Source organism: Macrotis lagotis, chromosome 8 (assembly GCF_037893015.1).
Source record: "Macrotis lagotis isolate mMagLag1 chromosome 8, bilby.v1.9.chrom.fasta, whole genome shotgun sequence".
In the NCBI taxonomy this organism is placed as follows: domain Eukaryota; kingdom Metazoa; phylum Chordata; class Mammalia; order Peramelemorphia; family Peramelidae; genus Macrotis; species Macrotis lagotis.
In genome coordinates this window covers 166167850-166239938 of record NC_133665.1, presented here as the reverse complement: position 1 = coordinate 166239938, position 72089 = coordinate 166167850, and the positions used below count along the sequence as shown (strand labels likewise).

At 36.8% G+C, this 72089-nt stretch overlaps 1 long non-coding RNA gene across 1 annotated transcript; it reads left to right on the top strand.

The window, feature by feature from the left end:
- The first annotated feature begins 11580 nt into the window (after positions 1-11580).
- LOC141496326 (uncharacterized) lies at positions 11581-26446 on the top strand. The gene is made up of 2 exons (XR_012471009.1): positions 11581-18774; positions 20874-26446. It is a non-coding gene; the product is annotated as an uncharacterized LOC141496326 (long non-coding RNA).
- Positions 26447-72089: the final 45643 nt, after the last annotated feature.

Sequence of the window (72089 nt, the reverse complement as noted above, 5' to 3'; positions counted from 1 at the left end):
GGGTAGCCAGGTGGATACAGTGGATAGAGCACTGGCATTGGAGTCAGGAGGAAAGGAGTTCGAATCCTGCCTCAGACAGTTGACATCCAGGACCATCTCCAGATGTCCTGATTCCTATTTGGCCCCTGGACCCAGATGGCTCTGGAGGAGAAAGTGAGGCTGGTGACTTACCACATCATCGCCCCTACTCAAATTCAATTCACATGTTTTTCATGGCATTGCCTCCCTGATGCCATGGTCTTCTTCGAGAACGAAGGACAAAGCAACAACAACCATGTGCTAGGTGGTGACACAAGGCAAAGAAATGATCTCTGCCCTCAAGAAGCTTATTTAATTAGAAATCTTCATTTAATCAACCCTGTTTTCCTAAAAGCATGTGTGTTAGTATCCCACTGGAATCTCCATGTGCCATCACATTGCTCAATCTACCCATCTGAAGTACTCACAGACTTGAGGCAGGTGAGTAGTTAAACCCTGGGTTTAGCATCCCCATTTCCTCATTTCCTATAGCCTGATTTCAGCCCAATGTCAGCAGCCTTCATATAGGGGAGTCAGCCATCTACACATTACCAGCTCTAAAACAACACATCAAACACAGACAGGGAATCCCAAGAAGCTTTGAGAATAGTAGCACTGGCCCACTCTCTGATTCTAGTCCTGCTTCTAGCCTAGTCCTTTTTTTTTTTTTTTTTTGCAAGGCAGTGGGTTTAAGTGGCTTCCCCAAGGCCACACAGCTAGTGTCTGAGACCGGATTTGAACCCAGGTCCTCCTGACTCCAGGCCCAGTGCTTTATCCACTGTGCCACCTAGCTACCCCGTAGCCTAGTCCTTTTTAACCTTCATGTAGAAAACCAGTCCTAAGGAAGAGTGAGCAGAAAACTTCCTCTTCAGGTGCTTCCCTCTTAGTAGCCACAACCACTGCAGACATGAAAAAAAGAAAGTTCTTACCCCACAGTCCTTGATGTTATCTAATGGCTCCACATTAGAAAGAGATATGGTGTTATCAATGGAAATGATGGTAAAAAATAATGCATTACTTTCCCCTTTGCCACTGAAGCCTATGAATTACAAACTCTTTCCAACTATCTCGTAGCTGCATACCTCCTCTATGTGTTGTCTTCTGTTAGAATGTGAGCTGTTTGAGTGCAGGGATTGTCTTCCTTATCTATTTGTATCCCTAGCACTTAGCATAATCAATTAAAATCATTTATTAAGCACCCATTATATGCCAATCTCTGCTAAGCTCTAGGGATATAAAGATAAAATGAAATAGCTTACATTTTAGTGGGGAGACAAAATTTGCTTATGTAAGTATGTACTGAATGTCTCTAAAAAAGAATCACTACAAAGAAAAATAAAGTGGTTTTATACAAGGGAGGATGGTGCAAGCCCTTGGGGGAATCAAGACTGGCTTCATGCTGTAAGTATTCTTAGGAGGGAGGGGCAGCCTCATTCACACATGATTAGAGTTGATGGGGAGAGGTGGGAAAGAACAACCAGTTCCTACCTTCATAGGCCATTCTTGACTTTTATTCTCTTTAGTTTGGTTCATTTCCTAGCTAAGCAATTCTAGCTCCAGTAACAAATTTTGGAATAATAATAATAATAATAATAATAAGTTCAGGATTATTAGAAAATAAGAGACATCTGGCCATATTTTTCAAAGTATTTGTTCTAGTTATGGGTCATTTTGTTTTTTCCCCTCCCCTTTCTTCCCTCAAGATGATGACTCTTCCCTTTCCTATGATTTTTCATTGAAGGAATTTCTCAGAACCATGGTCTCTTCTGACCATAAATTAAAAACAGAAAAGACAATTTCATTAGTAATCACCTGGCTTTGTTCTCCTTTATACTCTTGTTATTCTAGAAAAGTTTTTGATTTTGCACATTCTTTTATTTTCTTCATTTTAATGTCAATATCAGACTTTTAAAAGGGGGTAAATGTATTCAAGTTGTCACCCCAACATTCTTGGTGAAGGCTAGAAGGGAGGGAGGAAACAAATATTTATTAGTCACTTATTATGTACCCACAGTGACTGTGTTAGAAGGTTTCCTTATTACTTAAGGTTTATTAACCGGACAATTACCATATTAACAAGTGAAGGGAAGGAGCTAGCAGTCCCAGGATGCATTCTAATTCCATGGTAAAGTAGTAAATTTCTTATTAATAACTGCTTCCAGTGTCTGGCTTTGGAGGCAACATAATGCAGTGGAATGAGTTCTGTATTTGAAATAACAGGACCTGGGTGTAAATCCTGTCTCACTCATTTCTACTTGGGCTACTTTGAGCAAATAACTTAATCTCTGTAAGTCTCAGTTTCCTTATCTGTAAAATGAAACATTTGGATTATATGGCCTCTGACATCACTTTTAGCCCTTTGATTCCCTTTAATCTCAGTTTCCTAATCTATAAAAATGAAGTGATTGGACTGAGTTTTTCCTAGGAAATTCAGCTGTGGTATTCAGGATAGTCATTACTATACTACCATTATCAAAGGCCTAGGGAAGCAGGGTCCTGGTACTAGGGTAGATATTCTCTACAAAAACAGTAGAAAAGTGCTTTGGGTGATAGAAAACTTGTGATTACCCATATTCTTTTTTTTTTCTTTAGGATTTTGCAAGGCAAATGGGGTTAAATGGCTTGCCTAAGGCCACACAGCTAGGTAATATTAAGTATCTGAGACCAGATTTGAACCCAGGTACTCCTGACTCCAGGGCCGGTGCTTTATCCGCTATGCTACCTAGCTGCCCCGATTACCCATATTCTTGATGGAAAACAGCAATACTGTAATCCAAAATGGTGGTAGTGGGGAGTTAAAATAATTTTTATCAGATTTGGGAATGGATTTTTCTGTTTATGTTTGGATTGTGAGACATTATGCAAAATTATGATCCTTCCAAAAAAATGATGTTTGTGTTGGGATAAAGGAGCAGAGAGCAGGAGCCAGAGATGTGAAGCTAGGGAACCTGGGAAGTTTAGTCGCTCTCCTTCCCTCTCCCCCTCTGGTTCAGCTTCATCTCTAGTCCCTGTGCATGTTGTGAATAAAAAGCAGCAGTTCTGTGATTGATGCTGAGTATCGGCATTAAAAGAACTGGCTTCTCTCTTGAAACTTACTAATTCATACCTTCCCTGTGGTGGGAAGATAATTAAGTGTTTGCTCTTAAAAGGTTTCATCTTCTGGCTTCTGGAGAGAGCCTGTTTATTAATTTATATTTAATTAAGCAGAGTAGGTAACAATGTCAGTAAAAATTTGGAAGCAAGATTTATCATGGGTAATAAAATAATCCACCCATGGTCCAAAGAGAGTTGACTATCTCGTTTACCTCCCCTCTGACATGCTGTATAACAGAAAAAAAAATCAAATCCCTGGATTTCTAAAGCTCCAATTCTTCAAATTCTCTTATTTAATTCAATTTATTAGCCCCCAACAGAGTGAACTGTGCTCTGTATATAACCTAACCTCTGTGGTTACCTGTTTTTTTATTACTACCCTTATTACCACCCTAGATGATGAAAGCTCTCATTTATAGAGAGCTAAGTTTCATGAAATACTTTCCATAAAGTGATCTCATTACATACATTATCTCATTTGATTAGCAACCCTGTCAAGTGGTGCTATTGCTAGCCTCTTTTATAAATGAAGAAACTGAGACTTGGAGTACTTATACAATTTACCCAGTATTCCATAGACCCAGAGGGTGAGATCTAGGAAGACTGGAAGGGAGTTTCAAAGAGACAATTTTAATCTTGGAGTCTGGAAAAAACTTATTAACAATGAGAACTGTCCCAAATTGGAATGTACAGAAGCTTCCCTCCTTGGGTATCTTTGAGGTGAGGCTCCCCTTTGCCTTCAAACTTTCTTAGATCTCTCCTACTCTGAAAAAAATTTCACTAGACTTTTTTTCTTCCTTTAGATGCAGTCTTCTTCCTCTTTTTTCTTATAACTAGCCTTCTCAAATGAGTAATTAATATTCATTTCCTTAATTTTCTTTTTATTTACTTCCTCAGACCTGACCAGTTGACTTCTGTCCCCACCGTACTCCTGGAGTTACATCCTCAAAGGTGAAACATGATTTCCCTGGTACTAAATCTATTTATTTTATTCCATCTTCAGACTTTTTTAGCTGCTTTTAACAATGTTGGTCAGCTCCTTCTTTTGGGAATTCTTCTGGTTAGTCCTCTACTCCCTCTGCATTTGTATGTTGGGCCTCCAGGACCTAGAAGGGATTTGTCTCATACCATTGTCTTATGAAAGTTTAACATTCTTCAAGGTCTACCTAAGCTGCCACCTTCTTTGAGACTTTTTCTGATTCACTAATCACTCTCTCCTTGAACTACTCATGCCACTGTTTGGTCTATCTGAAATTCTTCAGTATGCAAATGTTCCTTGATATCACTGATGTGGGAACTCTCTTTAATGTTACCGATTTTGGTCTTATTCTGTATGATTCTTGTTCATACCTTCTCTTTAGTCCTCCACAGGGGATTTCTGTCTTATGGCTGGAGACCTTCCTCTGGGAATCTTAATAGTTTTGGAGCTATCATCCTTCCAATTATTCAGACATACAACCTCAGTGTCATCCCAGACTCTTTGCTCTCATCCCAAAATAACCAACATATTGATAAATTTTGTCGTTTCTATGTTCACAAAATTTGTCATATATACATTCCCCCTTCTTTACTCACATAACCCTCCCTCTAGTTCAGATTCTTATCACCTCTTAAGTTATTGAAATAGCCTTTTAATTAGTCTCTCTTTCTTTGCCTTTCCTCTGACTTCCTGAATTGTGGGTCTGTCCATATCACTTCCCTACTTAGTAAACTCTTGTGAACTAGTTTTGTCCTTGACTATGGGCAAGGAGAATGTGTGTTGAATCAGATTTGGGGAATCCTTTGACATTTTTATTGGTTTCAGTGTTTTCCATTTTTTAAAACTTCTCTATTAAATGATGCTAATTAGAAATGATATCTATCTCCTTCTAATCTTTCAATATGAATTGCTTTTTGAATAGGTCAGGTTGAATCTGTTCAATTGCATGTAGTTCATGAATCTTGATTCTTTCTTATTTGTTGTTGATTATGACCTTTGTTCTGAGTCAAATATGCATTGATCCAAGCATTTTATGTACTGTATCATAGTCTAAACTCTATTAATTATTTCTGTTTATCCATTTTGATATTAGAGTTCTGGACATAAGTATTTTTATTAAACTAGAAACTCTTTAAAGATAGTGGATTTCGTTCCTTCAAATTCATATCTCTAATATGAAACATTTCATATATATATTTAAGGAATATTTGATAAATTTCATTTTATATTCTGTATTATGTATATTCCCCTTTTGCTTCTCCATCTCTTTCTTATATATTTCTCTCTGAAAATTCTTTCTTTCCTCATTCTGTTATGGATTTAACCCAAAGTTCAGAGCTTCATCTTCTTATTCAGTACTTTTGGGGGGGGCAGAGGAGTGTGGTACTCATCCAACTTGAATCCTTTAAACACATCCATATTTGTAATCTTAACTGTCCATCTGCTTTCTGGATGTACATACTTGGCTGTTCAATTCACTTCCACTCGTTCACACCAGTTCGAGCACTTGTAAACAATCTAAAACTGAACTCATTAATTTTTGTCTTAAAACTGAATCCCTGTTTCCTTACTTAAAATTCTGTCAGTGGTGTTCTTCCTGCCATGCTGGTTCAAATATTTTGGTCTCTTCCTCTTTCTCATTTCTTATTTACCATTAGCCACTATGTTTGGATGAAGTGCAGTCTGGTGTAGTGGTGAGAGAACTAGATTTTTTTCTAATATATTCAAATTGTGTGACTTTAGGCGACATTTAACCTTTTTGTTCCCCAGACAACTCTTTAAGACCTTAAGAGAAGATAGCAACCTATAATAGTAGAGTACATACAATCTATAGAATAATGAAATTACAAGTGCTATCCCATTCCCAAATTCTTTAACTATTTTTTCTTTGAAATGTTTTATATTCATCCTTTCTACTACATTCCTTAATCAAGGTCCTAATTATACAGCATCTCCAAAACTGACCTCCTTGCCTCCATTCTCTCCTTGGTTCTATTGGGAACTTATAAATTTGTTTGTGTGTTGACTAAGTAGTACCAATCTGCCCTGGTGATTAGATCTCTACCTCCTTAAGGAAAACAATAGAATACTCCTGACTTCAGATACCTGATCATAATCAGGATTAATATTATAAGGTCAGGTCAATAGATCAGACCTGGAGTCATCTTTGGATCCTTATATTCCTACAACTGATAGGCCAAACTATATCACCTATCTCAAGATCTCTACCTAAATTAGTTAGCTCTTAGCTCTTGAAGAATGTAGAGAGGATTATAATTATTATTGTCGTTTAATATTCTTTTTTAAAAAAAAATTTTGCAAGGCAAATGGGTTAAGTGACTTGCCCAAGGCAACACAGCTAGGTAATTATTAAGTTGGATTTGAACTCAGGTACTCCTAACTCCAGGGTTGGTGCTCTATCCACTGTGCCACCTAGCCACCCCTGTTTAATATTCTTAATGTAAGAAGTAAAATCAGTTTTAAGCATTAAGAGTAGGGAATTTTTTTCAAAGTGCTATATGCTTTAAGTTCTTATTTATGCAAGTCTTTTATTTATTAAAAAGTTTTGATAATTGTCCACATCAAAAATTGAATGAAAATATCAATAATATAATTATATGAAAGAGTGTGGCCTATATATACTCCAGTGGCTAAAGTGTTGGAGTTGTGAGACAAGATGAACTGCACTTGGATTTCATTTCACCCTTGCATCTGCCATTTACAAGCCATGTGATCCTGGGAATTTAGCTTTGCTAAGTTTAGGATAACTCTCTCTCTCTCTCTCTGCAAGGCAATGGGGTTAAATTACTTGCCCAAGGTCACACAACTGGGTAATTATTCAGTGTTTGAGGCTGGATTTGAATGCAGGTTGTCCTGACTCCAGAGTCGGTGCTCTATCCACTGTTCCACCTAACTGCCCCAGGATAACTCTCTAAGATTGTAACTTCTGGCCATGTTGCCCATGATCTGTATGGTGAAAGAAGATATTCATGTATAATTTAAGTTGTTATAATTTTAAAATGGAGGTTTTCATGTCTTAAAACTTAGATATTAGTAATTTTAATTTTTCAGAATAGTTTTATTTCTTGGTATCCTATTTGTGATTTTTGAGTTTTAGATGATTTCACAGCATGCCTTTTACATTGCAATCTATATGATTATAATACTTATCTATTGAAGATTTTTTTGGGGGGACTAGTGGGTAATGATTGTAATCCAAGTCCATGGATTCTGAAGCCAGTTTTCCTAGGTTCTTAAAAGCTGGTGGACCACAACTTCTTATTGAGGTGCTTGGAAAGTAGAGAGTAGAAGGTTGAGGAATGGGCTTGTATAGCAGAAGCATAGTGTTAGAATCAGTGGCATATGGAAATTAAAAGGGATGGTAAGTATGCTAACCACTGAGAAATAAATTTAAACAGCGTATAATGTAAGTGAATGGGGAGAGGGCTGTTAGATCAAGATTAATCAAGACTAATATAAGAGTCCTTATATTAATTAGACTGTTCAGAGTCCTTACTTGAGAATCCATCTTATGGCAAGTACTGGTGGTAAAGTCAGGAGTCAGGCCATAATGGGGGAAACAGATTTAGAGAGGTTTTTCCCACTCTATCTCACATATCCCTACCATTTAAATGTCAATTCATTGTTCAACCCAGTTAAGAGGCTGCCTCATTTTCAGGCACTTTAAACATACTATTTTATAGATAAGTCATCTATATGCAAATCATTCTGATTTATTCATTAAAGCTTCAAGTGCTACTGGCTAACATTGTTAGTTTAGTTTAAATTATTACCTCTTTTGGAAAGTAACAAAATTGCTTCTTTAAATGTATTTCACCATCAAGACTACTCCCTGAGACTGACCTTTCTTCCATTGCTCTTGAAATTCGAGCAGCCCATACTAATCATATGCACTAATGAATATAATCGTTATTCTATTGCCTGTAGTTGTAGAAAGCTTTTTCAATTTTTTCAAACTCATTTCCCAGATATTAGCTGATTTTGACCTCACAATTTTCCTATTAGAAGATAGTTAAATTAAGTGATGATACATATTGTGTGACTGAAGATAGCAAGGCTCCAAAAAGTAACTTCTCTGAAGCCCAACAAGATGTCCAGTGTACAGAGGACCAGATAAGTTATGAAGACCTACAGTTCATTCCTGCGCCTGACCCATCCTGTGTAGCTGAGCAAGACGTTTCACCTCGATTTTCTAAGGACTGGATCTGTAGTGATCCCTTGTAGTTATACTTTTATAATCCTGTAAAATTAAAATAATGATAGAATTATAAATATGACTTCTATCTTTGAAGGCAGAAAAGCCCAAGTTCAAGTCCAGTAACATTCACTCTGGGCAAGTCACTTACCCCCTTCTTGCCTCAGCTATCTCATGTGTAAAATGGGGCTTAAAAATAGCTCCGGCCTCCCAGGCTGTTGTGAAGATTATATAATATTTAAATTTATATAATATTTAAATTATATAATATTCAAAAATTTGTAATATATATAAAACAATTAGGCCACTGCTAAACATATGGTCCTTCTCCTTCCCTTTCCTGATCTGTTTCAATTGTGAAAGTTCCTTTCTGGGAGCACCCTGCATTGATCAAATCAAATCAAATACAAAATTTTGTAAAGTGCTATGATAGTTGCTAAGGATGCAAGGAAAATAAAATATAGCCCCTGCCCACATGTAGCTTATATTCTACTAAGGTGATGGAGTATACAAGTTTTATATCTCTCAAATACATACATATTTCCTCACACACAGGAACATACATGCATACATACATATATATATATATATATATATATATATATATATATATATATATATATATATGGAACTTTAAGTCTGGTCATTTTTTCATATAAGTACATAGACACATATATTATACATATATGGTCACATTATGTCTACACTCACATGCACATTCTACTAAGGGTCTGACTTTCTTCTGGTTGTTTTTGCATAAAGAGAAAAAGGTTCTCAGTTAAGAGGACAATGTGCAAAGTTGAGAAGTCCACTTCTCCCTACACACATTCTAGTGGATATGTGAAAGGACGCCAAAAGAATGAATGAGTCGTCTGGAAAATGAAAGAGAAACATTGGTGCATTCATCTCTACAGACCAGGGTCATACAAGAAGATGACTAGGAGAAGGATTATAGGAGAAGCTACTGAAGTCTACAAACTCAGAGTGTGGATATGCTAGATACCCTGAATTCAAGCTGATTTCACAGTGAGTGAAATGTTTAAATACTCTGAGGCCTTTGAGAACAGATCCATTCCCCTTAAAGTCCAGGGATACAGGCTGAAGATTCCATTCCCTAGAATGGTTGGAGCCACAGCAGGAAACAAGGTCATGGTGGAAAAATCTTACACAGGAATATACTCCCTAAAAAATAAAATGAATAAACAGATTTCAATGATTACATGAGATTAAAGTATTGAAACAAAGTCAAAACATGAAAGAATATGTAAGGCATCTATTATCATAAAACTATTAACCTGGAAAACAAGCAGAGAAGAAAAGTTATAAAGATCATTTGGCTAAAAAAAATCATGAGCAAACCCAAAATCTAGATATCATATTTCTTATTATTTTTAATTCAATATTTATTCTCATTTTGTACAAATAATGTTTTTATACATTAATAAAATATTCTTGTTTAAGAGTAAACAAAATACCCCTCCCCCCAAAACATATAGACTTGCTTGAGCGATAAAGTAAAGGGGAGAGAAAAAATTAAAATTAAAAAAAATAGTAATAATTGTAGGTATGGCTAGGTGGTACAGTGGATGGAGCACCAGCCCTGGAGCCAGGAGCACCTGAGCCCATATCTGGCCCTGTATGCCCAGCCATGTGACATGCAAGCCACTTCAATCCTACTGCCCCGCAATAACCAAAAAAAGAAAAAAAAAGACCCAAAATAAAATAAAATAAAATAGTAATAATAGTAGGGGTGGCTAGGTGGTGGACAGAGCATTGGCCCTTGAGCCAGGAGCACCCAGGTCCAAATCTGGCCAACAATCACCCTGCTATGAGGCCCCAGGCAGGTCACCCAGCCCCATTTGCCCTGCACCTACCCAAAAATATTAATAATAAAAAATGTGCTTCAGTCTGTGTTCCAACACCACTAATTCTGTTATGGGTGGATCACATTCTTTATGATAAGTCCATCACAAAAGTTATCTCCATATTTTTCCACCATTGCCATTGCTGATCGCAACTCCCTCCTTTCATAATTCTCCACTACCATGTGCTATATTTTCTCTCTCCTTTCACTCTGACTCTGCTGTAGGGTAGCTGAGTGGTGCAGTAGAAGGAGCCCTGGCCCTCTGGCCAAGAGACCCAGAGGCCCCATACTACCCCTTAGGCCCAGCATTCACCTGGCCCTATGGTCCCAGACAGGCCATCCAATCCCAGCCCCTTGCAAGAAGTAGAAAAGAACATGTGTTATATCTGACCACTCTCCCTCCATGGTCCATCCTCTGCTCCATCACTCACATCCCCCCCTTCCCCTTGGCCCCCCCTCCTTCTTACTCCAGATGCCTATACCCCATTGAGTATATATGCTGTTTCCTCTCCTAGCCACCTCTGATCAGAGTGAAGATTCCCCCATTCCCCCTTGCCTTCTCCCCTTCCATATCATTGCAGTAGCCCATTGTAATAAAGAAAAATCTTATTATATGAAATATCTTGGCCTATTCCCCCTCTCCTTTTTCTTTTTCCCATTACATTTCCCTTTTTTTCTATTGACTCCATTTTTACACCATATTTTATCTTCAAATTCAGCTTCCTCCTGTGCTTCATCTATAAAATTTCCTTCTACCTGCTCTGTTAATTGAGAAGGTTCATATGAGTATTATCAGTGTCATTTTTCTATGCAAGAATACATGCAGTTCATCATCATTAAGTCCCTCATATTTTCCCCTTCTCCTCCAATCTCTATGCTTCACCTGAGTCCTGTATTTGAAGATCAAACCTTCTGTTCAGCTCTGGCCATTCCAACAGAAATATTTGAAATTCCTCTGGTTCATTGAAAGTCCATCTTTTTCCCTGGAAGAGGACATTCAGTTTTGCTGGGTAGTTGATTCTTGGTTGCATTCTAAGCTCTTTTGCCCTCTGGAATATTATATCCCAAGCCCTATGAGCTTTTATGCTAAGTCCTGTGTGATCCTGACTGCAGCTCCAAGGTATTTTAATTGTGTCCTTCTGGCTGCTTGTAATATTTTCTCTTCGACTTGGGAGTTCTGGAACTTGGCTATAATATTCCTAGGGGTTGGTTTTTTGGGATCTCTTTCTCAGGGAGATCAGTAGATTCTCTCCATTTCTATTTTGCCCTCTGCTTTTAGGATATCAGGGCAATTTTCCTATAGTAATTCTTTGAAAATCATGTCAAGGCTCTTTTCCTGATCATGACTTTCGGGTATTCCAATAATTTTTAAATTATCTTTCCTAAATCTGTTTTCTATATCAGTTGTTTTTTCAATGAGATGTTTCACATTTTCTTCTAATTTTTCATTCTTTTGGTTTTGAAGTATTGAGTCCTTATTTCTCATAAATTCAGCAATCTCCCTGAGTTCTATTTTTTGTCTAAAGTATTTGTTTTCCTCAGAGAGCTTTCTTATTTCTTTTTCCATCTGGCCAATTCTGCTTTTTAAAGCATTCTTCTCAATAACTTTTTGAACTGTTTTATCCATTTGACCTAATCTGGTTTTTAACATGCTATTTTCTTCAGCATTTTTTTGGATTTCCTTGACTAAGCTGCTGACTTCATTTTCATGTTTTCCCTGCATCTCTCTCATTTCTTTTCCCAGTTTTTCTTCTATCTCCCTCATTTGATTTTCAAAGTCTTTTTTGAGCTCTGTCATAGCCTGAGCCCAATTTCTGTTTTCTTGGAGTCTTTAGATGCAGGAGCTTGTGCTTCCTCATCTTCCGACTGAGTGTTTTGATTCTTCTTGGGCTCACAGGCAAAATATTTCTCAATGGTATTACTCTTCTTTCTCTGCTTGTTCATTTTCCCAGCCTAAACCTGTTTTTGGGGGTTGCTTCCTGAGCTTTTGGGACACTCCCACAAGGGTCTCAGTGTGTGAGGCTCTGTCCTCCCTCCTGGTCTGTGAATGACCATAAGTACCTCCCTCTGCCACGGGGCTGAGGTGGGGTTGCTGCTGTTCTATGGGGGTGCCTAGACTGGGATCAGGATCTGAATGTGGTCAGAGCCCCAGAATCCTGTTCCAGGGGCAGAGGACCAAGCCCTGCAGTCTCTATCTCCACTCTCCTCCCTAGGTTCAATGGACTCACACCCTGGGGGCTCCTGCTTACTGGCTCCACCTGCTTCTGTTTCCTGAATCTGGACTGCCTTGGCCATGCTGCTCCCTGTGTGCCCTGAGGGCTGGACTTCACGTGCTCACTTTGTCAGAGGTCCCCTGCTGTTCCCCCAATTTGTGCCCGGTGCTCCCCTGGGGTGTAGCTCAGGAAACTCCCCCGCTGCTGTGAGCCATGACTCCCAGTGCCCTGGGGCTGCCTCTGGGAGGCTGAGTTTCTTTCGCTCTGGCGGGCCACCCCTCTGGCGGGCCGCCCCTCCGACCCTGGGGAGCAGAGCCTTTCTGCTCTTTTCCAGGTTACCTTGAGTAGGAGAACTGCCTCACTGGGTCCCTCTGTGGGTTCTGTCTCTTGAAAATTTAGTTAGAGTCCTTAGTTTAAGTTTTATGAGAGAGCACCTAAGACATGATCTGTTCTTGTCGCCATCTTGGTTCTGCCCCTAGATATCGTATTTCAAAGTATCATAAAATGCCCAGAAATATTAGAACTAGTGGGCAAAACAAAACTAGGAAGAATCTACTGGTGACTTCCTGAAAGAAATCCCAAGTTGCAAATACCCAGGAACCAAAATCCAGGACTTGTAGAAATAAGGAAAAAGTACTAATGCCTTTGAAAGAAATTCAAGCATTTTGGAACTATCTTCAGGATCATGCAACCATATGCCTCAAAATTATAGTGTCAAAGTAACTTTTAAGTACCTACCATTCCGAGTTAATGTTTTGTCCTTCATTCCAAAGAAGATCATGGCATCAGGGAGGTGATCCCGTGATAAGTACATGAATTAGATTTAAGTGTGTGTGTGTGTGGGGGGGGGGGGGTTGCTGTGCTAAGTAACCAACCTCACTTTCTCCTCCAGTACCATGTGGATCCAGTGAACAGATTTGAATCAGGATGACTAGAGATGGCCCTGGATATGAGGCTATCAGGATTAAGTGACTTGCCCAAGGTCACATAACTAGTGTCAAGTGTCTGAGGCTGGATTCAAACTCCTGCTTCCTAACTCTAAATCCAGTATTCTATCCAGTGTGCCTAAGCAATATAAAAAAAGGTGTAAAATAGTCTCTATCTTCAAGGACAGGAAATATGGAAACAACTCTATAAAAAAAGATATATACAGGATATATGGGAGATAATCTCTAATAGGAAGCATTAAAATGAAGGAGAACCAGAAAAGACTTTTTGAAGATGGGAGTTTAACTGAGACTGCAGAAATCAGGGAACCTAGGAGGCAGAGAGGAGGCTGGAAAGAATTCTGGGCATTGAGGTCAGCCAATGAAAATGTTGAGAATTGTCAGCATTGGGAAATAGAGAGCTCCATGGGAAGAATAGCAAGGAGGTTAGTGACACTGTGTGGCAGAGTACATGGAAGGGAGAAGATTTAAAAAGGCTGGAATGATAGTATGAAGTCATATTATGAAGGGTTTCACAAACCAAACGAAGGATTTTATATTTGATCCTGGAAGTTGTGGGGAGCCACCGAATTTTATTGACTAGGAGAGTGACATGATTGGATTAACACTTTAGGAAGATTATTCTGACACTTTGGTGAAGATGAACTGGAGTGGGGAAAGATTTGATCCAAGGAGACCTACCAGTAAGCTATTGCAATAGTCCAGATATGAGGTGATAAGGGTGGTGACATTTGGAGGTGGCAGAGGAAGAGAACAAACAATGAATTAACTACTCTGTTACAGGCACTGTACTGAGAACTTTATAAATATCAACTCATTTGTTATGTAGGAGGGAAGGGGCTGTGTGTCTATACATGAGAGATTTAGAAAGGTAAAATTGCCAGGACCTGGCAACTGATTTAACATGGCGATGAGTGAGAATGAAAGAGGTCAACGATGATAACCTAGATGGGGGCCTGGATACTGGAAGGATAGTACTCACTCACCTTGATAGTAATTAGGAAATTAGGAAGATAAGTTGGTTTTGGAAGAAATGCAATGAGTTTAACTTGGGACATGATGAATTTAAAGGAGTGAAAAGTTTGAGTTTTAATAATCCTAAAGATTTATAACCAAGAAAAAAACTTATAAATATCTCAATATGATAGTATAGGTAGAAAATGTATTTTTAATAGAGTGGAGGACTTTGAAGTTCCTGTTTTTTTTTTTTGCAAGGCAAAGGGGGTTAAGTGGCTTGCCCAAGGCCACACAGCTAGGTAATTATTAAGTGTCTGAAACCGGATTTGAACCCAGGTACTCCTGACTCCAGGGCTGGTGCTTTATCCACTGCACCACCTAGCCGCCCCACACTGTGCCACCTAGCCGCCCCCTTTGAAGTTCCTGTTTAAAAAAACATTGGAGCTAGGTAGAGTCTTTGAAATGCAAACACAATACCAGAGCAATTGAAAAAGTACTAAATGATAAAATTTTTACATTCTGATAATAGGAGAAAGTTTCATATCTTCAGAATCCCACCAACTCTAAATATCACAAATGGAATTAAAGACACACATGTAGCCTGGTTGATATGTTTTGTTAGTTTTAAGAAGGAAAAGAAAAGGTGGAACCTGCTCTCATAATTAAGGTGCCTTATGGAGAATATGCAACATAGAGGAGATAATAGTGGGAGCAGGCAACTCAGATCTTCACTTTTAATTGAATCAGACAAAGAACATTTGAACACAAACACAGTGTTTGGTGGGGAAAAAATATTAAACTATATAGGGAAATAAGCAGGAATGGGGAGAGAGGTGTTTAAGAGAGAGGATCCAGGTGAAGATGAATAGTCATGACCAAAACAAAGATCAGTGACATGATGTATGTCATAAAAGTCAGAGTACTTAAGACTGAATGACTGGTGAATGAGGCAGGTGGAGGGTACAGAGAGAGAAATGGAATCTTATGTTGGAATATGCTAATGCTGATCACATTCCTTTTTCATCATGCCCTGCTTCTTTACAAATGAGTAGATGAGGAGCAACTGGGTGGCACAGTAGATAGTGTGCCCGGCTGGAGTCAGGAAGACCTGGGTTCAAATCTGGTCTCAGACACTTAATGATTCCTTAGCAGTGTGACCTTGGGCAAGTCACTTAACCCCATTGCCTCATGAGAAAACAAACAAACAAAAACATTTGGGTAGATGAGGAACAAAGACAGAAAAACGTTAAAAGGGATACAAAAGAGAAGTATAAAGCTAACAACCATAAACATGAACAAGATTAGAATAAATTCACCCAAAAAACAGGAGTTTAGTAAAATAGAGTAGAAAACTGAATCCAGCAATGTGTATATATGTGTGCTTATAAAGAAACACTTGAATCATAGATTTAAAAAATTAAATGTGGACTGCATCAGAATTTGTTTTACCTTAAGTAAATTAAAAGAAGCAAGAGGTGGTAATCATTATCTTAGACCAGGCAATAGTCAAAATAAAAATAATAAAAAAGATAAATAGGGGAATAACATTATATATACATATATTATATAATATAAAATAATTTATAAATACTATACTAGGTGAGGACCTCAAAAATCTTTCAAAGTAAGAGTGAAATCAATAAAAATGAATTTAAAGATCTGAATAGAATTTTTTAATTTTTAATTTTATTTTTTCCAATTTTTTTGAATAAGTAGCTTTCAAAATTCATCCATTTGCAAATTTATGATTTCCACATTTTTCTACCCTCCTCCTTTCCTTCTTCCCTCCCCATGGCAACTAATATCTGCTAAGAATTGTACATGTACAGTTGTGTATAACTTATTTCCCTATCAGATCAGAACCTATTCTGCAAGTTATAGAGAGTGTACTAGAACCAAGAAGGTTACCACATGAGAGGCTTCCATAGACACATAGGGAAGACATGTCAGAGGTAGAACTGGAATCCAGTTGGGGGTCTGGATAACTGGAAGGATGGTGGTCACCTTGATAATAATTAGGAAACTAGGAATCCAGCTCTTCCTGTCTCTGAGACTGGTTATTTATGCCATACTGTCTTTCATGGTAAGTATATCTAGCTAAAGCCAAGAGCTTTCCATATCTGTAATGGAGAACCATACTAATGGTCTTTCCAGCAAGACCTATATAGAGAATGGATGTCCATTGTCAGCAACACTTTTTATAGTTTTAGAGATTAGATTTAGAGTATAGTAGTTATACATGAAAAAGAATTTGTGATAAGCAAAGAGAAAACAAAAACCATCACTGTTGCAGGTGATATAACTGTTAGGAAATTATAGTGATTTAACTAAAATTCACGGCAATAAATTCAGTAAAAGATCAGGATGTAATAACCCTTTCCTCCCATCAGTCTTTTATACAAGTCAGAAAATGGAATGATAAGTATTAAGAATTGCACAGTTTTTGATAATTTATGAAATAATTACTTGATATTCTTAACATAAGGGCTTTGTCTAGTAGCCAAGACCACATATAACGAGAAAAATTAAATTATATTAATACTGTCACTATAAATGAAATCAGAACACACAAAAAAATGCCATAGCTAAATGAAGTTTGTAGATTCTCCTTGGAGAGGCAAATAAATGACTTAGTGGAATTGACTTTTATCATATATCCAGAGGCCAATAGTCATAATTCCAGGGGGGCACTCAATTATTTGGGTGTCCTAAGATATTTCCAAAACATCACCATTGAAAATAAGGATAATGTTAGTGCCAAGTGTTGCAAAGAATAGAGGATTAGGGAACTTCTATAAGGAACACAATAAAACATTTCAAATTGACATTCATAATTGATGACTTCAGTACAAAAATGGGCATGGGCATGAAGATGAAAAATGTGTTGAAAGATATGATTCAGGAGGAAGAAATCAGATAATTAACTTATTAGATTATATTCTACAGAGAAACTTATTCATATCCATTTTCTTTGAGAAAATATTTAATAGGGGCTGGACATGGAGAACATCTAATAGTGTAATAAAAATCAAAATTCTTTTTTAATAGAAAGTGGTTCAGTCCCAAGTGAATTAACTGTTAATTGACATATCATTGATATTATTTTAAAGCTCAAAATTAATTTGAAACTAGAAGAAGGTAAGAAAATGGAAAAATACATGGAATGCAATTAAAGCAACTTTCATCTGATCTATATAAATGAGCTGTTGACACTGAAAAATGAGAAATCAATGAAGGAACACTCATTGACACAGATTAAGAAGTTTAACAGCTATAACACAATTGCTGTGGTAGAGAAACTAAAAGATCTTAGAAACCACTTTCACTCGCAGATATTTGATTTTTGTCAAGTCGAAACATATTCATTCTTTATTGTTTGCTCTTCTTTTTGATTTTTTTCCTGCTTACAGTTTGTAGACTAGAAGTCAGAATATTGAAATCAATGTTTTTTCTAAAAGTCATACATAAATTAGGTAATTTGTTTAATAATTTATGTAATGAAATTGAACAAAAATGGATGTTATTTTTTAAAATTTCCATTTCCAGAGGTATTAAATCATAGTTTCTTTGTTATTTTATAACCCATAGAGTTCCATTTTCATAAATTTAGTATATTTTCCTACTACATGTTATACATATTTTATTTTCCTATGAAGAAAAAAATGATGTGTTTTGACCACTGAATTTCAGAGAATCAGACAGTGTTATACAGGATGTGAACTCAGTACTTTATACTGCATTCCTGGCAAATGATCATCCAACCTTTGCTTGAATATTTCTAATAACAGGGAACTTAGTTTTTATGAGGCAGCTGATTTAGTTTTAAAAAAGTTCTTAACTGATAAATTTACTCTTTACATTTTCTTCAATTCTGTCTTCTCATACTTTTGAATCACTGGTCTAAATTCTTTTGTCCCTAGTCTTACAAAAGTCATCTGCTCTATGCTAGTCCTTAACACACACACACACACACACACACACACACACACACACACACACACACACACACACGTACTTAGTTTTTGCAATGTAATGGGATTAAGTGACTTGACAAAGGTCACACAGGTAGGTACTTATTAAAGTGTCTGAGGCTGGATTTGAACTCAGGTCCTCCTGACTCCAGGGCTGGGGCTCTACCCACTGTGCTACCTAGTTGCCCCGATAGTCCTTAAGATTTGAGAAGACAATTATGTCTCCCTTTCTTATAGCATAAAAGTTTCTTTAGGGAAGAGTCTTTTGATTTTATTATTATATTCATAGTATTAACTAAAATTCTTGATGAAGTGAATTGTGTTTTTTTTTATTTTTTTAGGTTTTTGCAAAGCAAATGGGGTTAAGTAGCTTGCCCAAGGCCACACAGCTAGGTCATTATTAAGTGTCTGAGACCGGATTTGAACCCAGATACTCCTGACTCCAGGGCCGGTGCTTTATCCACTGCACCACCTAGCCACCCGATCGTGTTTTAATAGAGTATAAAGAGTATATATGTATGTACCTATGGATTTATATACATGTACATATTAGTCAAACTCTTAAGTGAGAGTAATTCAGTAAAACTAGGAAAACAAATACCATTCCTAGCACTTGTAAATGGGAAAGAGTGACAACAAAAATCAGAACAGTGAAATGGTAATGTGTAAGCTTGGCTCTAAAGAGATGAGAATGTGTTCAGTAAGGGCATTTATATTACACTTTAAAGTTTAGAATACACTTTATATGTGATATTTCTTTTGATAGTCTCTGTATCAAATTCTCAGTAACCCCATTTTACAGATTAGGAAACAGCCTCAGAAAATTTTAAGTAACCTTCCCAAGGTCATACAGATAGTAAATGTGTTAGGCAGGATTGCACTTAGGTCTTCCTAACTCCAAGTCTAACACCATCAATTGTGCTGCCTTACTTCCCAGGGGATGGGGCCTCTAGATATGGAAACTCATATAAATATGCTAGCGTCAGGCAAGAGTAAATTGTTAAATTTTCCTTGGGAATATTTATACCTTGGAAATAGGTAAGCACTACAAATCAGGACTTGATTTCATATTTTTTTGATTGTCTAGATTTGCAAAGTAATAGTGAAATGCATTAATAATGCATATAAAGCCTAAAGGTACCTTGTCTGCATGTTCTTTTCTGGAAGACTGGTTGTCAAAGATCTACTATCATGTCACTGATGTTGGACTTGGTTAATATGTCAATTAGTATTGATTAAACTATTTTATATTTTTCCTTCATTATGATGAAGGAGAAGGTCAGAGGAAGATATTTGGAAATGTAAATGATGAGAAAAGACAAGATATCAAAATATTTTTATTTAATATAGAAGATTTATAAGACATCATGATTAGAAACAAGAAAAAATCCTAATGTTTAATGTTTAGTGAATAACTCAAGTGTTAAATTCAGGGGACAACATTTATATATGTATTTATCCATGATAAATATCCATAAAACTGACTTCATCAGCCAAATATGAAAATCCACCCTCATACTTTCTAGCTCACTTCCCTTAATAACACCCTCACATCATATGCATATCTGTCTGTACAAATATGAAATGAGCACATTCAGAAAGAGACTGATTGTTACATGGTGCCAGCATTGTTTGTAGGTTGGATAAAATAATCATTTCTGTTTATAATTTGAATGAAACTTCTAGTAGATTGATTGAAAAATATACTAGAAAGTGAATCCATAAGGTCAATACTTAATAAAATTTTGCTAGACAATCAATTATTGTATGTTTCATGGGGACAGAATAGGATCAGTTTCAAGAAAAAAATGATTATGATTTTAAATAGTGTATTATTTTTCCAGATGTGCTTATTGAAAAATGTATTCTCCATTGGGAGCATTGGAAACAACTTGCTTGTGTATGAATTTTTTAGAAATGAGCTATTGTTTGGGACTAAGACATGTTTTTCTGTATTTTTTCTGGGTAAATTTTTGCATATTTCAATATCTTTAATTTGTAATTGCCTTTACACATCTATTTGTATACATTTATACATATCTGTACAAGGCACATTATTTGTTATTTGTATATAACATGTGTATCTGTGAGCATATGTAAGCATTTTGGGAGGGAGGGTGGTTTGGTAAATAGGTTTAGTAAATTCCCACTTGGTAAAAACTCTCTACTGGCAAAGATTAGTAACTGGTACGTTACGAATGGGTTTAAAAAGCTCCTTCTGAGCAATGAGAGACTAAATGACTCTGATCACATAAACAGTGACATAAATCCAGGGGTTTCTGATTCCAAGACTGGCCTTCTTACCAGCTAGACCCAACTGACTTTCTTTACATGTATATATTTTATAGATATATGAATATAAAATCCATATAAAGCACAGAGTAATTACAGAAAGCTAAATTTGGAAGAAATTTTTTTAAATGGAAAATTTGGAAGAAATTGTTAAAATGGAAAAAAAACTAAGGTATAAAGATGTCTTCCTAAATGTTGTAGTCCTATCTCCTAAAATCAATTTTGTTTTTGTGTTTCCGAGGATATTTGCCTAGTTATTTTGAATTATTTACTTACCTGTATCTTTTCAGTGAGAATTTTCTTTTTTGTCATATTTTCTACAGTAACAATGCTTAAGAAAAAGGATCAGATGGCACTAGTTCAAGCATGCAATGAAGTCCAAAAAGACATGGAAAATTGAAGCTAGAATATGTATGAAAACTGCCTATGTATTAAATAGTTGCATGAATGAAAATATTATTTTATGTTATTTTTGAAAATTGTAGAATCAGACTAACCAATTGGGTAGTCTTTGTATATGAACATGGCGCGTTGGCTTTGTTACTGATCTACCATTACTAAGTATGTCCTTGCAATAGGGAATTGCTAGAGATTTCTTTCTTTATTGTATACACAATGCGATGGTATGTGAATGTCCATAGGATCCTAAATATAAAGGTGGAAGAGATGGTAGGTGTCATCTACAAATAGATGGAGACCACAGTTCCAGAATTTCTCTGCTTTATATTAAAAAGTTCACATCATCAACAAGGGAGCATAAGTCTTCCCAAAATTAGTTCACCTTCTTGATCATGGTAGCCAATTACTGGGAGTTCATTATAAACCATCAGAACTATGTTATATTAGGAAAATCTACATAGACCTAGTTTAACTATGAATGTTGATGATACTAATTTCATATAAGGAATATAACTTCACATAATGAAGTTAATACTTACATCACTGAGGTTCACTGAATCTGTCTGAAGATCAAGAGGGAGCCCCTGTTTTTTAAAAGTATATTGTAATTTTTTTTCTTTTTGGACCCTGAACCTTTTGATTAATATACTATTTCTCCCAGATCCATGTTAGCAAGTATTTCAGTTATTAGGTTACCAATAATTTTATAATTTATTAATAATTTTATTAAGAAGGGGTTGAGGGGTGGCTAGGTGGTGCAGTGGATAAAGCACTGGCCCTGGAGTTCAAATCCGGTCTCAGACACTTAATAATTACCTAGCTGGGTGGCCTTGGGCAAGCCACTTAACCCCGTTTGCCTTGCAAAAACCTAAAAAAAAATAGAAGGGGTTGACATCTCTAATATAACAACATGAGGCATTAAAAGTATCTTGTCCAAGGTCACACAGCTAGTAAGTGTCAACTATCTGAGGCCAAGTTTGAACTTGGGTCCTCCTTATTCCAGGGCTGGTGCTCTATCCACTATCTAAGTTTTAACATTTACTAGCTATGAGATTGATGAAGACCAACTTACTTAACTTCTCAGATTCTCAGTTTCTTCATCTTTAAAATGGGGTAATTCATACCTATAATATCTACTTCAATTGATTGTTGTGAAAATCCAATGAGATCAAGCATATAAAATACTTTACAAGCTTCAAAGGACTCTAGAAATATCAGCTCTTAGAATGACTACTTACATGCTTAGAGACTGGTTTATAAGCATGGTATGGTCAGTTTGAGTCAAGAAGACCTGGATTCCAATTTATCATATGAGCTGTGTGATCTTGGATAGGTTATATAACTTCTTTCTGTTTCTAGTTCATCTGTAAAATGAGGGAGATTAACACTGGCTTCTCAGATTCTTTTTGGCTCTAAAATATATGATTCTATAGGCATGAGGTTTCCTATAATGGGATGATAGGTATGATATCAATGATATGGATCATACATGGAAATATTTGTAGCTGTACAGAGCATAGAACAAAAGAGAATTCAGAAATGGGGTATCCAGGGGCAACTAGGTAGTGCAGTAGATAGGGCACTGGCCCTGGAGTCTGGAGGACCTGAGTTTAAATCTAGCCTCAGACACTTAATAATTACCTAGCTGTGTGGCCTTGGGCAAGTCACTTTACCCCATTGCCTTACAAAAACAAAACAAAATAAAACAAGAAATGGGGTATCCTAGAAGTATCAGGTCCAATGAAGTTATCATCTTCATATATAGAATGATAAACTGTTTAGCCTTATTGAGTTCTTTATGATTTTTCTTTCATGTTTACCTTTTTATTCTTCTCTTGAGTTTTGCATTTGAAAAATCAAATTTTCTATTCAGATTTCTTTTGATCAGGAATGCCTCAAAGTTCTCTATTTCCAAACATCTATCTTTCCTCCTGAAGGAGTATATCCAGTTTCACTGAAGGAATTATCTTCGGTTTTAAACCTACCTCTTTTGTCTTCTGGATTATCATATTCCAAACCCTATGCTCTTTTAATATGAAAATTGCTAAATCTTGTTTGATCCTGGCTGTGACTCCATGATATTTGAAGGTCTTCTTTCTGGCTTCTTGGAGTGTTTACTCTTTGATTAGGGTACTCCTAAATTTGACTTAAATATGTGAGAATTGCATTTTCGGATCTCCTTTCGGTGCTGATTGGTGGATTCTTTTAATTTTTATTTTATCCTCTAGTTCTAGGATGTTAGGTAAGATTTTCTTTATGATTTCTTAAAATATGATGTCTAGACTTTTTCTTTGATCATAGTTTTCATGTACTCCAATAATTTTAAATCACTTCTCCTCAATCAATTTTCATCAGTTGTTTCTCCAGTGAAATATTTCATATATTTTCTAATTTTTATTCTTTCTTGATGTTTCATCTGGTCCTTAGCTTCCATATGCCCAATTCTAATTTTTTTTTGCAAGATAATGAGGTTAAGTGACTTGCCCAAAAGTCACACAGCTAGGTAATTATTAAATGTCTGAGGCTGGATTTGAACTCAGGTACTCCTGACTCCAGGGCCACCTAGCTGTCTCCCAATTCTAATTTTTAAGTATTTTTTCAATGGTTTTTTTTGCACTTTTTTTGGTTTGGCCAGACATAGTTTTTTTGGGGTTTTTTTAGGTTTTTGCAAGGCAAATGGGGTTAAGTGGCTTGCCCAAGGCCACACAGCTAGGTAATTATTAAGTGTCTCAGACTGGATTTGAACCCAGGTACTCCTGACTCCAAGGCCGGTGCTATATCCACTATGCCACCTAGTTGCCCGAGGCATGGCTTTTAAGAAGTTATTTTCATCATTATAGTTTTGCATCTCTTTTTTCACTTGACCAATTCTGTTTTTTAAGATATTATATCCTTCAGTATTTTTGTGCTTCTTTATTTTAATTTTCTTTTTTGATTCCATTTCTTTGCCTATTTTTCCTATTTCCATTCTTATTTGAGTTTGAAAATAGTATTTTAGTTCTTCCAGTACTTCTTCATGGGCTTATATCAAATTTACATGTTTTATTTGAGGTGTTGCTTGTCGCTTTTTTGACATCATTGTCTTCTGAGTTTGATCTTCCCAGTCATCATAAGTAGCTTTTTATGGTCAGATTGTTTTGTTGTTATTATTATTTTCTCATTTTACCAGATCATTTCTTGCCTCTGAGTTTTAAGTTAAAGTTAGCTTAAAGTTAAAGTTAGTTAATAGTAAGTTAAAGTTAGTGTGGTGGTGGTGTTAGGTCATTGTCCCAAGTTTCAGGTATTTTTTACTGTTCAGTTTTCAGAACTAGTTCTGGGGGTTTGGAAGTTTTCAGTGCTTCCAGAGTGGTATGTTATAGGGAGAGGTGTATGCACTGCTTTCCTGGTTTGTTCTCTGGACCTTATCTAGGAAAAGTCCCTGACCCCCTGGCAATGGTTATAGGCAATGAATGGAGTTGCCAAACAGCATCTGATGCTTTGCCCACTGCTGGCCTAGAGGTCTCCTCTAATTTCTTTCTGACCAATTGCCTAAATTCATAAACTTCTCTACCTTGAGAATTTCCTAAGCTATTGCTGCAGCTGTTGTCACACCAAATCTCACCACTGGTGTTGCATCTCTATGAGCTTTTTACCAACCTTCACCTTTACATCATCGGTCTTTCCTTCCAACTTCCTAAATTGATTTGAGCTGAAATATTTTCTTACTCTGATCTTTTATTGTCTCTGCCACTCCAGAATTCTATTTGAGGTGTTATTTTAAAGTTGTTTAGATGAGAATATTGGGAGATCTTGATTGTAGTGCTTTTTCTACTCTACTGTCTTGGCTCTAGGCCTGCTAGTGGTTTTTGAGAAAGATTTCTTGAGTCTTAATTTTTGACCTAAGTTTACAATATCATCTTTTAGATACTTTCCTAAAAACTATTTTCAATTTCAAACACTCATTTTCTATGCATATTTTTTTTCTGGGAAGCACCCTGGCATAATACACAATGAACTGACTTCAGGATGAGGAAGATCTAAATCTAAGCCCTGCCTCTGCTATGTACTGACAATGAGAACTTGGGTAGGTCAATCAAGTTGTTAATGCTCAAGGCAACTCTGCAAGTATGTCAGAATGTAGAGTAGTTGTGGATCTGCAGTGGTAGAAGTTTCCTCATTGACAGTTCCTTATACTAAGGGAGCATCTGGCCTAGTGCAACCGCGATAACAACAGTAACAACAATGATAACAGCATCTAGGATTTATAAAGTATTTTACAATTTGCAAATCACAGGGTACCTAGATTTCAAAAAAGCTTTTTGATCTCATTTTTATATAGTGTGACAAAAATTAATAAAATGACCATGCCCTAAAGGTTTTTGAAAGTAACCATAGCCTATCTTTCTTTGACAGTTTTCTCTTTAGAAGGTTAGTTAAAAAGCTTATCATATGGATATAACATCATTGGTGAGATCTGGTGGTGACAACCAATAGCTATACTTCTAAATGTTTTCTTTGGAGCCAAAAGACAAAAAAAATTCTTTAAATCTTAAAGAAATGATGATTTCAGTTGTCATTTTTCTTTTTTTTTTTTAGGGAAATACCCTGACAGCTAGATGGGTGATTTGAATCAGAAATAGAACATGCAAATCCTATTTACATGCAGAGTTATGTGTGAACACCACCTGCTCAACTGAAGCTAGAGCTGTCCAGGTTGATTAATAAGCGCACCGAACGGCATATCCATTGCCAAGGTGATTGGAATTTTTCATATACTGTGCTCATCTTCCAAAGGAAATCTCCAGAAAACCAGAACTGCAGCTCAGATGCACATTTTACATCAAATCTATTCCTTCTCCTGTGTATGCAACACTATATTTTTATCCAGATTCCTTTGACTTTATATGACAATAAACAGTTGATCATCTAATGGTAATGATTTAAAGAGAAGTCTTAGCACATGAGCAGGCCTTCATGTAAGAGGATCTGGGTTCATGTATTAGCTCTGTCTCTACTGTGTGACCTTTAGACAAGTCACTTAATGTCCCAAGGCTTATTTTCTTGTCTGTGACATCATTGGATTGGACTAAATAGTTTCAGAAATTGCTTCTAGAACTAGATCAACGATGATATTTTGAAATATCTGTGGAGTAGGACATCTTCTAATACATGAAAGAAGGTTCATAGTTGGGGTTTTTTTTAGGTTTTTGCAAGGCAAATGGGGTTAAGCGGCTTGTCCAAGGCCACACATCTAGGTAATTATTAAGTGTCTGAGACCGGATTTGAACCCAGGTACTCCTGACTCCAAGGCTGGTGCTTTATCCACTATGCCGCCTAGCCACCCCAAAATAAGGCTGGATCATAGTTGTTTTACCTGATCACTCACTTGGGTATGTTTTATTGAGGATTCTCTTTTATGTATGGATTGGATTGGATTAAAAGCCCTTCACTAATATTCTGGAATTGTGTCATTATATAGTAGTGATTGTTTTAAATTGTAATCTTTTCAAAAACACAATTAACAAAATAACTGACAAATACAAAGTCAACCATTAGTATGGTGTGTAGGAGTTTGATATTGGGAAGGAACCCTCTTTATTACCTGTTTTAAAGTGGATAGTTTTCCAGAGGGGGAAATCCCTTGCAAAGAAAAAAAAATTGGCTTTCAGAATAAATAAGATAATTGGTTAGGATATTTATTTAATACCCCAGGGTATGGTATAGATGGCTTTTGAGGTTCTTTCTAGCTCTCAAATTTGGAAATAGAAATAGGGATTTTCCAAAGGCCATTTTTATACATGTCTATCTATGGAATCCACAGTCACACTTTCTATATTTCCTTTAAAGAATGGAGGGGATTATCCACATTGATATTATTATTTTAACTTTATAGGTGAAGATACCAAACCATAAAGTATTTAAATGATTTTCCAGAGTTAGGAATAAAGATTAGACTAGAACCTGGCTTTAGAGTAAGGCTATAGTAAAGAGTTCCTTTCCTGACCCCAGGCTTCCCCTACTATTACTGTTACTACCTCTCTGGGTCTTTATGGTACATCTCCTCCCCCAAGGTTCCAGGAGCCAATGAGATCTCTTCCTGGGGCAAGCGTGCAGAAGACTAAGCAGGGTTTGAGGTGAGAGTATGAGATCTGGTAGAGGGGAGAGTCTGAGTAGAAGAGGAGAGTGAACAGGAGACTGTGACTGGCTGGGAGTCTATAGAGCATGACAGAGACTACTTAATGGGGATAGAAAATAACCAGCTTTCTCCTGGGATGTTCTGTGACAGCCATTATCATCATCACCATCACCATCACCATCACCATCACCATCACCATCACCATCACCATCACCATCACCATCACCATCATCTATGGCAGGAAGTGGGCTGTAGTAGATCATCTACCACAAGAGTGATCAATTAATGGACTCTCCCTCCTTGTCCAGAAGCTCATTAGCTGAGAGGTGTTTTTTTTCTCATCCCCCTTTTCTTCCCTATGAGTTTAAATTTAAGCAGAGCTGAAAAAGCTCTGTGTCTTATTTCACTATTCATAATTGTTATTGGGTTTTTTGAAGCTTGATTCTCTTTTTTAAAAAAATTACTTTGTTCCTATTGTCTATATGCATGTAATTATTTACGATGTAGGGGAATTTTGTATTTTAGATATGATTTTCTTTCTGCAATCCTGGGATGGAAGGTTAAAAAGTCTTCCTCAGAGCTACCCAGTCATATTTTAATTTTAAGAATGATTAATGAATTAATTTAAGAAAGTTAAGAATAAATTTAAGAATTTTGAGAATGAAAGTTGTACACGTACAACCTATATCTGATTTTTTGTTGCCATTTGGGAGGGAAGGGAAGGTATTAGAAAAATGTGGAATTCAAAAGTTTAAATGTTGAACACTAATTTTTCCTGTAATTGAAAAAAATAAGGAATGATCCTTTAATTCTTTCAAGTAGAGTCCTAAAGCATGAATTCAAGATTCATTTAGATAGTCAGTAGAGCAAAGGTGTTGCTGAGGGTGTGAGCTCAAATCCTAGAGGCTAAACATTGTCCCTTTATCTGAAGGCAACTAGGTTATAAGCCAAAAGTCTGGAAGATCTGAATTCAAATCCAGTCTCACACACACTGGTGTATGGCTTGGTCTCTATTTCTTCATCTATAAAATAATCTAGAGAAGAAAATGGCAAACCATTCCAGTATTATTGTTAAGAAAATTCCAAATTAGATCACAAAGAGTTAGACTGAACAACAGATTGACCTGAAGAGATAGAGAAAGCTAGAAGGGTGAGAGGAAGAGAATCTTGCCTGGGAGTCTGCCCAATAGCTGGGCTTTGAGATCACAGACCCCTGTGTTAGTACTTGATGTACTATTTGAGAAGAAATTTCTTTAGTTCAAAGACCCTTTCCTTTTTCCTTCCCTCCCCCAGTATCCAATATGTAACAGTTATAGAAAATGTGAAATATTTTTTTTTTAATTGAATTACACTGCTGTTCTAGCCAGCAGGTGGTATTATCTGGCAATATTGACCCTATAGATATCAAATGAAAAGAAAAGGAAGACTCCCTCCTATACCCTACTTCTTTTTGTTACTCTTCCCTTAACAGGTCTTTGGGCCAGGGGTCTTTACTTGCCCCTAATCCCCTCCTTGGAGGAAACTTGTTTAGTGTTAAGGGGTAGTGAGATTTGCCTGTATCTGCCACTTCCTATAACTTCTCTCCCTATATTGGATTCAATAGTTAAGGATAAATGTTCCTGAGTCACATGTTATATTTCTTTTTCTTATTGAAAATCTTTAAAGTTATTAAAATATGTCAAGGATTTTTTTTTCTGTCTGCTAAAGGATTTTTAAAAATTCAGATCCCAATCATCATTGCCCTAACTCAGTCAACTCCACAGGCAGAATTATCTCCAGAATCAAATATAAAATCCTCCATTTGACATTTAAAGTCCTCTCAGCCTATCTAGTCTTCTTATACCTCATATCAACCTCTACCCATCCGATGACATGGGCCTTTCTGTTTTTCCTTGAAGAAAATATTACTTGTCCCAACTATCACCATGTTTTTTTCTATTTGACTGGAACGTTCTCCTTCATTCTTTCTGACTTCTCTGGCTTTCTTCAGGTGCCAGCTAAAATCCTATTTTCTACAGAAAACCCTCCCCACCCTTTCTTAATTTTAGCACCTTCCCTCTGGTGATTATTTCTATTTGTTCTTTATATAACCTGTTTGTATGTAGTGAGAAGTGGGTATCATCCATGAGTTTGACTCTAAAAATAATAATTAAACGTATCTTAACCCTTAAAGTTTGTCTTAATAAGGGACAAGTGTTAACCTCCAGCGTTTGACCTCAAGAAAGAACAAAACAGAATTAGGTGAACACAATTATTAATATTTCTCTAAATAGGCATGAATGGGGGGGGGGGGGTCTGACTAGAGAACCAGTCCCCAAAGATGCATCAAGGAACAGTGGTCCTTATACCATGCCCTATTAGAAAGTGGACTCTGAAAAACTACCTCTGGCTTGTTCATCTAAAGAAGGAAGTGGCCTTCCACCTAGGATGGGGGCTGAATATCAGCCACACTCACTAGGAGGTGTGTTCAGGAGGGATGGCTACTCCCAAACCAAGGTTCTTTGGGTCTTCTCAGTTATGTATGCACCTCTGCAGAGGAGAATTTTCCCTTCAGGATGTGGGCACACCCAGTGGCCTTTGTAGAGGCCAACAATAGTTATTTGCATGTTGTGTCCCCTTCAGGGCAGGGCTATCCATTGCCTTCCTTTGTATCCCCAACACTTAGCACTATGCTTGGGACATAGTAGGTGCTTCATAAATGTCTTTTGATTGACTGGATCTCCAGTTGAATACAGGGAGCATCTTTGCCCTGCAGCTCCATCAATCCCAGGCAGAGCATCTGATTTCTGCCTTCCTCTCCAGATCAGTATTCATCATTAACTCCTCCCAGTCAGCTCCTTTAGGTTCACCATCTAAGATTAGTACCTTATCACAATGTCGATGACATTACCAGAAGAAATCAAAAGTTGTAAGCAACTAAGATACCAAAGGGAGAAAGTTTCTAAGTAAATCTTCCCTCTGGCCCCCTCAGGCAAAGGGGTGGAGAAGCATTAAGCCTTTCTCTTCCAAAGAACTTCTCCAAGGTCTACCCTCTCCATTAGAGTCCAGTAACAGCTTTCTCTCCTTAAGGTCCTGGCAGGGAAGAAGCTGCCAAAGTGTGAATCTCGCTTGGTCTGTCTCCATCTCCCTCTCAATCCCTCTGCTGCCAGCAACAGTCCCATTCTGCTGGTCTTGCCTATCACAGATCTGTTCCTCCTCATTGCTTCTCAGAAAACAGCTTAACTGAAAACAGACTCCTTGGGCTGGGCTGGGCAGCTCCAGTTTTTGCCTTGGAATAAGAGGATGCCAGCAGCCTCTCTGACCTGCACCTCTTACAGGTCCACACAGTTATTCCATAATCAGGGAACCACTGAAGCTAAATGGATAGGGAATGGCATTGTTATAAATGGCTTCTGAATACCTAGTCCAGAGTGATTAAAATCCAAACACCCCCAAATTCCTCACAACATCATTAAAGACATCATGAAAGTTACATGATTAAAAATGGAGAAAGGGAGTATAAGAGTATAAGAGAGAAGTAATGGATAACCTCCATGTTGTTCCCTTCCTATCCAAATTAGGGACCTAGCAGAAGACTATGTCCCTACTTCATGTGAAATTTTCACATAGGATGCAAAGGTTGAATGGGTATTCAACCTGCACCGCTGGAAAGTGTGGCAACATGGATGAGAGCACGAAGCTATCAAAAAGTTAAAATACGGATGAGAGATAAGATTCAGCTGGTCCAAAATAGGTAGGGTGGAGAAGAGAGGAAGGATGCATATACACACACTAAGAGCTGTTGAACATGGTTCAACAAATAAGAAAGATCATCTCACTTTTATGTATCCTTTATTCTTTATAAAATGCTTTTGTGATTTAATGGAGATAACACTTGCATAGAAGTCAGAGGTCCTCAGTTCAAATCCTACTCCCGATGTTTTTTGCAAGAATCAAGACATTTGGGTTTCAGTTTTCTTATCTGAAGAAGTTAGGTGGGGTGGCCTCTAGGGTCTCTTCTGGCTCTAAGTCTTATTAGTTTTCCTTTTAACAATTTTTAGATCAGTCAGCAATATCTCATTTTAGTTTTAGTTTTTTTCTAAAGCAAATTAGTTTCATTGAATTAACAAAATGAATGGAAATACCCCATCAAGTGGAATATATTTGATATTTTCTTTATAACTTTTGTGTAATGCATCTAAGCAATAATACATACCTTCAAACATAGTCTTACCAGAGTATGAACCCACTCATTACAATGATTTGTAAAAGTCATTAGAACTTTCAAAAATGACAGCAGTTATTAGTTGGGGGTGGCTAGGTGGCGCAGTGGATAGAGCACCAGCCCTGGAGTCAGGAGCACCTGAGTTCGAATCTTGCCTCAGACACTTAACAATTACCTAGCAGTGTGGCCTTGGGCAAGCCACATAACCCCATTGCTTTGCCAAAACTTTAAAAAGAGAGAGCGAGAGAGAGAGAGAGAGAGAGAGAGAGAGACAAAGATGTCATCAGTCTCCGCCCTCACAGAATTTATTCTTTATTAGCAGTGGGGAGCAGTTAGAACTCAGAGAAGTAAATAGAAAATCCATACAAACTAAATATAAGGTAAAATTTAGGGACGGGTCTCTTAATATGGGACTCATAAAACAAAATGGCTCTGGAGAGGAGCTTTGAAGGAACATTGGAATTTGAAGCTTCCCATAGAAACAGCCATAGTCTGGTAGATTGCGAGTTGCCCTCTACTTTAGGAAGAATGGAATTTTGACCATGGGCAAGTAACTTAACGTCTCAGTGCCCCGGGTAACTTGCCAAGACTGAAAGCTGCAGACCAGGTCAGTTCTGATCTGAACGGATGGAAGGAGTCTCCTCAGTAGACTTTTCTGGCATCACTGAAATCACAGATTGGATAAAGAAATATTTTCCATCAGATTTCTTCAATGCTTGTGGCGGTGGCATTGGTGGTTGTTGTTGCTGTCCTCATGGTTGTCACAGGGCACATTCATTATTCTTTTCTCTTCCTCATTCCTTCCTTCCTTCCTGCAGTTTCTGCTGATTTGTTTTTTGGGTTCTTGGCTTAACCCTCTCAGTCCCTTTGCCTGAAGGGGGCCGGAGGGAAGATTTACTTTCTCCCTTTGGTATCTTACCGCTAGGTAATTATTTAAGTGTCTGAGGCTAGATTTGAAATTGGTTCCATGAATCATGACTCAGACTCAGGAATGCAGATTTTGGAAAGAAAACAGAGATTTGTTAAAGGAAGTTACAACATATTAAGAAAGTAATATAAAGGTTCAAAAGAATTTAAAGAGAAGACCACGTGGATTGCTGATTGAATTGGCCAAGGCCAGCTGACCAGGGTTCAGCAGTAGACTAGAAGGTAAAAGAGAGCCATTCTCTTCCTCAATCTCCTTAAATTCTCTCCCAGAGGCCTTGGTGACCTGGGAGTGACCCAAGCCCAGCATTGGAGATTTTGCCTTTTTGGGGGGTCTCTTTTGGGTGGTCTTGGGTGTTTCTGGGGCCTGTGCTTCCTGGCTGCCCCACTAGAAAACAATGCAATCCAAATCAGGTTGAAGGTTAGGCACTCAGATGTGGCTTATATTAGATGATAAAGGAAAAAGGAACATTCCCTTTACAATGCAAACAAAAGATTTGCAAAGTTTGTCTCCAACTGATCATTTCACTCCCATGCCCAGGTCTCTCTGCATCCCTTCCTCCCTTCCTCCCTTCCTCCCTTCCTTCCTTCCTTCCTTCCTTCCTTCCTTCCTTCCTTCCTTCCTTCCTTCCTTCCTTCCTTCCTTCCTTCCTCCCTTCCTTCCTTCCTCCCTTCCTTCCTTCCTTCCCTCCCCTTCTTCCATTCATTAAGACTATTGTCAATAGAGCCCATCATTTTTAGACTGACCCTATGTCTATTGCTTGAAAATAGTAAATAATTAGCTTAAATAAGTTGTAATTTGAACAGGAATTTCAACTTCCTCTAATTTGTGGGTCAGTGTTCCTTTTTATATACCATAATGCAGATGTAGAAAATAGACAAAGACCAAGAAGGTTTACAGCCCAGTTCCCAAGATCAATAGCATTTGCACTTAGGTTCAGAAACTGATAAGACCTTGATAAGTCTATAAATGATCTCTTTGTTATGCTAAACTTAAATGTGCAGGAATAAATCCTTAAGCCCTCCCTCCTCACACCTTGATTAAGCTAAAATGAAAAGTGGTGTGCATTCTTCTACCTGGGAGAAAAGAAAAAGTCTCTATCCTTGCCTGTTGCTTGATCTGGGTGCTAAGGGACTGATTTAGCAAGAAGTAGTCTTTTGAAACCAGAAGGGGGTGCCAGGATATCGAGAACCAAGGCCATTGGTTGAGAAGGAAAGAGGACAGGGATATCTTAAGAAACAATAGCTCAGTCTATTTGCCAAAATGTCATTTTATACATTCTTCACAAATATAAAAACCACTCAGCCTCCACTAATGATGCCCTTATCTTTCCATACTTTTTAAATAGTTTTGAGGACAAATGGTTGGGATGAGTTAGCTGCTTTTTAAATGGTCTCTTTTTAAAAAACATTTATTTAAGTCAAAGGGGCTTAGTAACTTGCCCAGGGTTACACAACTAGGCATTTATTAAGTATCTGAGGCCAGATTTGAATTCTGATGCTCCTAACTCCAGGGTCTTTGCTCTATTCACTCAGCCACCTAGTTACCTTCAATGATTTTTTAAAGCATATTTAAAATTGATATTATTTATATAAAAAAGCATGTTTTCACACAAAAAGGATGTTCAAAAGTATCTTTTAGTGTATTCTTTTTTTTTGCAAGGCAATGGGGTTAAGTGGCTTGCCCAAGGCCACACAGCTAGGTAATTATTAAGTGTCTGAGGCAGGATTTGAACTCAGGTATTCCTGACTCCAGGCCCCGTGCTCTATTCATTGTGCCACCTAGCTGCCCCGATCAGAAGTATCTTAATGTCCCCTTCATAATCTCACTGACCGAACTTATATCTTGGCTTTAACAATTAGTATATAACAAGAATTGAGAAACAGCATTCTTTGTACTGAAGAGAGAGCGCCACTATTCACATTCTGAAAGTCACAAATTCAAGGTTCTGCTTCTTTCTAGACTCTGTGACCTAATTTTAGCCACTCAGGTAAATCTCTGAGACTCCAAGACATTGCCAAACAGATGCCTTATTGCATTGGTAGAGAAAGATATGAATCAGGATGTCTGGAGATGGCCCTGGATGAGAGGCACTCAGGGATAAGTGACTTGCCCAAGGTCACATAGCTAGTGAGAGTCAAGTGTCTGAGGACAGACTTGGATTCAGATCTCCCTGACTCCAGGGCTGGTGCTCTATCCACCGCACCACCTAGCTACACCCTCTCTAAAATATTAGAGTTGAAAAATATGGCCTCTAAGCCACCATTTTACAGATGAGGAAATAGATGAAATTTGAGCCTAGCTCTTCCTGACTCTAACATTTCACCAACTAAGAATGCCAGGCAGCTTCTCCAATGTGCACAGTCATTTAGAACCCATTGTTACTGTGCTTTGCTTGTTCGGTTTTCTCATTTTATTTAGGTCTTTCTCAATTGACTTTTCTTTTGCTCTTGTTTATATGTTTGAATACTTGCACTTGTCAATGGCAGTTAAAATAAAATGTATTAAAAAATCAATTCAGTATTGCCTTTGTAAGCTTTCCTGCTGACTAAATTAAACTTCTCTCACCCTCCCTGAAACCTGGGCTTATGAAGAACAAGAAATAAATATATCTGCCATCCACAATAACCCTTCACTATGGCAATGGAACTTGATATCACTGGTATGGGCACTCCCTCTACTGGTGAAGAGTGCAGACTCATTCAGTGAAATTGCTTTCCATAGATTTCCATAAATTCTCCATAGAAGGAACATTCAATATGAATGAGGGCTTCCTCTAGGTATTATTCTATGGATATGTCCTTTATCCATCTGTTGTTCCTTATCATAACAAATAATATCAATGTCACATTTATTATCAATGTCACATGATGAGACTATGACCCAAGAACATGTCCCTTAAGAATGTTAACTGGGCAGGTATCTGAATGATAGATTGGTGAAGGGAGAGACTGGAAGCTGGGAGACCAGGGGGAGTCTACTGAAACTGTTCAGGTGAGAGGTGATAACTAGATGACTAGAACTGGGTTAGTAGCTGTGTGAATGCTGACGAGGGACAGATACAAGAGATGTTTTGGAAGGAAGAATTGGCAAGACTTGACAACTGATAACAGATGAGTGAGAAGGCATAGGGTGAAATTAAGGATGACTTTGATGTGTGACCCTGGGTATTGGAAAAAATGGTGGAATCATTGATAGAAATAAAAAAAGTTGGTAGGAGAGTGGTTTTTTGGGGGTGGGGTGGGGAGGGAATTATAAATTCTATTTGGGACATGTTGACTTTGATATACCTATAGGATATCCACTTGGAAATACCCAGCAAGCTACTGGTGATACTGGACTAGAGTTCAGGAGAGAAATCAAGACTGGATTGGGATTGGAACCAATGAAGTCACTGACAGAGTGTAGAGAGATTTCTCTTTGGCCTTGTACTCCCTAACATTTCCAGCAGTAAATCAGATGATGCCATAAAAGCTAAGTTTGTTTCATTTCCAGAAAACAAAGGCAGGAAGGATAGTGAAAGCAATAGGCAATCAATAAGATCTCGAAAGGCAAGAATGATAGACCAAATCAGATACAATGAAATATAAGAATAAAGATATAGCTCTAACAAAGATTTCCTAAAACGTGCAAAATGAGGGAGCATAACTATGGACTTGTTCTTATGAAGAAGATCTAAGTATTTTAGTGAACTAGAAAGACAATAAACAATGATACTGATATTGAAGCCAAAGAAGGTCTTCATTTTCAGAACAAGGGAAGGGATCTGCCTTTCACACTATTCCCCAGAGAATTGTGTTCAGTTTGAAGATGGAGATCATATTTTAGGAAGGACAAAAATAAGTCAGAGAATTTCATGAACATGGTGAATAGGATGATAAAAGCCTAAACATCATGCCCTATGAGGATTGGTTGAAGGATTGGGGTATATTTATCTTGGAGAAAATAATACTTAGGGTATTTGGATATGGTTAACCATCTTTTTAATTTTTTTTCAATTATATGCAATGGTAATTTTCAACATTCATCCATTTGCAAATTTATGAGTTTCACATTTTTCTACCACCCTCCCTTCTCTTCCCCCTCCCCATGGCAGCCTTCAGTCTAGCAAAAGTTGCCCATGTGCAATCATGTTTAACATATTTCCATATTTGTCATGTTATGAAAGAGCAATTAGAACTAAGGTGGAAAAACCATGAGAAAGAGAAAAAATCCAAAAGAAATTTTAAAAAGTGGACATAGTATGCTTTGCTCCGCATTCAAACTCCATAGTTTTTTTTTTTTATTTTTTATTTTTTCTGGATGTAGTTGTGACTTTCCATAACAGGTCTCTCAGGGTTGTCTGACTCTTGACCTTTTGAAAGGAGTGGCCTCTATCTTATAATGCTGCTGTTAATGTCTACAGTGTTCTCCTGCTTCTGCTCACTTCACTCCACCTCAGTTCGTGCAAGTCTTCCCCACTTTTCTAAAGTCCGACTGCTCATGATTTTTCACAGAACACTAGTACTCCATCATATTCATGAACACAATTTATTCAGCCATTCCCCAACTGATGAACATTCCCTCAATTTCCAATTCTTTGTTATGCAAAAAGAATTGCTATTAATATTTTTATATGTGCATCTTTTCCCTCTTTTTTGTGGTCTCTTTGGGATCTAGAACTAGTAGTGGTATTGCTGGATCAAGGGTTTATGCAGTGTAATTGCTCTTTGGACATAGTTCCAAATTATTCTCCAGAAAGGTTGGATCAGTTCACAACTCCACAACAGAATTTTACAATTTTTCTCCTAATCTTGCTCTGCCCCCCTCCACAAGGGAGTTTGTTAGTCTTTACATTGTTTCCATGGTACGCATTGATCTAAGTTGAATGTGATGAGAGAGAAAACATATCCCTAAGGAAGAAACATAAAGTATGACATATAGCAGAATTACATAATAAGATAACATTTTTTAAAAATTAAAAGTAATGAGTGAGTGAATGAATAAAAATGAATGAATAAAAAAATTAAATGTTTATGAGCAAATGAACTTTGTAAAGGAGGATGTATATAAGAGAAGAGAATCAATGGCAGATTCTTGAGGAACAAATATTAATGTACTAGGCAGAGGATGAGGAACCAATGGAAGACCACATGGAATGCATAAAGTGGAATACATGAAGATATAGATGATTTCGGAGAGTGTTACATCCCTGAAAGTGAGAGAGAATAGCTTTTTAAATAGGAAAGGCTGTTAGCAGCCAGTCAAATGCAGCAGGAAGGCCAAGGAGGATGAGGTCACACTGTATTTGATTATGAGGAGGTGAGTAGGACGGTAAGGGCAGAACCATGAATTTAAGGTGCTGAAGAGAGAGGGAATAGAAAAGGAAGTGAAAGTGTTAAATACAGACAAATTTTTCAAGAATTTTAGGAATGAGGGAGTGAAGAAATGGACAAGCACTTGATGAGTTTTAAGGATAGAGAGAAACTTTTGTATGTTTTTTTTTTTAAGATTTAGAAGATCTAAGGGTCTTTGTAGATAGATGGCCAGGAACTAAAGAGGGAGAGATTGAATATGCAAGATATAGAGGGATAATTCCTTGAGTAAATTCTTGGAAATAATTGGAGGGAAAGGCTAGAGGAAATAAGATCAGCTACTCAAGTAATTAGCTTTCATGAGTGGCATGGTTATCTTTTCTGAGATGGGAAGAGAGTATTGATTTTGAAAACATTTGAAGGGAGTTTGGAAAATTCATAGCAAATGGGCTAAAAAATAAAATTAATTGATATCTTTTTTCCCTGTTTCACATCTTTATTCTCCCCCACTATTTTCCTTCAAAAATTCTTGTGGTATAATATTGTTGCCACTGGCTACTTGAGTTTGGTTCTGCCTTTGAGGAGTGATTCAGACTTTGGAAAGCAAGGGTGGAAAAAAAATAAAAATTTATTAAAAGAAGTTACAACACATAAGAAAATGATAGGTAAGGAGGGACAGAGACAAAGGAGCAGTCAAGCAGAGCTGACTGGAACAGCAAGTTGAAGAAGAGGTCCCATCCAGATTTTTACAGGCTTGTCCTTATCCTGAGGGCAAAAGGTGAATTCCTTTCTCCTTTACTGGACCTGGAATTAGGTAGAAGGTGAATCCTAAGGACATCAGGATACAAATTTTACATTAAACAATTTACATCTAGAATGGGGATCTCCACCCAATTTTATAAGATTAGCAGCCTTTAAGATTAAAAATTTTGTTTCTGTTATAATCATAATTCTCTATATCTTTTCCTTGCTAGTCCATTTACATCTCCACCCAATTTCTACATTCATAATTCTCTATATCTTTTCTCTGCATCAATATGGCTTAAGTAGTATTTTATTTTTTGGTTTTTGCAAGGCAATGGGGTTAAGTGACTTGCCCAAGGTCACACAGTTTGGTAATTATTAAGTGTTTGAGGTTGGATTTGAACTCAAGTCTTCCTGAATCCAGAGCCAGTAATCTCTCCACTGTGCTACCTAGCTGCCCCTTAAGAAGTATTTTTTTTTTACTTTTATGGTTTATTTATTTTATATTTAACAATATCTTATTGTGAAAATAAATGTAACCACCCTCCCCCAAAAGAGAAAAACCTCAAGAATAGTGAGAGAGGAAAAAAGTGTACTTCAGTCTGTGTTCAGATTCCAACAGCCCTATGTCTGGGATGAGTTGTCTTCTTTACCATAAGTCCACTAGAGAAGTTGCTTTGATATCTTTTCCCACAGTCAATATTACTAGTTACTTTCCCTCCATTCTATTCCTCCCCACTGTCATTTATTCTATTTTCTCTCTCCTTTTACCCTGTCCCTGTTCAGAAGTATGTTGTATCTGACTGCCCTGTCCCACAAACTTTCCTGTCCTCTATCACCTACTCCTCCTCCTCCCCTTTCCTCTCTCCCTTATCCTATCCTTTCCTCTCCTTTTTTTCCCTCTAGGATAAGATAGATTTCTATACCCTATTAAGTGTATTTGTTATTTCCTCTCTGAGTCATTTCTGATGAGAATGAAGGCTCACTCATTCCCCCTCACCTTCTCCCATTCTACTTCATTGCAAAAGTTTTTTCTTGACTTTTTTATGTGAAATATCTTAGCCCCTTCTTCCTCTCCTTTCCCTTCCTCCCAGTACTTTCCTTTATCACCCATTGACTCCATCTTATTATAGCATACCATTATATTAATTTCCTGTACTTTGTCTGTATATGTTGCTTCTATAAATGATAATGTTCATATGAGTTATCAGTATCTTCTTCCCATGCAGGAATACAAGCAATTTAACATTATTAAATCCTTCATAATTAGTCCTTTTCATCCACTGTCTCTATGCTTCACCTGAGTCCTTTACTTGGAGATCAAACTTTCTGTTCAGCTCTGGTCATTTCAACAGGAAAGTTTGAAAGTCCCCTGTTTCATTGAATGTCCATCTTTTCCCCTGAAAGAGGATGTTCAGTTTTGCTGGTAGTTGATTCTTGGTTGTAAACCAAGATCTTTTGCCTTCTGGAATATCATATTCCAAGCCCAACAAACCTTTAATGTAGATGCTGCCAGATCCTGTGTAATCCTGACTATAGAGTCATGGTAGTTGAATTGTTTCTTCATGCCAGCTTTTAGTACTTTCATTTTGACTTGGGAGTTTTGGAATTTGGCTATAATATTCCTGGGAGTTTTTCTTTTGGATCTCTTTCAGGAGGTGATGAATGAATTCCCTCAATTTCTATTTTTTACTGTCTGCTTCTAGGATTTCAGGGCAATTTTGCTGTATTATTTTTTTTGTTTTGCAAGGCAAATGGGGTTAAATGACTTGCCCAAGGCCACACAGATAGGCAATTATTAAGTGTCTGAGTCCAGATTTGAACCCAGGTACTCCTGACTCCAGAGCCGGTGCTTTATCCACTGTGCCACCTAGCCGCCCCAATTTTGCTGTATTATTTCTTGAAAAATGAAGTCTAGGCTCTTTTCCTGGTCATGACTTTCAGGTAGCCCAATAATTTTTAAATTATCTCTTCTGGATCAGTTTTTTTTTCCAATGAGATATTTCACATTTTCTTCTAATTTTGGGCTCTTTTGGTATTGTTTTATTGTTTCTTGATTTCTCACAAAGATATCAGCTTCCTATAGTTCCATTCTATATTTGAAGGAGTTATTTTCATCAGAGAGCTTTTTTATCTCCTTTTCCAGCTGGCCAATTCTGCTTTTTAAGACATTCTTTTTCTCATTTGCCTTTTGGGTTGTTTTTTTCCATTTGGCCTAAACTGGTTTTTAAATGTTTTTTTCTTCAGTATTTTTGTGGTATTTCTTTCACCAAATTGTTGGCTTGGTTTTCATGATTTATCTGCATCTCTCTTATTTCTCCTCCCAATTTTTCCTCTACATCCCTTAATTGCTTTTCAAAGTCTTTTTTGAGCTCTTATATTGCCTGGGCCCATTACCTATTTCTCTTGGAGTCTCTGGATACAGAAGCTTCGGCTTTGTCATCTTCTGAGTGTGTATTTTGATCCTCCAATGGGACCAAAGTAATTTTCTATGGTCATATTCTTCTTTTTCTGTTGTTTGCTCATTTCCTCAGCCTATTACTGATTTACCATACTTCTAAGAATTTTGGGAGTTTTTGGGACACCCCACAGGGACCTTAATTCCTACAAGGTCTTATGAGAGGCTCTGACTGCTCTCCTGACCTGTGCTCTTGTCTGTCGATGACCACAGGCCCTCCCCTCTTCCCTGGAGCTATGAGGGGGGTCCCGGCTTGGCTATGGTAGTATGAGGGCCCAGAGTGCAACCTGGATCAGAGTGTGGGCAAACAGCAGAGTCCTGCTCCAGGAAGAGCAGAGCGTCCTCTGCAGTCTCCCCCAACCCCCTTACCACCTGGTAGTTGGGCACTCTGGAAGTGCTAGGTTCTCTCATGGGCTAAGAAGTCTGGAAACTGCCCCTTGGCTCCCTGTGGAATATTCCTGGAAGGGTGGAGCTGGTTTGCTCCAGCCTAGCTGCAGTGCTGTGTGGCTTTACTGTGGCTTTTTTACACACCCCCCCCCACCAGTCTGGGTGAAACAGACCTTTTCTGTGGATCTTCCAAGTTTTCTTGGTCTGAGAAATTGTATCACTCAGTCTTTCTGTGGGTTATGCCCTTCTAAATTTTTACTTAGAGTATTGATGTCATTTTTTAAAAAAAAATATTTTCTAATGGCACATGGAATGGCAAACAGTCCCTGCCCTTAAGACATATTTTTATAAAGGAAATAACATATAGACATAAATTAAAAAAAGATAAAAACAGAATAGATGGAAGGTAATCTTGAAAAGCAAGGTGGGGGGAGGAGGAGGAGGAGGAGGAGAGAGAGAGAGAGAGAGAGAGAGAGAGAGAGACAACCAGCCAGGAGAGCCGACTGGACTGAGATTGGCCGAGTCCACTCACCATGAGGGGAGTCCAAGCTTTTATAGTTGTGCTCATTCTCTGGGTACAGAAGGTCAGGAGACCTGTGGGCAAAGAGGAAATCCCCTCCCCTTTAATGGGACTGAAACTAGGTAAAAGGTTGAAAGCTGGAGGATGGGATTGAGGAGATGTTATGAATTTACATTTAACAATGTAACAGTAGGAGCCAATTTATAGCACAGGAGCAGATAACATTTTTTCTAAGTAGACAAAATTTAATAGTATAAAGGATTACAAAATCTGTTTCCAATTACAAATCTCCTGAGCCCATAACTCCCTGCTTCATATTCCCATAACTTCCTGTATCAATAGATATCCAACCTTTTTTTTTTCCCTTGGCAGAGATACTAGAGTGGTTTACCATTTCCTTCTCCAAGCTCATTTATCAAAAGAGGGAACTGAGGCAAACCAAACAACTTGCTCAGGATCACACAACTAATAAGTGTCTGAGGCCAGATTTGAACTCAATAAGATGAGTTCCTGACTTCAGATCTGGCATTCTCTCCATTTGGCCACTCAGGTGCCCTAGAAGATAACCTCTTCTCTAGGAATTCTTAGTTACCAGTAAAAAGACAGTTTAAATAAACTCTTATTAATAGAAAGGACATGTTGACCTTGTGTTTTTTTTTAAAAATGCATACTTTTTCTCACCTCATACATTTCATTTAAGAGATATTTTTTCCTTGATTTTATCTGCTTGTTTTGTTCCAGTTATGAACAGAGCATTTAAAAAAATATATATATATATTTTGCATTATCTATTTCATGGCACAATTGAGAGTAATGGATAATAACTGCTTTTGGGAAATGGATGTCTCAACACACATCTTTTGCCACTCATTCCCTGACATACATCAAGTAAGAAACATCTCATAGGAAGAAAAAGCATTCCATGTCAAGAAAGGGCTACTTAATTCTCCAGGGACACCAGCATTTAACAGCCTTCGCTTATCCAGTATTACTGTGGATAATCAATATTGAATTTTAATGACTACGTCTTGAAGCGAAAGTGTTCGTTTCACTCATTAATTCTTTTTCTGCCCTTACCTCCTCTGTCCCTCATGACTGTAAGGTTATTTATATTTGTTCCTGTAACTTGATTTATTCAAGCATTATATTATCTTTCAAAATTAGATTTTGTTGTTTGTCAGGCTTTAGTTTTTAAAGTATTTGCTTTCAAGACCTTGGTGAGAAATTCATCATTTGAGAAGAATTAATTTTCCCTCTTCTTGAAATAAGAATGTTTTGATGGATTTTACACCAATCACAAAAACAGACAAAAAAAGGAGAGAGAGAGCTTGTAGCCCTCGACATGTATGTCTAAAATTCTAATAAAATCGAGTGTGTGTGTTCATGCTGAATGACTTAGAAGTAGATGCTGTCTTTCCTGGCAAATTGTATTCTCTTTAACATCTGTCACTTTTCCATCAAATCATATTAGCAAACTGACAAGGTTAAAATCCCTGGGACTTTTCATCTCCTCTGAAGGGCCAATGAAGATGATATGATTTTATCGGGGTGAAGCTGACTTAATGAGGTAGTGCTAAACCTGGACACCTGCTTTGTGTTGATCTGGAGGTGAGGGAAGATTTTTGTGAATTTACACTTCCCTCTTTTAATTTTCCAGGGAAAAATTCTATTGACCTCAATTGAGGTTGGGTCAAAGAATCATGGGATCGTAGATGGAGAACTGGAGGGATTTTAGAGGTAATTTCATCTAACCCCCTCATTTTTGCAGAACTGAGGCCCAGATGGATTAAGGGATTTATCTATGGTCACACAAAGAGGGAGTAGCAGAATCAAGATCTTCAGTCTCCAAATCCATCACAAGGGATTCTGAAAAATGATGGTCGACCACCAACTGAAGTATGGTTACACAAACTTCATACAGGTTTTTCTAGTATTTACTTTCAAGGACTTTGTGAGGCACACAGAATTTAAGGAGAGTTAATTTTCCTCTAATCTTGAGATCACAATTTTTCTTCATTTTCATGGATTTTATGTCATCCATGGTGCATTAACCCAGGTCTGCCTCTTAATCTTGATATTGTGGTACGAACTTGTGGGTCTGACAACAGAGAGAACAAAGTTGAGCTTTTGGCACACATACTCCTACAATTCCAGTAGAAATGTATTAGTTTCTCGCTGAACGACTTTCCTGTGAAATATTTTCACTTCTACATCTCTCACTCAGATTGTGTAGAGAGTGAAATCTATTAGAGATCTTTAAGATCTTTCTCCTTTTATTTGATATATGAGGAAATGGCTGTGGATTTGTATCATTTTCAGGTCTGAGAGGGAGGGGAATTTAAGAAATATTAAAGACAAATAATTATCTCAGATAAAGCTATAATTAAGTTATCCTCTCTTAGAATGAGTGAAGAATAGCCATGTAGCTGGTCTGGAGAAGTTAACAAAGCAAAATAAAGATCTGATTTAAAATGGAGCAGTATTCCAAGGAAATAAAGCTGAATATAATCCAAGTTGAAAAATACATATTCACACACCATTCATTTGAATATCTTTCTGAATAAAGCATCAGGAGCTTGGATAATCCAAAAGAATTGAGATAATCTATATGGAATGAATGCCAGGAATCCATAGGATGCATACATTGCATAGATGCAATAAGGAAATAACATTTCAGGAAATGAAATCTAAGTCTAGACAAAGACAAACTATCTTGGTAGCAAATATAGCTTCCATGTATGAAAAGTGCTGACCCTGATCTCAGAAGACCTGGATTCAGATCCTCTGTTGATACTTATTACCTGGGTGACCTTAATTTGAACTCTTCTCTGATTGATGAATTCCTCCTGAACTCCCCATTTTGACAAACCAACCATGCTTATTGACTTTTCTCTCATTTTCATGCCTGACTCTTGTGATTTCTCCATTGTAATCCTATGCAGATACACTTCTTTTCCTCCCATCCTCTTCATTTCCATGTTATTTGTTTCCAGGTCCTTTTAGAATGTAATTTTCTTGAGGTAAGAGGCTGCTATTCTTTTTTGCATGTGGCATCTATATAGCACAGTGCTTGACTTGTAACCAGTACGTAATAATGCTTGTTGCCTTGGCCTGGTTGTTAAGTTCCTCCTTAAATCCCCCCTTTACAGACTTAGGTTAGGCTTAGAATGAATATTCTCAGTCTATAACAATGTTAATACTGTTAATACTGAGGATCCGCAGAAGATACAGAAATCAAGGCCATGTGATAATAATCAGACTCAGTAACAGTTGCTTTCAATAGATTCTCCTCCTGCATTTCTTTCTCTGTGCAAGATCAGAGGAACAATGACCTGGCTCTCATCAGTAGTTTTTATCTCCCAAAGGTAAATCCTATATCAACTTGGGCAGTTGTCAAACCAGAGTCTTCATGACTTAGGACTGTTTATGTCTGGTCTCTTTCCCTTTCCTGTAATGTATAATCTAATTTTATTCTGGACACCATGCCACTTCATCTTTGTTTTTCTGCTCCCACTTAGTTTAAGTTCTTATGATAACCTTTTTGGGAAATGGAGCAGAGGAATAATGGAGGACTTGATTTCCTCCAAAGCATTTGAGCATTAGTGAGCATTACAGCAAGTCGCTGAATAGCCAGAGCCTAGCAGATGATACTACCTTGATATGTCTTAATGTTGATTCCATCTTTCAAAAGATAGGGATAGGGAAACCAACAAAGCCTACTTTTATTGTGTATCTCATTCTGATAAATAATGAGGATCTGTTTTCTGGGTTGGAAATAATAGGGATGTTTGGAGGAAGGTACTCCTGCCTCTAGAGGCAATGACATGCAGGCTTAGTCTAATGACACCCAAGATTTGGGAGAACAAAGTTCAAAGGGGTCAGAGAAATAATAACTCATGTTTCAAGGGAATAACATGTATTAGATCATATGATCTTTGGACATCTTTGTGTCCATTTTATAGATGAGAAAATTGATGCTGAGAAAGGTGAAGTGACTTGCTCAAGGTCATTAGCAAGCAGGTACCTGAAGGAGAAATTGAATTCAGATGAAATATGATTTCAAGTCAAGTGCTCTTTCTATTACTGTGCCCAAAGCTTAAAATTCTATAAGGAAAGTCACCTCAAGAAGAATAAGAAACTCTCAAGAAGGAAATTCTAAAGGCATAGAGTTCTTAATTAGCTCTATTGGCATTCCTATTTTTACTGGAGAGACAGTGATGTAATGGAAATGATGTTGACTGAGCAGACAGAAGATGAACTGAAATCCTACCCCTACCTATTTATATGTCCTTGGATGGGTTACTTCCTATCTCTGGACCTTGGTTTCATCATCTTTGAAAGGAAGAAGTTTGGAACAGATGGCCTTCTGGAGATTTCTTCTAGCATGGAATATATGAGCCTATGAAATAAGTCCCATAGTAATGAAAATGGGGAGTTGTCTAAAGAGACCAACGTGACACACAAGGTATTTGCCAACCAACTTACACTTGCAAAGAGGAGCTAGAGGATATGCACCAGAGGATGAATGTAAAAGAAAAACCTTGCTTTGGACTTAAAAGAATTGTGTCAAGGACAGAAGTCTAAAATCAGCTGATACTGATGAATAAAACTAAGTATAATAACAACAAAAGGGATATTTTTGTGTATTTTTAGTTTTTGTTTATTTTTTATCTCTATTAAAGAAACAAAGAGACCTGAAGAAGGCATACATCTTTATTTCCTCTAATTCCAAATTAAAATTTGATATTTCCTTCAATTATCAATGTAGGCAACAAAATACAATTCTGAGAAAAAAAAGATCCATAATCTTCACCAGCCTGCCAAAGTTCCTGTGGTCATGCAAACCGTGTAAATCTGAGTTGAGACTTGAACCCATGTGTTTTCACCTCTGAGCCCAACTTTAGGTCTTTTATACCATGCCTGCCTCTTGTGATCACATGGCAATAAGATTAAATATAGAGCTTGCATTTGCATTAAAAAATCTTTACAAGTCCAAGGGGAAAAGGTGTGATTGTCAGCTTTCTTGAAAATGACCTGAGAGTTTTGACTGCACACTCTTAAGTCAATGGTGTCAATGGTGTCAGTGGTGTGATATTATCCTGCAAAGACAATGTAATCTTAGGTTCAAAGTAAGAGAGGAGAGAGTCCCACTGTCCTTTGTCCTAGTCAGAGTCTCTCTAGTATTTATTCTTTTGAGCATATGGACATCATATTCTTTTCTAGGCATCACTTTTTTGAGAAGAATATTTATATTCTGGTATAATACAGCAACCAAGATGAAGAAGGATCTCTTTATACTCCCTGAAGTTCTGTTGTAGGAACTGGTATTAGCTTGAAGTCAAGTCAACAGTCAACAATTAAATTATTAAATATTTAGTGTGTGTGTGTCAGCACTATTGGGTTAAAAACTGGGGATGCAAAGATGGACTTTTCTAGTCAATGGGAGAAACAATTTGTGAACAACAACGTACAAGCAAATAGTGTTCAATTGGAGATTCTCAACAGAGGGAAGACATTAGCATTAAAGGGGATCACAAAAGACTAAAAGGAGAAGGTGGGATGTTAGTTGAGACCTGAAGGGAGCCAAGGGAGAAAGGGATAGAAATGAGGAAGGAAATAATTTCAGACATGGAGGACAGTTGATAAAAATGTTAGCAGATAGGAGATGGAATACCTTGACGAAGACTTGGGTAGGATTTAGTCACTGGCTTTAAGAATTTGAAAGGCCTTTCTGAAAGAGAATTAAACTCTTTTGCTTGGATTTGGGGTGTAGAACTAATGACACAAGGCAGAATTGGCAAAAAGATGAAATTTAGAAACATAGATTCAGAGCTAGAAAGAATTTTTCATGTCACTTCATTTTGCCTCCTTATTTTATAAATCAGAAAACTGAAAGAGATAGTGTAATTGAAACCAAGTAAAAATTTGAATCTGGATTTTTGAACTCCAAATTCACTTTACCATGTTGTCTAATATTAAAAAAAACGGTGTGCCTAGTAGAACTGCTTCAAAGTAATAGAATGGGGCTAGGAATGCCCCTGGATATAGAGGGCTCTTCTTATATTTTGTTTTTCCAAATACAAATGTTATGAAAGTTTCACAACATTCATCTATATGCATATGCATGTTTTTAAGTTACAAAATTTCCTTCCACTCTCACTTCCCACCTTCCTCCCCTTAGCAATGAGCAGTCAGGTTATAATAATAATTCATACACATTTATGTTAAATGTTTACAGATCAGTCATTTTCAGCATGAAGAATTAGGATTAAGGGAAAGAAATATATAAGATATTTTAAAAGAAGTAAATGTAGTATTCATCAGATTCTGAAGGGGTTTTTTTTGGTTTTGTTTTGTTTTTCTTCCTCTGGATGGGAATAGCAATGTCCCTAGCCAGTCTAATATGGTGGTCCTAGCCTCTGAACTACTGAAAGCAGCTGCTTCCATCAGGGTTGGTCATCTCACAATGTTGTTGGTAATGTGTACATTATTCTCTTGGTTCTGCTCCCTTTCCTCAGCGTCAGATTCTGTAACTCATTTCATGCTTCTCTAGAGTCTGACCATTTATGAATTCTTATGGAACAATAGTATTCCATAATATTTATATACCATAAGTTGTTTAGCCATTCCCCAATTGATGGACATCCCCTCAATTTCCAATTCTTTGCCACTACACAAAGAGCTGTTATGAATATTTTTGAACATGTAGAATGTTTCCCATTTTTTTATGATTTCTTCTGATTATAGGCCTGGAATTGAAATTGCTGGGTCAAAGGGTATGCTCAGTTTTATTGCTCTTTGTGCATAATTCCATATTGCTCTCCAAAATGGTTGGATCAGTTTACAACTTCACCAGCAATTTATCAAGGTCCTAATCTTCCCACAATCTCTCCAACATTAATTGTTTTCCCTCTCTGTCATCTTAGCCAATCTGATAGGTGATATACCTCATGATTGTTTTAATTTGCATTTATCTAATCAATAATGATTTGGAGCATTTTTTTCATAGGATTTTATACATACATAGTATATATATAAATATATATATATATATATATCTTTAGTTTCTTCATTTGAAAATTGTCTATTCATATTCTTTGACCATTTATAAATTGGGGGATGATCTTGTAACCTTAGAAATTTGATGCAATTCTCTATATATTTTAGAAATGAGTCCTTTATCAGAACTCCTAATTGTGAAGATTGTTTCCCAGCTTTCTGCTTTCTTTCTAATTTTGGCAGCATTGATTTTATTAGTGCAAAACCTTTTAAATTTAATATAGTCAAAATCATTCATTTTGCAGTGATGTGATAAGAGTATTTCTTGGTCTAGTAATTTATCTATGGTGTTGCCCTTTATGTCTAAATCCTGTACCCATTGTGACCTTATTTTGGTATATGTTCTAAGATGTGGTTCTATGCCTATTTTTGCCATACTATTTTCCAGTTTTCCCAACAATTTTTGTCAAATAGTGAGTTCTTATCCCAGGAGCTAATGTCATTTGGGTTTGTCAAACAGTAAATTATTGTAGTCATTTACTAGTTTCTTTTGAACCTATCCTAATTCACTGATCCATTACTCTCTTTTTGTTTGTTTGTTTGTTTTAGGTTTTTGCAAGGCAATGGGGTTAAGTGGCTTGCCCAAGGCCACATAGCTAGGTCATTATTAAGTGTCTGAGGCTGGATTTGAACTCAGTTACTCCTGACTCCAGGGCCAGTGCCCTATTCACTGTGCCACTTAACTGCCCTGAGTGATTGATCTTTGATCAAAGACTGGATAAACACTTGCCAGGAAAGTTGAGAAAGAATCTTTTTTTTTCTAGATGGTCTTTGAGATTGTTTCCCATTCTCAATTTCGGTGACTGTAAAATTAAAGTAATTAGGTAATTGATAGTTGCTGACAACTTCCTTCATCTTGGACTTTGGCAACTACTTGCCTCAGTTTATTATGTGGTATATGCATTGTGTAAAGTAATTTTTCCAGTGAGAATGATCTTTTCAAATCTTTCTTTTTTTTAAATTTATTTTTTTTGGGTTTTTTTTGGCAAGTCAATGGGGTTAAGTGACTTGCCCAAGGTCACACAGCGTGGTAATTATTAAGTGTCTGAGGTCAAATTTGAACTCAGGTCTTCCTGACTCCAGGACCAGTGCTCTGTGCACTGTGCCACCTAGCTGCCCCTAAAGTCTTATCTAATAGAATTTTTAGGGGTCAAAATGTACATCTTATCTCATAATATTTCATTAATGTATCTTTTTTTTTAGGTTTTTGCAAGGCAATGGGGTTAAGTGGCTTGCCCAAGGCCACGCAGCTAGGTGTGTCTGAGACGGGATTTGAACCCAGATACTCCTGACTCTAGGGCCAGTGCTTTATCCACTGCACCATCTAGCCACCCCTCATTAATCTTCGAATCCAATCTATGTAATCTATTTTCTCTATCTTTCTATCTTTCACTTATGATTTATGTTCCAACAATTTAAAAAATTGCTGTCACAATTATGAATGAAGCGTCAACTTGGAGTAGATAGTTAAAGAGGCAGTGTAGCACAGTGTATCCTTTCAATCTGGAATGAGAAGATTTGGGTTGTAGCATGACTATGGTCAAATAACAATTTCCTTGAGTCTCAATGTATTTATCCATAAACTGGGAGTAACAAGACTTGCTTAGTCAATGTCCTAAGTTTCATCATGTAAACTCTAAGATTTTCACTATTCCTATTAGTTACAGCTGTTAGCAAATAACTGTAAAGTATGGCCTGTTGGATGAAGAATCACTTCAGAATCACGAAGACATGGGTATGTGTGAGGAGAGAGAGAATAGAGCCAAAGAGAGAGACAGAGAACCAGAGAGAGAAAGGTGGGGGAGAGGGAGAGGAAGGGGTAGTGGCGGAGGAGGAGGGGAAGAGTTTGGGGGTAGGGGAAGAGGGAAGGGTTGGGAGAGAAAGAGGGAGGGGGAGAGGTAGGGTGGGGGGAAGAGAGAGGGAGAGGAGAAGAGAGGAGAGGAGAGAGACACACAATCAGAGCTAGAGAGTGATGGAGAAACATAGAAGGACAGATAGAGATAGACAGTGATAGAAACAGAGAAATAGAATTAGAGAGAAAGATTTATAGAAAGAGACAAAAACAGAGGCAGAAACAGAGAAAGAGAAAAGAGGAAACAAACAGAGACAAAGAGACAGAGAGACAAAGAGACAGGGAGAAATAGAGGGAGACCCAGACATTTCCCTTCTGCATCTATGGCACCCCCCCTTAACACCCCCCCCCCAAACAAAATAAAACAAAACAAAAGTAATTGCACTTTAGGGTTTACAAGCCACTTTACATGCATAATCTCATTGTACCTTGCAACAGACATGAGATTCAAATCCAGCTCTTTTTGGCTCCAAGTTCATCACTTTCTCCACTGCATCTCTCTGCAGAGTCTAAGATGATTAGCTTGTAATCCCACTGGTCAGGGATTTTAGGCCTAGGTGACTGCTATTCAAAATATGTCTGTAGAGTACAAGTCAGGAGAGAATTATCTTGTCTTTAAAAGAAAGTTGTTGTCAGATTTGGTACTGCTCCAGCCATTGTGCAATATGACATATTTTACTTTAGTTGGGTAGCACATATCATAGAGAAGTTATGATTCTGCATTGTAATTATAATATAAATTCTTGATCAGAGAAGGGGGCATCTTTTAAGAAGTAAAGAGTTTTCCTTTTTTTTAAATTTTTCATAAAAATGTTCAATTAAATTTGCTTATTCTGAGGCAATCTTACCCATTAAATAAATAGTATTTGTAGAAAATTCATGTGCTGCTCTAAGTTAACCAATATCTTTGAAGCTGCTCTCAGTTCTTTCTTCTTCCTAGGATTCTTAAATGTCTCAATTCTATATTTTTGAAACAAAAATAGCCTCCATTGCTGTGGTTTCAAACCTATACTTTCAAATGAGATCTGGGCTTCAGAAAAAGACTATTCCAGATTTCTTTCTCATCTACTAGAAGCATTGCCGGTAGGAAAAAAAAAATGGTTGCAGCCTCCGGGGAGAGCCAGAAAGATGCTTTCATCAGTCATTCCACCATGTGATCCTCAAACTGAGGATGGTAATGAAAGTAATTTAACATACATCTATAATTAATTTTCTATGCTTTTTCCTGTGACTGGCAAATCATGCTACTCAAAAAAATTCATGAAATCCATCTCCTAAAAGAGGAATGGAGTTGGAAGCTTTTAAGAAATTGTTTTGTTTATTCTCAACTTGTCAACTTTTAGAGGATTTTCATGATAGAGCAAAGATACTTTTAAGTGGTTTGAATTTTCTCTTAGGAGGATCTACCAGATGGGTGGCATGCCCTTATTCCAAAACTATAGCCCAAATCTGGGTAAAATTTCCATTTATTTCAAAATGTTGATCATGGTCTAGTGAGGGTATCATCATGTCCTCTCTAATTATCTTGGTATCCATGGTACATTAATGACACCATGGTCTTCTGAGAGCAGAATGGAAGAGTAGAGATGTCTGCAGGCACAAAGTCCTGGAGGTACAAGGGAACTTTGACGACATAGAGTTCAACCCCCCTCATTTGGTAGATAAGGAATCTGGGGCTTCATGTAACATTAGCCAATAATTTATCATTTAATTAATATTTGTTATTAAAGATTACTCCACTAAGGTTCTACTCCCATGCAATGAGGTGGCCTTAGGCACTCATTATTTGAGTCAGGAAAGGAGAAACTCTGACAGATCCTCCACTAGAAAGGTCTTAGATTCTTGTTGGAGCAGTGGGTATTAATCAAAGAACCAGAATCTCTTAAAATCACCAATTTTACCTACTGAGGGTTGACCATGGAAACTCATAAAAACATCCATCACATGGGATGAATATAAGATCCTAGACTTAGAGTGGAAAGGGTCTTTAGGGACCATCTAGGCTGACCTCCATATGTTCTAGATGAGGAAACTAAGGCCCAAAATAGATCATTAATTTGCCCATAGTACTATGTAGATATATATTTAGGAATGAAATTGAGGTCTTATGATTCTAATATAGACTTTCTCTTGTGTGCCATACTGCTTTCTTCTTTGATAACTGGTGGATCTTTTTTGTTTTTTTTGAAAACAAATTCATGTATACTCTTTTTTTTTTTTTTTGCAAGGCACTGGTGCTAAGTGACTTGTCCATGATCACACAGCTAGGAAATTAAGTGTCTGAGACAGGTTTTGAACTCAGGTCCTCCTGACTTCAGATGCTTTATTCACTGCGCCACCTAGCTGCCCCTGGTAGAGCTTTGCAACAATGAACTACAAGGACCAATAATGTAGGGTCATGATTTCTTAACTATCATTTCCTTTTTTATTTTTAGTTTTTTGCAAGGCAATGGGGTTAAGTAATTTGCCCAAGATCACTTAAATATAATTTCTATACAAGTCATTCCTCAGTTGATAAATGGTCAAATGATATGAATAGGCAATTTTCAAATGAAGAAATTAAAGCTATATACAATCATATGAAAAAATGTTCCAAATCATTATTGATTAGATAAATACAAATTAAAACAATTATGAGGTAACACCTCACACCTGTCAGATTGACTAAGATGAAAAAAAAGGAAAAATGATCAATTTAGGAGAGGTTGTGGGAGGACTGGGACATTAATACATTGCTGGTAAATTTGTGAACTGATCCAACCATTCTGGAGAGCAATATGGAACTATGCCCAAAGAGCAATAGAACTGAGCATATCCTTTGTTCCAATTCTAGATCTATATCCAAAAGAAATCATAACAAATGGGAAACATCCCACGTATTCCAAAATATTCAGAGCAGCTCTTTTTGAATTGACAAAAAATTGGAAATTGAAGGGCGGCCCATCAATTGGGCAATGGCCAAACAAGTTATAGTATATGAATACTATGGAATATTACTGTTCTATAAAAAACCATAAGTAGTCAGACTCTAGAGAAGCATGGAATGAGTTACAGGATCTGATGCTGAGCAAAATGGAGCAGAACCAACACAAGAATGTCCACATCAACAACATTGTGAGATGATCAACCTTGAGGGAAGAAACTCCTCTCAGCAGGTCAGAGAGCTAGGACTGCTATATCAGACTGGCTATGGACAATATTATCCCCATCCAGAGGAAGAAAAACAAAACAAGGAAAAAAACCATTCATAATCTGATGAATACTACATTCACTTTTTAAAAAAAAAAGATCTTTTATGTTTTTCTTTCCCTTAGTCCTAATTCCTCATACCAAAATGACTAATCTGTAAACATGTTTAACATGAATGTGTAAATACAGTATTAACCTGACTGCTGCTGAGGGGAGGGAGGTGGGAAGGGAGAATGGAAGGAAATTTTGTAACTTAAAAATATACATATGCATATGGATGAATGTTGAAAAATTTTCATGACGTGTATTTGGAAAAATAAACTATCAATTAAAAAGCAAAAAAACCCCAATGATTTCTGAACTCTCCAAATGATTGTGTAAGGACAAGGGATATAATGACAGGTAAACACAAGAGTAAACCTGAACTATTTGTTGTTTATATGGGCTGCATGCCATTTGTACATTTAGTTGATGGTGAGGACTATTGGACTGATTGAGATCAATCATGTGATACCATATGATAATCAAACTACTGTCACTGTCTCTATTTTATATTTATAAAATATGCGTGTATATATATATTTGTTTCTACTCTTACCTTTTTAGAAAAACTCTAAATATATTTTGTGACAATACCCATGATCAATACTTTGGAAATATCATGGAATCTAAATAGACAAAAACACAAAATTGGAGATAAACAGTGAATAATGTAGAGATTTTGAGAGCTATTACTAGACTTTCAGAACCTGGGTTTGCCACTTTATTTTAATTTGTGTGACCTCTCTAGGCTGATTCCCCCCCCCCCCCCATGCAAAATGAAGACTTTGGATTAGATGATCTCTAAGCATTCTTTTGGTTCTAAACCTATGATTCTGATAATGAAACAAAAACTAAAGAACCAAACCCACAATTTAGAGTAAGAGACTGTGTAATTTAATGGATCTAGTGATAGACTCAGACCCAGGAAGATATTTAGCCCAAGATATTTAGATATGCTAGCCTTAGTCTCTCTAAGCCTTAATTTCTTTACCTGGGAAATTGTAAATAATAATATTTGTAATGCCTATCTCATAGGACCATTGTAAAACTCAATATTATGTGATATGTAGAATGTATATAATGAACTTTGCAGACATTAAAGGACTATATATATATGTCCATTATGATTTAGAAACACAAATTATGGTGACCATGATTGGCAACTTACAATTAAAATATTTTTTCTTTTAAAAATACATTTTTATTCATATTTTTGGTTTTTTTAACATTCATAATTTACTCTCCTCCTTTTAATGAGTGTATAGCATAACAAATAGTATTTTTAAGGCAAAAAATAAAAAAGGGGAAATTGATTCAACTAATCAATATATCAAAAATTCTGGAGACATGCATAATTTATAATATTTGAATTTACAACTACTGCTAATGATCCAAGAAATCTGTGTATGTCATCAGACTATAACAGCAAACAACACTTCTATGGTTCCATCAAAATTACAAAGACATCTAAAAACAAAATGCAAGAAATTAAACAAATGAACATATAAGCAATTCCTGAACTGTTAAAGTAAAAATGTCATAAACTCAGAAACCCTGATTCCTTGTCTTAAAAATGTTACTAACTTTCAGGATTACAGCTTCTTAGTGATGGAGACAATGCTAATGATTACTGAATCCAACTCTTCCTTTTTATAGAAGAAATAGAGATTCAGAAATGCATAGGAACTTGTCAGGGACAATAAATTATCAATTGGATTCAGGATTAAAATTTTTTATTTTGTTTCTCAGGTCATTGGTGAATATGCATTTATATATCATTATATATAAATATGTTCATATTTTATATATGTATATGCAATATATAATCATAATCATACATTTTAGTATGGAATATTAGCTCTAAATATGAAATAGTTTCTATGCATAGGATAGGGGAGATATCACTACATACCAGTTAGCTTAAAAAAAACCTTAGGGGCTTAATGCTCTATAGAGACAATTAAACGCTATAGTGATTAAGGAAACTAATGCTATGTTTATCTCTGTTAAGAGAGGCTTTGTGTCTAGGTAGGAGGTAAGCACAATGCACTCTGCTTTGAGCAGACTCATTGAGAGTGTGAAGGCTAGTTCTGGGCATTAGACTTGTAGAAGGACATAAAATGATAAACTGGAATCTGTCCAGACATGGTGATCAGGATGGTTAAGAGACTTTCAGTTTATATCTTAGAAGTTTTTAGGAAGTTGAATAAATGTCTTAAAGTATCTGTTATATGCATACAACATGGGAGACAATCTCTGCCGTTTTGCCTGATCCCAAAGATTTGAACTAGTAACAGTAATAGAATTTCAAAGAATTAGTTTGGAATGTAAGGGAAGAGAAAATGGAGAAACTTTCTCACAATTATAATTATCTCCATACAGTATAGACTGCCTTAGGAGATAATGGGTTTCCTCTCAGTAAGACTCTGGAAATGATGACTGCAAGACCACTTGTTAACTCCATTAAAGAAGAGATTTTTATACAAGTATAGGTTCAGTCAAACAGCTGAAGTTAATAAATATGTTTTAAGTATCGACTGTTTGCCAGGAATTTGATGACCACCTGTGTAACTTTTGAAATTTCATGACTTGTCGATAGTTATGATGTTCTTTTCAATAAGTAAATTGTTTATAATTGTTTAGATTAAGAATGAAAATGAATTAATGAGATATGACATATATAAAACTTTACTGTAGGTTATTTGATACCATCAGTAATTGTGATAGAGAATGGACATGTTCAATCTAGTCCATTTAATTGGTATGGGGAACTGCCTCTACCAATGAATATTGTTGCTTCCTTTGTGACTTAGTGTCTTAGGAAATTGTCTAAATCACAAAAATGTGAAATGATTTGCCCAGGACGACCCAGTCTTGAACCCAGTTCAGTTCTTCTTGACTTCAAAATCAACTTTGTATGCTAGATGATACTACTTTGGGGTATTAATTATTATTTAGTAAGGGTCATTTGTAATCATATTAAATTACAAAGATTCTACTTTAGAAGGAAGGAACAGTGTTACTTTATAATAATAATGCTTTGTTTAGCTCTGGAGAAGAAGTGAGGAAATGAATGTTATCCTTTCATTATTCAGATAGGAGAGGGAGAGTATGTACTATCAGAGACACAATAGATTGACTGATTTTACTTAGCTTTCTTTTTTTCTTTGTTACAGGAAAAGGCTTATGAAGGGAATTAAGGGAACTAAAGGAATATTAAGGGAAGGGAAACATAGATATAGTCAGGAATGATAATGATAATATAAAATCAAACGGTAATACTGTACAACTTTTGTTTTTGTTTTTGTTTTTGCAAGGCAATGGGCTTAAGTGGCTTGCCCAAGGCCACTTGGCTAGGTAATTATTAAGTGTCTGAGGCTGGATTTGAACTCAGGTACTCCTGACTCCAGGGCCAATGCTCTATCCACTGCACCACCTAGCTGCCCCCATAAGTCAATGGTTCTGATAATTTTTAAAGAAGCTTTTATTTAAATGATGACTGAATCAAGATCATTAAAAGGAGAAATGATAGAGGGCTGGGCAGAAAATATGGTGTGAACCTTTTGAATCTGTCCTTGAAAATTAAGAGATCCAAATTGAAAGAAAAATTGAGTTCAGCAAGAAGTGGAAAACCATGACATCAAAGATGGAAAGACATCTTCATAGATACAAAATGAGGAATGACCAGATGGACAAGCAGAAAAATGCATATAATAACAACTCATGAACTAAATTGAATTCATTGAGTTTTAAAACTGGAAGAGACTTTAGATCCACTTAAAGAAAATAAGGTCTCTAATGGTTGTGATTAACTAAAGATATGACTAGTTAGTGGTAGAACCAGAATTAGAATCCAACTCTTGTGCATGTATAACCTATATCAGATTGATTGCTATCTTGGGGAGGGAGGGAGAAAATTTTATAAGAACTAATATTGAAAACTATATATATATTATATATGAAAAATATAAGATGCTATTAAGATAAAAGAACCTAGTTCTCCTGATTTCTCTGTAATGCAAAAATGCTACTTGAAGGTATAAATGAGAAGGAATCTGAGATGGGCCTTAATGTATGAGCACAGTTGACAGGATCAGCATATATTTTATTTTATTTACTTTTATTTAGTTTTTTCATCTTTCAACATTCATCCATTTGCAAATTTATTAATTACAAATTTTCCTACCATCCTCCCTTTCCTCTTGTAAATTGTACATGTACAATTGTCTTAACATATTTACATATTAGACATTTTGTTAAGAGGAATTAGGACTAAGGGAAAGGTAAGTAAACGATGAGATAGGAAGGAAAAACGTAAGAGAAGTTTTTAAAAACTTTACACTTAAAATAGCATCCATTCAGATTCTGTGGTTTTTTTTCCCCTTGCAGTTGTGGAAGACATTAACAGATATCCCAGAGTTGTCCTTGATCTCTGATCCATAGAGCGGAGCTACATCCATCATAAGTTGATCAACTTACAACGTTGTTAATGTGTACAAAGATCCCTTGGTTCTGTTCCTTTGACTTAGCATTCGTTCATTTAATTTTTTCCATGCTTCTCTAAAATCCAGACATTCATCATTTCTTATAGATACTCTATAACATTCATATATCATAACTTGTTCAACCATTCCCCAATTGATGGGCATCTCTTCCATTTCCAAATCTTTGTCACTACAAAAAGAACTGCTATAAATATTTTTGACCATGTGAGACGTTCCCTATTTTTTATGATACCTTTTGAATTATAGGCCTAGTATTGTTATTGGTTGGCATATATTTTAAAGGATGTTGTGCCCACAAAATGACTTTGTAAGGTTTCAGGTGATAGGAGAAGATACTTTTTTTGTTGTTTTTTTGCAAGATTATGGGGTTAAGTGACTTGCCCAGAGTCATATAACTAGGTAAGTATTAAGTATCAAGAGGGATTTGAACTCAGGTCCTCCTGAGTCCAGGGCTGGTGCTCTTTCCACTGCATTACCTAGAAGATACTTTATTTTGGGTAGCACTCCTTCCCAGGAATCCATGAATCAAACTGCTTTTCCTCTTCATCTACTAAGGACTTATTTCCTGCTAAGATTTTCACAAGTATGTGTGGGAATTATTTTTACAATGATGATGACTGTCCTAAAAGTCTTAGTGAAATTTTAAGTTAATAAACTTAAAACTAATGACCAGGATATTGAAGTTTATAGCCACAATAAGACTTTTGGGACACTGTTTCTCATTTGATATACTGGTTATTATCCCCATTTTATAAATGAGAAAATTGTGGTTCAGAGACCTTCGATGACTGTGACAGAGTCATACAGCTAGAAAGTATAAATATCTTATCTTTCTCACTTCACAGTTAGCACTCATGATTCCATCTGCTTTTTTGTTAATGGAAAAATGAATGTATGTATTTGCACTGTCAAGGGCCTACATCCCTTGACAGGAACTACTCAGCTTCAAAATGGTGTAAAGAATAGATGTCATCTCATCAGAAGGCATCCATGGAATATATTTTAATTTTCCACAGATTGACTTTTTTAAGTGTATGTTTTCTTTTCATTTTCTACTTGCCAAGGCATGTCGCAATTATATGTGTGTTGTTGCAATCTAAGATGCCTTATTAGGCATGGCCATGACTACCCGTAGCAGGAAAATGCTCTGATTAGTAGGAGCAAATCAGGGGGAGGCAAAGAAAGTGCTCCCATAATTCCTTTATCTGTGTATTTCTTATAGGATTAGGAATGCTATGTACATGTTCCAGCATTTATGTAAATTTTCCTAGATTTGGAGAGTATTTAGACTCATTCTAAATTGTCAGGGCCATTACCTCTGACTTGAACTAAATAGATTAAACAAACTCCAGCTGAAGTACCAACTGGCTCCATTGCTGTTTCCCCCCTTTTCCAAGTCGTCAATTTTGATTCAATTCAAAATACACTTGCAACAAGCTATGTTGCATGTAGAATGACCATATTTGTCTGCTGAAGATACAAAAAGGAAAAATATCCCAACAACTACCCTCAAGGAGCCTAAATTTCTGTGGGAACATTCAAAGATGTGTCCTCCAAACTAACTAACTCTTTTTAGTTTTTGCAAGGCAATGGAGTTAGGTGGCTTGCCCAAGGCCACATAGCTAGGTAATTATTAAGTATCTGAGGGAGGATTTGAACTCAGGTCCTCCTGACTCCAGGGTCAGTGCTCTATCCACTGCGCCATCTAGCTGCCCCACTAACTAACTCTTTAAATGAAGATGTAATAACTGAGTTTGCCTTAATTCCTTCCATGGCCATTTATGACTTTATGACTCTTAGGTAAATCACTTGTGGCCTCTGGGTCTCAATTTTTCAACAGAATAGACAAGTGAATAACGAGATTGGACTAGAAAGTCTTCTAAGGTCTCTTTGAGCTCTAAATGCATTGATCATACATGAATGACATAGAGAGGTAAAACATTGAAAGCCACAAGGTTTAGGGAAGATGCAGTGACTCCTGTGAAAGCCTGGAGGAAAGTGTAAACTGGGCCTTGAAATAAGAAGGTTTCCAAAGGAAGAGAGCTAAATGAAGTCTGAGCTAGGAATATGTTAGTTCAGGAGAGGAAGTATGTGCAAAGGCACATACCTAAAATGGTAGGAGATGTGTTGTAATCTTCTAAGGGTAGAATATAGTTGAGTATGGAAATAGATTGGAAATGTTTGGTGGAGTTAGACAGTGAGTGATTTGGAGGACCAGACTAAGGAGTCCTCTTTCTCTAAGGTTTTCTCAATCCATATTTATGACCCTAAGATTCTGATAACTTTTTTTTAATCAACCTCTAGAACATTCACCTTTCCTCAGTGAGGTTAGTGCAGTTTTTTTCCCTCACTAACTTTTGTTCTCCTACCAGGAGACTTTAATGAACATTTTGATATTTCCTCAAATGCCCTAACATCCCAGTTCCTCAACTTACCCATTTCCCACTATCTTACCAACACACAAAGATAGTCAGTCATAGCTTTAATCTTGCCAGAAACATAATCTACTAACTCCACATTCATCAATTCTGGAATTCCTTCATCTGATCACGCTCTGTGTTGTCATTCCATTTCTTTGTCTTTCAATCATAAATCTTGCTTGGACATCACCCCTACATTGACTGAACTTGCCTCTCTTCCCCATCTTGATCCTCTGTTGTACCTGCTCAACTCTACTTGTCTTATTTTCTTGAATTTCTTTTTATTTTGCAAGGCAAATGGGGTTAAGTGGCTTGCCCAAGGCCTCATGGCTAGGTAATTATTAAGTGTCTGAGCCCGGATTTGAACCCAGGTACTCCTGACTCCAAGGCCAGTGCTTTATCCATTTCACCACCTAGCCACCCCTTTTCTTGAATTTCTAGCTGATCTTGACCTGTTATTTCTTAGCTTTGCATTGCTCTACCATTCATCATCTTATTTTGTGCCACTGAACAAAGCTGAAGAAAATCTCCAAACTGTGCTGATTGGGCCCACTGCAAATGGATTTTGCACAATCTCAACTGGATCTCAACTAGAACTAAGACAATTCATTTACACACTCTTAACTGACTCACTACCCTACTCGCCACAGTGACTTTTCTCAAAATGATTTCAAATCCCCAATGTAAATAAATATTGGTTAGAAGTAAGTACTAGAGTTAAGATAGCCCCCTTTGTCCCAAAGTTTGAGGTAAGACTCTTCTCCTAAATTCTCCCCAAAATTCTACCTTCTCTATTCTGCAGAGGGCAGAACTATTTTCCTAGTCCTTTAGACTCACAACCTAGGCATCATTCTGGATTATCCAATCTGTCAGTAAGTCCTGTTGATTTTACCTTCATGCTATCTCTTAAATATTCTCCCTTTTCTCCTCTGACACTGCTGTCATACTGATGTAGGCCATAATTGCCTCATATCTGGACTTTTTCAGGACTCTGCTGTCTGGTCTCTCTGCCCCTAGTCTCCCTCTACCCCAATCTAACCTCCACTCACCTATAAAATTGATTTTTGAAATATGTGGGTATGAGCATGTTACCCTCTGATTCTTAAATTCTGAGATCTCCTTATCACTTCCAAGATAGAAAACAAACCTATTTGATAACCAAAACTCTTCATAAATTGTTTCCTTTCTACCTTTCTAGTCTTTATAATCATAACTTGACATATTTTTCCTGATTGTCCTTCATGCCTGGAGGACATGTTTCCTCCTCATTTCGGCCTCCTGGCTTCCTTTCCTGGCTTCCTTCAAGACTCTGCTAAAATCCCACGTTTTCCAAGAAACATTTCCTAACTCTCTTTAATATCAGTGGGTCTTTCATTCTTCCCATTTGAACATAGTTCTTTTTATGTCATCTCCTCCATTAAACTATGAGTTCCTTGAGATCAGGGATTGTCTTTTATCTTTCTTTGTATTTCTAATGCATAGTATAGGGCCTGGCACATAGAAAATACAGAAAAATACTTTATGACTGGGTTTCTAGTTTATTTTCCCAGCAAAGTGGGAGCTGTTGAAAGTTTTAAATCATGGAATGGATTTGAAGAATCTTGTGCTTTAGGAACATTATTTTGGCAACAAGAAAAAGATATATTGATGAGGCTAAAGTGGGAAGACTATGCACTATGCTGGTAGCACCTGAAATGGAAATAAGGGGATGGATGAAATAGAAACAGTATATGATACAGAGGAAAAAGTTCTGAATATGGAATCCTATCATCTGGATTCAAATCTTGACTCTGCTGCTTACTAATTTTGCATATTTTTTCTAACTGTATAATTATCTTCATGTTCATGGACCTTAGTTTCTTTGTGAGGTTCTTCTGACTCTAAAAATGATCTTATTATTCAATGACATTTCATAGTTTGACTCAATAGAGGTTGGTAACTGATTGCGTGTAGGAATGAATGTTGTTGTGGGAAAGGAATGACATTAGGCAAGGTGACTCAAGTTTTTGATATTGTGTTGATGAAAAGATTGTGGAGGAGTATGGTGAAGTACAGGGTTTGAGGGAAAGGTCATGAGCTCACATTTGAATAGACCTATTGTTTTTTTGTGCCAGTGGCAGATGGAAATGGGAATGAGAGAATGGAGCTGAGAGAGAAAGGGCAGGACTGGGGAGGGCACACTTAAGTTGAAGAGTATCTAGAGGATGTCAGGAAAGATGGTGAAGGACCACCTAAGTATTGCTTGATTATTGTTTGGTCTGGTGAAGAGAAGATTCAGGAGAGACATAATATCTGCTTTAAAGTAGTTGTGAAACAGAACCTCAGTTTGTTTCACCAGGGAGAAGTAGGATTAGTGGGTGGAAGTTACAAAGTTTTAAATTGATATGAGATTTGATATGATAAAATTGCTATGAGACTTGATATGAGAAAATACACTTTCTAATAGGACCATCTAAAAGTGTAACGGACAAGTTCTGGAAATAGGAGAGTCCTGTGCACTAGAGATCTTTAAGCAGAGGCTGGTTAATCACTCAGTGGATATGTTTTAGAGGACATTCACCTTCAGTAATGAGTTGAACTAGATGACTGTTGAATTCCTAGCCTTTTCTGACTTCTGATGAATTTGTAAGATTAAAAAAAGGATCATAGGTCTTAGTGATGAATGGGTGAGTGGAAAGTAGTGGAAGGTGGTGTGGGAAGGGGCTAAATGACCTCAAAGGTCCCTTCCAGCTCTAAATTTACATCTTATGAAAACTACTTCTCTTTCTAGAAATAAAGGGGAGGAGAGAGAGAGATAGGAGGTCAGTATGGAGTGTAATAAGAACAGACTGGACACAGTTATAGGGAAATACTGTGCACATATCTATATGTAAGCCATGTGAAATTTGGAGATACTGAATATGGTAATAAAGAGGGAACAGCAATAAATGGAGCAAGATCATGGAAGATGTTATATTTCTCTGGCATGGTTAAGATTGTAGTCAAAACAAATTACAAAAGACAAGCCAAATAAATTTTGTTGTTATTTTTTCTAATTCAGTAAAATAATTTTTTCATTTAATTGGAATGGTATTGAATATATACAATAGTTTGGATAAAATTGATTGTTTTTGTTACATTGGCCCTACCTACCCATGACCATTTAATATCTCTTCAAGCTACTTAAATTAATGGATAGCACAGAAGAAAATTGGATCATATTAAATTAGAGATCCAGGTGAAAGGGTTGAGTCCAAAAAGTCTTCTAACGAATGGATTCATTGTTCTGCTTTTCCTGCTTAGCTAATGTAAAAAGTAATTTGATACTGGAATGACTAGATGACATTTTCATTGATTCTAAGTGGCTTTACCTTGGACATGAACAATTTCCTGGTTCAAACATTAATGTCCTTATCTGCAAAGAGACAGATGAGCTGAAAACAATTTGTTTTCATTTGCTGCTATTTAGAAAATATTTCATTGATGATAGTGTTTAAAGGAGTAAGTGATAAATTGAAACAATTTCAATAATAGTGAAATTATATTTCAATATTTTAGGGGCATATGAAGGAATTAGTTAAGAACAATTGTAGGCCTTGGAATGAGAATGAATTCATTAACCAACTATTTACAGCCATGAAAATATTCTCAAAAGGACCAGAATCAGTGGTTCTGATATGATTTACACAATTCTGTGAAAAGGACTGCCTGATTTTGGAGATCCTTGAAATTTGGTTTTACCATGCAGACGATAGAGAATGATTGAAGACTGTTGAGGTAAGAAGGTATATGGAGAGATCTAGGCCTAATAAAGATTATTTTAGAAGTGATATGAAGAATGGACCAAAGGGGCCAAAGAACAGAGATAGGAATTTCTAGACTGCAAGAGTCATGGTGAGTCATAAGAAGTCCCAAATTGTTATGGTGGCAGCACAGAGAGGAGAGAGAGGGAGAGGGAGAGGGAGAGCGAGAGCGAGAGCGAGAGCGAGAGCGAGAGCGAGAGAGAGAGAGAGAGAGAGAGAGAGGGAGACAGAGAGACGCACAGAGAGAAGACAAGAAATCTATGAAGGCAGAATCAACATGATCTTGTAACTGATTTGACAAGATATGAGAGATGAAGAAAAGGAAGAATGAAAGATAACCCCAAGCTTAGGAATATAGGAAAGAGAGAAAGAATGTTGGTACTACAGATAGAAATAGGAAAAACAAAGGAGGCAGCAGGAATATAGGGAAAGATAATAAATTTGATTTTGGGACATATTGAGTTTGTGATGCTGATGAAACATTCAAGTGTGAGATACAGAGTAGAATAGTCACAACTAAAGATAGGGAGTTGGGAAGACATATTTAGAAGTCAGAAGAAAAGTCAGGATTAAGAGTATAGATTTGGGAGTCATCTATAGATACTGTTATATAGATTTTCCCTATTCATATTTCCCTCTTATTTTACATTACATTTTTCTCTTGCTGGTAAATGTCAACTTCTTGATGATCCTTTTTAATTCCCATCTTCTGGCCTTTTCCACTTAAATAAAAGCTCCTCAGATGGAATTGAATCTATCAAGATGAACTATTGTTATGGTTAACTAATAGGTTAGTCAGATGTTTAACTTTGATTAATAAAAGTAAAGGTTTTTTTTTTCCTTGATGGATATGGGTTGTAATTGCTAGTTGAGTTCTTGAAGATATGAAGGCCAGTGGGAGAGTGCCTTAACTTTGCAGATGGAGAATCTGAATTTGACTTTGGCAAGTCAGTTCATATCATTGAGTCTCAATTTTCTCATCTGTAAAATAAGGGAGATTGACCTTGTTCATTCAGTTTCCAATTCTAGTCTATGGTTCCTTGGTTCTTTGACTCTAGATTCCCCCATCCTGTGTTGGGTCAAACAAAGGAGAGCCCATTGACTATATTTTGGCCTGATATAGTCTTGTTGAATAGTCTTGTTCCTTTTTTCTTACCTGAGTGTTGTGAAAAATAACTAATGAGCCTCTATAAAGCTTTTGTACAACTTGCATCATGGTATGAAGGATAGATTCTATTTTCCTCCTATGGCCTTTCTTCCCATTTTGTGGAGAAAGTCTCAAATCAGGGTTTTATATCTCTTCCCTATGATGTGATCCCTGTGGCTTTTTGAAAGTAACAACTGTCTATCCTCTGCTAATAATGCACATCGAACATTCACTTCCTGGCAGTCCTTGGGGACTGTTTTTATAGATGATCTTACTGCACGGGCATGCGGCCTTCTGTGGTAATGACCTCGTAGGTGTTGAATATGAAGTAGGAAATCTGACTAGAGGTAGGTCAGAAAAATCTACTTTTAGCTCCTTGGAAGCAGTCACAGAGACAAGGAGAGTGGTATCTGTTGTTGTCAGATCAAAAGCAATGACTGCACTAAAGTCCATTCTGAAAGGCAGCAAATAAAATTAGTCTGACAGGAGCTATCCCATGGAGCACACTTAGAGTTACCTTTCCTGGCTCCAATCAACCATGTGGAGATTCTGAGGCCTGCTCTGGGCCAGGGAGTAACCTAATGCTCTAAGGACTTGGTATTATGATAATACATAGTAACCTCTGACTATTCCCTTGGTCCTTCTCTGCTGTCAATTAAAGAAGGACACTAATCATGTCGATTAAAAGAAAAAACAGCCTCTGCCTTGCTCTTTCTTCCTTGGGTACAGCATGTGGCCTTAACAACATGGCAACTAGTACAGAGGGTATTCAGCTAAGTGAACTTGTTTTGGGGCCCCTGGTTGTTGTTGCTGATTTTGCTTTTGTGTTTGTTCTTTCTGATTTTAGATGTGTCTAGTCCGAGTTGGATATGGCCAGGCCTAGATGTTAACTTACAAGATTGAGATATCCAGAGGTATTGAATCTCATTGAGTCTGAGCTAAATAGTGACAAGAGAAGAGTCAAATGACGTGAAAAGACAACTACTGGGCTCTTGGAAAGTTCAGACACAGATAAAGGATTGGGCCAAACCTGGTTGTTTTTATCAGTAGATATGTACCAGAAGTTTGAACAATGCAGAATTGCAGAATTTCTAATCATTAATTCTGCAAATTACTTTATGTTTCAAAGTGGATTCTAAAAAATAGTGGTTTTATTGAATCCTATTTAACATTTTGCTGAAATGCATACTTATTAGTTTTATGTTTAGAATCATTTTTTTACATAAATAAATTACCAATCTCATACCTAATTCAGATTAAGTCCATCTCAATGCCATTTTTTAATATAAAACTCAAGACATGATACATAACATAAACTAAGTGACCTCTTTCCTAGGGTACAGGGGTGGGGATATAATGAACTGAGGTCTTTAAGAACAGGGACCCTAATTCCCAACTCTTTAGATGATAGTTTCTTCAGAACTGAACTCAGCTTACCACTTATACCTAAAGATCAGGAAGTCAGCATAATGACACATATCTTGTGTTTTCACTTGTAGCTTATCAATAATACACATTTGGAGCCAATATGGAGGAGTACAGCAACCCAGCTGAACTCTCTCAATATTTCTCTTAAACAACTTTAAAATGATGTCTTAAATCAAATTTTGGAGTGGCAGAGCCAACAGAAGATTAGGGTGAAGCCATTTATTTTAGACCAAGATAACTTAGAAGGTCAACAGGAGAGGTCTGTGACACCAGGGTGGGAGGCCTGCCAGGAGCACTGTAGTACCACTACTGATGGATCAGGGTGGAGGCAGCTGGAATAGTTTTAGCAGCAGCAGCAGCTTCTGGCACTCTCAGTCTAGAGACATTCTGGGTCACAGTTCCAAGATGGAGAGAGGCACCTGTTGTCAGGCTCAAGAGAACAGGGGCCCTGGTATAGTTCCAAGGCAGAAAAGAGCACTAGAATTTTCAGCTATAGGATACAGAGTCTCTGGTCACAGTTCTAGGGCTGAGAGAAGCACAAGCATTTCTGGTCGTAGGAAGCCAGGGTCCTTTTCTGGGTAAAGACCCAAAGAAAGACCAGGTGAGTAATGGTCATACTTCTAACCAGATCACACCATCGCATCATAAACTAGCTCTGATAATAGCAGTTTGAAAAAGTATGAAGATTGAACAGTGCTTCTCACCTCGAGGTGAACAGAACCCAACATTAACGTAAAATTCACTGAAGAAATAGGCTGAAAAAATGAACAAGCAACAAAAAACAACTTGACTATAAAAAGCTACCATGGTGACAGAAAAATCAAAAACCTGAATTCAATAAATGTGAGAGCACACGAAACCTCAAAGAAAAATACTATTTGGTTCCAAGTTCAATAAGAATTCCTAGAAGAATTTTTAGAAGGATATAAGAGTAATAGGAAAAAATTTGGGAAAAGAAATGAGTGATGTAAGAAAGAGAATAACTTGGTAAAAGAGATACAAAATATACCAAAGAAAATAGCATCTTAAAAAGTAGGATTGATCAAATGGAAAAAGAGACTCACAAAAGAAATAATTACTTAAATATTAGAATTGGGCAAGGGGAAGTTAATGATTCCATAAAATATCAAGAAACAATAAAAAATTAAAAATGGAAAAATATATAAAATTTCTCATTGGAAAAACAATGGAAAATGGATTGAAGAGAGCTAATTTAAGAATTATTGAATTATCAGAAAGCCATGATCAGAAAAAGCACCTAGACATGTTTTATGAATTTATAAAAGAAAACTTCTCTAATATTCTCAAACCAATAGATGTTAAGATAGAAATCGAAAGAATCTACCAATCACCTCCAGGGATTTCAGAACTGAAAGCTCCAGGGAATATTATGGCAAAATTGCAGTGCTTCCAGGTCAAAGAGAAAATATTGCAAGGAGTCAGAACCAAACAATTGAATTACCTTGGAGCCACAGTCAGGATCACACAAGATTTAGCAGTTTCTATGTTAAAAGAGCAGAGAACTTGGATTAGGATATTGCAAAAGGCAAAGAAGCTAGTGTTATAACCCAAAATAATTCACCTAGTACAACTGAGAATAATTCTTTTGGGAACAAATGACTATTTAATAAAATAGAGGATGTTTAAACATTGCTGATGAAAAGAGCTGAATAAAAAATTTGACATTCAAACACAAGACTCAAGAGAAGCATGAAAAGGTTAAAATGAAAAAGAAACAAGAGATTCAATAGTTAAACTGCTTGCATTCATGTAGGAAAGATGATGTACGTTAGCTCCTAAAATTTTTAACATTATTAGTTTGGTTAGAAGGAGTCTGTAGAGAAAGAGTGTGAATGTGAATTATGTTTGGATGATAAAAAAATGGAGTGATAAAGAAGGTATGTACTTGGAGAAAGGGGAAGGGAGAGGTAGAAATTGAGAAATACATAAGAATTTTTATAATGGAGGGGAAAATGGGAGACACTGCTTGAACCTTACTATTAGAATACACACATGCATTTGAATATAGGGAAATGGGAGGGAAAATGAGTAAAAGATTGGGGAAATGGCAAAAGGGAGAACACATTTAGGGAGGTAGTCAGAAAGCAGCCTTTTGAGAAGGGAAAAAGATTTTTATCTTTTATCTTTTTATCTTTTTTATCTTATCTGTCTTTTTTTAGACAGAAAGAAGAGAAATAGGAAATATCATAACTGAGTTCTATTTAGATGAATTAATCCATAAAATGGAAGTGGACAGCAAAATAGATTTGAAACTAGAATCCATATAATATGGATTCTAATATGTTTACAAGAGATACATATGAAACAGAAAGACACCGAATTAAATAAGAGATTTTAAATATTTAAATATTTTAAAATTCTATATAAGCAATCTTAAAATGGAACAGAATATTTTGGACCTCGGTTGAAGTTATAAAGATAGACATAGCCATCATGATCTCAAACAAAGCAATAACAAAAAATAATAAAATAGATAATAAAAATAGATCATCAGGAAAACTACATTGTGCTAAAAGGTAGCACAGTCAATGAAGTGATACCAAAACATTTACCAGCAAGTTTCATGATAAAGGCCTCATTTCTCAAATATAGGAAATGGAGTCAAATTTATAAAAATTTATAAATTTATAAAAATTCATAAATTTATAAAAATTTATAAAAAGAGCAATTTCTCAGTTGATTTAGAGTGAAAGGATATGAATAAGCAGCTTTCAGAAGATATCAGTGCTATCCATAGTCATGTAAAAATGTTCTAAATCCCTACTGATTAGAGAAGTGCAAATTTATAAGTATTTTCAAAGCACTTCCAGTAATTTTGTTTGTTTGGTTTTTTGGGTTTTTTTAGGGGTTTTTTCAAGGCAATGGGGTTAAGTGGCTTGTCCAAGGCCACACAGGTAATTATTAAGTATCTGAGGCTGGATTTGAACTCAGGTGCTCCTGACTCCAGGGCCGGTGCTCTATCCACTGCACCACCTAGCTGCCTCCAACTTCCAGTAATTCTTACTGGAATTATTTTCCATTCATATTTTTCTTTGAGTTTTTGCTTGTAGCTATTTTAACAGTATTATCTTCTTCTGAGTTTGTTTCTTGATCTTTCCTGGAACTAGTTTTTTTTTTTTTAATCCTTAGGTTCTTTTGTTCTGTTTTCTTATTTTTTCTAGACTATTTCTTGACTTTGAATTATAAGTTAAAATTGGACTCTGTTTCTTTTATCTCTCTCTCTCTCTCTCTCTCTCTCTCTCTCTCTCTCTCTCTCTGTGTGTGTGTGTGTGTGTGTGTGTGTGTGTGTGTGTGGATAGAATAGAAGAAAGGAAGATAGGAAGGAGAGAAGGAAGGGCACTGTCTTAAGCTTCAGGATTTTTTGCAATGCTGTTTTCAGAACTAGTTCTGGGGGTTTTAAGCTTTTAATGCTTCCAAGGTGATATGATCTGGAAAGAGCTTTGAACACCGCTATCCTGGTGTGCATTCTGATTCTTACCCTGGAATGGATGCTGATTCCTGGTCCCTCTTGATCCAAAGTGCTCCTCTCTGCCCACGAACTATGACCCAGAAGTAAGTATTGGCAATGGAGTTGCCTAACCATGCCTGGTCTTGTGTCCAGTGCTTATACAGGGAACTTTTTAAAACTCTTTCTGACTATTTTCCAGGTCCCCTTACTGTCTCCAGTTTGAGATTTCTGACCTGCTACTATTGCTTAGAAGTCCCACCATGAGTGTTGTGTCCATTTGTTCTCTAGGCCAGCCTGAACCACTGCACCACAGATGTTTCTTTCAATTTCCTAAGTTGCCTTACCTTGGAAGAAGGTAGCTGACCTTTGGTTAGGTCTGCCACTTCAGAATTTGATTTTAGATGCTATTTTAAAGTTGTTTGGAGAAGAGAGTTGAGAGAGGTTGGATGAGTGCTTCCTCCATTTTTACCACCTTGGCTCTGCCCACTGTGCCTCTTTTACAAATGAGGAAACTGAGCAGAGGTTAAGTAACTTTCTAAGGGTTATCATTTGAGTATAATATGAATACAAGCTTTTTGATTTCTACCCAAACCCAGTATCTATCATAATGTGTTACCTTTAAAAATAAAAAAATCACAAACAAGAAAAAGGAACAAAACCATATATTACTAATCTTAACTAACAAATAACTAATTTCCTTCCTCATATAGAAGAAACTGAGTCAAGGGGACCAAAAAATAAAAAGAAGAGTTAAAAATCCTTTTCTATGCAGAGTACATTAGATCTTTTTGATTGATTAGATCTTTTTTAATTTTAGGTTTTGGAATGGGACTGGAAATGACTGAAATGGCTACAGTATTCCTCTTCCCCCATTACCACCCTTGTTGTAAAGGAGTAAACATCAAATCGGAAAAGAGGAAGACAGGGAGAAGTAAAAGGAAGGAATTATCCTGAGCACAGGTTTGATTGTAATAGCTGGCACATAAAGCACATGAAGGTTTGAGAATAATTTGTCATCTATGGTCAAGTACAAAGGGAACCCCCAAAATACAAAAGCATTTTGAGCCAGGGAAGTTAGTTTTAAATTCCAATTATACCAACTTTTGAGATCTTGGGAACAGTATGTTCTTTATTCCTTACAGGCTTGATTTCTCTTCTGCAAAAGATGTTTCTTGTCCTTTCTTATTGAAGAAGACCAAAGTGACATCACTATATTGGAGACAAATTACAGTGTGTCTGACTGGCTGATCAGACCAATATGAGCTCAGAATGCTCTTTCACAGGTAGAATACCTGAGGCGATTACTCTAACTTACGTCTGTCATGTTTCCTTTGAATTGCTTCAATTCTGCACTCCTCAGAGAGTGCAGCACCCTCACTGATGAGGGCATGTTGTGCTCTGCCATCTTGTGCCAGTGTCTCCCATACTGTACACAAGGATTGGATTGGCCTGGATGATCTCATTGTTCCTTTCCAATTTTAAGATATGATCATTACTTCATTTTGTCATTATAGTCATACTAGGGAGTAGGACCTAAATGGCTTCCTATCTAACCCTGTATGAATTTGGAGTATGGGTTTGGTGGCACTTTCTTTGCATG